General features: G+C 27.9%; 11 protein-coding genes across 11 annotated transcripts; 4 read left to right on the top strand and 7 right to left on the bottom strand.

The window, feature by feature from the left end:
* Positions 1–1,487: 1,487 nt before the first annotated feature.
* MRS44_008436 (uncharacterized protein) lies at positions 1,488–2,801 on the top strand (the record flags this gene model as incomplete). Its single annotated transcript, XM_046283470.2, has 1 exon — positions 1,488–2,801. The coding sequence occupies one exon, from the start codon at positions 1,488–1,490 to the stop codon at positions 2,799–2,801; it is 1,314 nt and encodes a 437-aa protein (XP_046123307.2).
* Positions 2,802–3,566: 765 nt separating this feature from the next.
* Positions 3,567–4,651, bottom strand: MRS44_008437 (uncharacterized protein; the record flags this gene model as incomplete). Its single annotated transcript, XM_046273296.2, has 2 exons — positions 3,567–4,261; positions 4,318–4,651. The coding sequence occupies 2 exons, from the start codon at positions 4,649–4,651 to the stop codon at positions 3,567–3,569; spliced, it is 1,029 nt and encodes a 342-aa protein (XP_046123306.1).
* Positions 4,652–25,760: 21,109 nt separating this feature from the next.
* MRS44_008438 (uncharacterized protein) lies at positions 25,761–26,964 on the bottom strand (the record flags this gene model as incomplete). Its single annotated transcript, XM_065620920.1, has 5 exons — positions 25,761–25,976; positions 26,028–26,344; positions 26,404–26,557; positions 26,610–26,698; positions 26,763–26,964. 5 exons carry the CDS (start codon positions 26,962–26,964, stop codon positions 25,761–25,763), a joined length of 978 nt encoding a protein of 325 aa, XP_065476992.1.
* Positions 26,965–27,316: 352 nt separating this feature from the next.
* On the top strand, positions 27,317–29,838 carry MRS44_008439 (uncharacterized protein; the record flags this gene model as incomplete). Its single annotated transcript, XM_065620921.1, has 4 exons — positions 27,317–27,471; positions 27,528–28,090; positions 28,138–28,825; positions 28,881–29,838. 4 exons carry the CDS (start codon positions 27,317–27,319, stop codon positions 29,836–29,838), a joined length of 2,364 nt encoding a protein of 787 aa, XP_065476993.1.
* A 178-nt stretch (positions 29,839–30,016) lies between these two features.
* Positions 30,017–31,201, bottom strand: MRS44_008440 (uncharacterized protein; the record flags this gene model as incomplete). The annotated part of the gene is made up of 1 exon (XM_046279826.2): positions 30,017–31,201. The coding sequence occupies one exon, from the start codon at positions 31,199–31,201 to the stop codon at positions 30,017–30,019; it is 1,185 nt and encodes a 394-aa protein (XP_046123303.1).
* A 493-nt stretch (positions 31,202–31,694) lies between these two features.
* On the top strand, positions 31,695–33,406 carry MRS44_008441 (uncharacterized protein; the record flags this gene model as incomplete). Its single annotated transcript, XM_046284456.2, has 3 exons — positions 31,695–31,812; positions 31,875–33,291; positions 33,346–33,406. The coding sequence occupies 3 exons, from the start codon at positions 31,695–31,697 to the stop codon at positions 33,404–33,406; spliced, it is 1,596 nt and encodes a 531-aa protein (XP_046123302.2).
* Positions 33,407–33,785: 379 nt separating this feature from the next.
* Positions 33,786–34,802, bottom strand: MRS44_008442 (uncharacterized protein; the record flags this gene model as incomplete). Its single annotated transcript, XM_065620922.1, has 3 exons — positions 33,786–34,264; positions 34,320–34,410; positions 34,542–34,802. The coding sequence occupies 3 exons, from the start codon at positions 34,800–34,802 to the stop codon at positions 33,786–33,788; spliced, it is 831 nt and encodes a 276-aa protein (XP_065476994.1).
* A 257-nt stretch (positions 34,803–35,059) lies between these two features.
* On the top strand, positions 35,060–37,064 carry MRS44_008443 (uncharacterized protein; the record flags this gene model as incomplete). Its single annotated transcript, XM_065620923.1, has 2 exons — positions 35,060–35,216; positions 35,359–37,064. The coding sequence occupies 2 exons, from the start codon at positions 35,060–35,062 to the stop codon at positions 37,062–37,064; spliced, it is 1,863 nt and encodes a 620-aa protein (XP_065476995.1).
* Positions 37,065–37,486: 422 nt separating this feature from the next.
* MRS44_008444 (uncharacterized protein) lies at positions 37,487–38,401 on the bottom strand (the record flags this gene model as incomplete). Its single annotated transcript, XM_065620924.1, has 1 exon — positions 37,487–38,401. The coding sequence occupies one exon, from the start codon at positions 38,399–38,401 to the stop codon at positions 37,487–37,489; it is 915 nt and encodes a 304-aa protein (XP_065476996.1).
* A 14,413-nt stretch (positions 38,402–52,814) lies between these two features.
* Positions 52,815–54,889, bottom strand: MRS44_008445 (uncharacterized protein; the record flags this gene model as incomplete). The annotated part of the gene is made up of 2 exons (XM_065620925.1): positions 52,815–54,424; positions 54,529–54,889. The coding sequence occupies 2 exons, from the start codon at positions 54,887–54,889 to the stop codon at positions 52,815–52,817; spliced, it is 1,971 nt and encodes a 656-aa protein (XP_065476997.1).
* A 15,943-nt stretch (positions 54,890–70,832) lies between these two features.
* MRS44_008446 (uncharacterized protein) lies at positions 70,833–71,300 on the bottom strand (the record flags this gene model as incomplete). The annotated part of the gene is made up of 1 exon (XM_065620926.1): positions 70,833–71,300. One exon carries the CDS (start codon positions 71,298–71,300, stop codon positions 70,833–70,835), a length of 468 nt encoding a protein of 155 aa, XP_065476998.1.
* Between the last annotated feature and the right edge of the window lie 789 nt (positions 71,301–72,089).

Genomic DNA, 72,089 nt, shown 5'->3' on the forward strand with positions numbered 1-72,089 from the left:
TCAAGGGGAAGGACGAGGTAGATATCCCTATGGATAGACGAGGGAAAACTACAAGCCAAGGCAGACAAGTTTTTGAGTAAAGCAATAAAGACGTAACAGTAATCATGGCAAATTGGCACGGGCCGCCAAGACGATAAACCTAGTGGTCTAGATCCAGCTGAATCTGAGGCCATTGAAGCCATCGGCTCCGTGGCTGCCCGTGATGAATCCCAGATTCGAGGTAAGCTGAGAGCCGAGCCATTGCTTATTCTCCAAGAGGTTCAAGCTGACAGGGACCCACCAATGCTACAATGTACAAAGACGAGGCTGTTTGCTAGCGCCTATTGGAGGCTGTCGAGGGATCAACATGGAGCATGTCGCCAGATTTGACCCTGATGGGGAAAGTGGGGGATGCATGGCCCAGGAACCATGTCGAAGTCGGGCTTGGGAAGCGGCCCAGGAACCAGGGGCATGCCAACATCAACATGCATAGATGCGCGCTCCGTGACTTGCATGCTACTGGCGGTTCAACGAAAGCGGCCTGAAAATGGGTTTGCTTTTGGTTCGTATCCGCTTACGGTCTCAGATGAGGATCTACGATCTATCGAGCATCGAAAAAATTCTTACCGGCAATGGAGAAGGTCAATATTGCCAAGTCGTCCAGGGGGGTGCTATTAATATTCAGAATAGCGGTTGGCAGATTGCTCCTATTGCAAGGAAACAAAAACATCGCACACCATCAAGGCAGCGGCCTCAAAGTGCAATAATGCTGGCGGCGTACAGGAAACGGCATGCAACCGAGTCAATAGCTTATGTTAGCGTCGAAGGCATAAGCAAACTTCAGGGATTACATACGGTGTCTCCACGACATGCCCTGTTTACCATCTTGCTTCGACCTGTGCCGGGAGCACATGGGCCGTCCGGTAGGCTGCCAGCCGCTACGAGATGCACAAACGGACTCTGGTTGAGCCGTGCTCCAGTGAGGCTTTTCATGTCCATACTGGAAGAGAGAAATGTGACAACAACCGACTTTGATTGCGAATGCCCAGATTGAGACATGGCGACATGGTGCCTCACCGGCTTCACCGTCAAGTGCAGAGTCTGTCAGCTAAGCCGTGCCGAATCTTGGCTCCCTGTTGCATGATGCAGTTGCCGTGTTGGATCTCGTCTTGGAGGCATGGTGCGAACTTGCCAACTTTCTTTGTCGTGATGCCGTATGTAGTTGGCGTCGCTCTCGGCCAAGATGGCTTCCAAGTTTCCCGCCATGAGGTTGGGCATGAGATTTGAATTTCTCTGCACTGCTCGTGTTGACGCGTTGCTTGCAAGGATCCCGGAGCCTCTGGAGATGGTTGAGAAGAGGATTCGGGTATATAATCCAGCGGCTCAACCGCGTTGATGTGGTGCTTGTAGACGAACATCATCATCAGTACTCCGAGGCCATTCACACTCGCTCAGGGCCCTTACATTCGTTCAGTCATCTTTTTATTACTTTTGCGAGTTGAATCATCATGGACTCATACTTCTCTCTCCCAGGGACAGAGACTCCCATCAGTGATGCTGAATTCCCCTTTCCCTCTCGCTCTCAGTCTTTCCAGTCCTTGAGCTCCCTCTCCCAGCCGGGCACTCCTGACACAGAGCGGGATGTTCTTTTCAGCGGACCGCCTTCTCGCGCCTCGTTCGCGTTGAACTCACACGAGTACGTGCTGGTGGTGGGTGGTCTGGGTTATATTGGCAGCCACACGGTATGGGAGCTGCTGAAAGACGGTCGCAACGTTGTCGTTGTCGATAACCTCAGCAACGCCTTCATGGGCGTGCTCGACACGCTGAACGACATGGCGGACAAACACGCCAGCTCTCTTGGCCTCCGTCGCCCTGACTTGCGCTTCTACGAAGCCGACTTCAGAGACGAAATCAAGATGGGACATATTCTGCCCCTTTACTCTACTCCCAGGGGCTCAAAAATCAAACGAGTCATCCACTTCGCTGGGTACAAGTCCGTCTCTGAGAGTATCGAGAAGCCGCTCAAGTACTACGACAACAACGTGGGCGGCCTGATTCGGTTCTGCAGCATGCTGTCGAGCTTCAACATCAAGTACCTCGTCTTTTCGTCATCGGCTACCGTATACGGCTCTCTCGCTGACCAAGGCGGCCGTCTCGTCGAGGAGGCGTGCACGCACACCACGACTGAGTGGAGCGACGCTAGCGGCCAGGCACGCACCACGTTGTCCGGGTGCACGGGGCTGACCAACCCCTACGGACGGAGCAAGTGGATCTGCGAGGCTATTCTGGCGGACCTGACCGTTGCAGATCCAGAGTGGACCATCGTGGCGCTTAGGTATTTCAACCCCATCGGCTGTGACGAGTCTGGCCGTCTGGGCGAGGATCCACGTGTTACGCCTACAAACCTGATGCCCGTCGTGCTCAAGGTCATGCTGGGTGAAATGGATCGGCTGCACGTCTTTGGGACCGACTGGGACACGCGGGACGGCACCGCCATCCGCGACTTCATCCACGTCTCCGACCTCGCCCGCGGGCACCTCGCCGCCCTCACCGTCAAGGAGAAGCAGGGGTTCCAGGTGTTCAACGTCGGCACCGGCACCGGCCACTCTGTGTACGAGGTCATCGACGCTGTGCAGGCGGCGTTCGGGAAGGACGTTCCCATGGTCAAGGCCGGACGCCGTGACGGTGACGTGGGCGTCTGTGTGGCCGATCCCCAACGGGCCATGGCCGAGTTGGGATGGAAGCCGCAGAAGACGCTACTTGACAGCTGCCGCGACCTGTGTCGGTTTCTGCAGGCTAACGGGGCTGGTGTCGGTGTATGATGTGCCCACGAGGAGGGTGCTGTCAGCCGAAGTGGTCATGTTATTGGACGTTTTGTCGAGGTTATGGATGGGCTTTCTGTGTTTTCTCCTTGCCAGGTAATAATAGAGCTTGTTTCTTTTCGTCTTGTTAGGTTGTCACCTTGTTGGTCCACTAAAATGGGGAAAGTGCAAAATAGTTGTATATAAAACAGTACCTGCGTTGTTCAGCGGAGAGAAGAGAAAAGGCCTCGCTCGGTAGGTGAGCTCACATATCCGCCTGTTGAGTGGCCAAGGTCTTGGCATAGCATGTTTGTCCCGCAACATCTCACCCTTATTATGCCACTGCGGGTGGCCCCAGGGAACGTGGCTAGTAAGGTCGGTCTCACTGACCTTGCAGCCTACCAGGATGTCAAAAGATCGGTTGGTACAGTAGATACTTGCAGATGTAAGGTAGAGCCTACCTGGACCCAGGGATATGATTGCTGAGAAGCACCTGATGGAGTAAAACTAGGCCCGGTACTCTATACCGATCTCACACTTGAAATCCTTGCCAGACTACTTTGCCCCTTTTGGTGACATCGAGTGGCCTACAGGGGTATCCACACTAACTAGTTAGAGCCTGATTTGTCTCTCCAAGCCCCCCACTGCCAGCAAGGCTCGGGAATATTAAAATAGCACCAAAACCTTATTCCAATGACGAATACCCGTGCATTATTAAAGAATCGACGGCTTCTACACACCTTGCTTTAGCCGCAAAGATTTTACAAGGGGATCCGAGGTCTCCACTCACAGCTGCAGCCAGACTGCAGCCACAACCAACAACACCGCGGCCCACGACCCGGGCGCTGATCCAAATCTTGCTGCCGCTGACGGCTCTGCCGTACCATCCTCGATGGAGCAAATGACTCCGCCCTGCGGCACGCTCTCAGCCTCGACATCAGAAGCGTTGAACGCCATCTGGATCCACTGGATCTCCAAGGTGGCATTGGCCCCCACCTCCATCTCCCCGGAGAAGCTCCCGCCGTTGCTCCACATGTTGATGTACACCGTCGACGGCACGACGGGGACGTTCATCTCCGATTCCTTCTTGAGTTCCCCGTTGATGTACCACGCGCTCTTCTTCTGCTCGCGCAGCCAGTCCAACCGGTACACGGTCCAGTCGTGCATTGAGCCGGAGCGCGTTAAGTTGTGCGTCGACCCGGGGATGGTCGTCCACGTGGTGGTGTTCTCCGTGGGTTGGTTTGAGAAGTGCACGCGATTTTCCTCGTCCCTGGTCATGACCTCGATGTCTGACTCCTGCGTGTCGTTGAAGTAGGTGAAGAAGCCGGCCACGGCACCTGGAGAACCCGAGATACGGGCGTACACACGTAGAGAAATGGAGTCGACTAGGGCCCGGCTGAAATAGACCTCTCCGGCTTGCTGTGTATCGTTCTGCAGCCGGTCTGTGTACAGCGACAGTTGGGCCTCGTCATCTGGCTTGTCTGGCAGTCAGGCGTCAGCGCGGAGCGACAAGTCGAGAAGCGGGTGCGAAAAATACCCATGTAGACGTGATCAGCGACGTAGTGGCGTGCCAAAACCTTCTCACTGGCTTGCCCCTGATACTTGATGGTGACTCTCCAGTCATCTGTCCAAGAGGAGTCGTTGGTCAGTTTGCTGACCACCAAAGTGTCAGGCTCCTTTCTGTCCTCTGCCGCCGGGTCCCCCGTTGGCAGACGGCCCAAGGTTGAGGCATTTCGAAAGTCGTAGAACCGGTAGAAGCTCAAAGTTGCAGGGTTAGGCCCGTCGATGGAAAAGGCTGAACAGTCGTCATGGATACTTGCCATCGCAACGCTGAGGAGCGCCACGGTAGAGAGGCTGGCGATGAGAACCATTGGAAGCGGCAAGTGGAGGCGATTTGCAAATGCAATCAGTCAACTACAACAAGTTATTTATCATATGATGTGATTCTCGATGCAACACCTCGGCGCAAAATGCCTTGGTCTCAAGCGAGGAATCTTGGGAGGCTTCCGAGGGCTGGTGTTAATGACTCGTCCGCCAACTAGGTAGATGGCGTGCTGCGACCACGATCTTGGCTGTGACACGTGTGGCCAGAAACATCCGCTAGTGGAACTGCAAGGGACCAGTCGAATAGGCGTGCCACAACAGTCACGGCATGTCACCAAGGCAGTTACAGTAGTGCTTACCCATGAAGCCGCTTAGCGGAGTTGTTGGTTGTGAGCACGATTGTTTCTCAACGCCTTGCATCAGGGGAAAGAAGACGGTTCCGTGGTGATCCCCCCACGTGCCGCACACCATGTCAGAACGCCACGACTGATCACTGCATGAGTGAGGTCCACAGCATGTAAGCGGAAAGAAATGCCGAACCGGCCCGCAGCTAACCCCCGGTATGTTGAATCAAAACCCTACTATGGTTCATCAAGATTCGCTAGCTCCATCGGTTCATCTCATAATGCGCACTACCTAGAATCCGAGAGACTGGGATGTTAGTCTCAGTAGCACAGGATGTATGGACTGACTGAGACATCCGTGTTCACCGAAATAATGTCTGCGGTTTACTCTGTAGTTTTGACGATGGATGGATCCCGATCTTTTCCCTCCAACATACCGGCAGGTTCGAACGGGGACGCTGGAGCTAAGCTCGAAATAGTCTCATGTTCCTTGCCAATATTTCAACGCGCGTTTTTCTTTTTCAGGTCGGGACAAAGACCTTTCCAAGGACTGCCGAGCCCACAATGAACAAATTGTGACGAAGCTTAGGGCAGCTACGAGATACCCCCCTCCTATGACTTCGCAAGGCTAAGCATCTTAAGCATGATGGGCTCTGGGAACTACGCAGAGTTAACCATAGAGTATTCAGCATGGCCAAAACCACCAGAAGATAATACCTAGTTGCCGTTGGGTTATTTAGGAATAGAAAAAGATAACTTTCTTGAAAAATATCGAGCTATGATGGCGTCAAGGATTACGCTTCCATAATCTTGGCACGGCAGAGAGCCTCTGCCTGAATCACAGTGGCTAGCGGCTAGAGAGGCCCTTGTCATGCAGTCAGCATCCAAGCCTCTTGGCTCATGAGCAGGCGTAAAGTGAACAGAAAACCCTTGCTAGTCCTGTCACCCTACTGAGCCTCACTCGCTGGCGTCTCGGGCCAGCTTCTGCCACCGACCTCAAGTCCAGCATATACGGGACAGTGAATTCAGGGATGTCCCATCACCTGAGAAATTCGCCTAAAGACTTGCAAGCTTACCTGGCGCAGTTAGCTCCTTAGCCTTTCTAATATGTTATGACATTAAGGTGACTGACTAAATATAAACTACTTATTGGCTCATATGGGCTAAGGCCCAGGCGAGCTAACCTAGCAAGCTAGGTTAGTTATAAAATTATAATATAGACCTTATTATATATTATAATTAGGAGTTAGCTAACCTAAGGTTTTTTTATATAGGGATTTAAGGCAGCGCTAATAGCTTATTTATAAAGCCTAGGTTTTATATCTTATTAACCCTAGGTTTTTTAAAAAATTAATTTCTTATTATTATAAAAATCTAAAAATAAATAAAAATATAAAAAAGTATTTAATTAAGTTATATTAATTAATATAATATTTAAAATATATTGTATTTTTAAGATATTAATTTTATTATTTATAAAAATATTAATAAGCTAATTAATATTTATTTTATTAAAAAAGTCTTTTTATATTAATAAATTATAATATAATTTATAATATATTATAATAAAGAGTTAATTAACTTAAAGTATTTTTTTATAAGTATTTAATATAATATTATAACTTAATTAAGTCTTAATTATATATTTTATATAATTTTATAATATTTATTAATTAGAAATAATAATAAATAGCTTATTTATATATATATAAGCTAATATATATTACTTATTTAAAAGGTAATAAGTAATTATAATTTACTTATTTAAGCCCTAATAACTTACTTAATATATAAAATATATTTATTATATTTTCTTATATATTAATTACTTTAGTTATTAATATAACTTAGTTATACTTAATACCTTTAAGTATATTACTAGATATAACTTATATCTTACTTAAGATAATATTAATATCTCTTTTATTAAATATAAATTAATATAATTAATTTATCTCTCTAAGACTTATATAATTATTATATATTAATAGCTCTTATTTAAAAGATTATTAATATTATTTTAAATAATATTATATTATTATAAATATATTAAATAATATTTCTATTAATTAACCCCTAGCTTATAATAAATTATTAAGTATTATAGAAATTATTAATTAGGTCTAATAGCTATAAGCTCTTATAAATTAGCTCTAAGCCTAAGTTAATTAATAATTATTATTATAATTAATACTATTATTAATTATATTTATATATAATATTAATAAAGTTCAAGTCTTATTTATAAGATAACTCTTAAAAGGTATTATTATAATATAAGTAAAGCTTATAATAAGAGATTTTTTATTAAATAAAAAAATAAACTAAGACTAAGATATTATTAATATCTTTTTAAATTAAGAAAATTTTAAAATTATAATTAAAGATATATTTAAAGTTATTAATAAAAAATAATAACTTATTATATAATTATAATATATTTAGGTAGCATACTAATTAAGCTAATAGACCTCTTTTATAAAAGATTAACTAGTTATAATATAATATACTTAACTATGCTATACCTCTATCTATAAGGCTCTTCTATAATTATATAACCTCGCATATAACTTATATTTTTATAATTACTCCCCTTCTTATAATAGCATAACCTAAGCTATAACCCTATAGACTAATTAGATCCCCTAGATTACTATGCTTATATAAGTATATAACCCCGCTATAGGGTTAAAAGTAATACTAATAGAGGTTAACCCCTAAGGCTAGTTATAGTAGGCAATTATATACTGCCTTATAAGCTTAATATAAGCTGATTTGCTACTAAGCTCCTATTACTATTATAGGCTATTTTATAGCTAGTTACTTATATATGCGTAATAGGAATTAAATATATAACTTTGCGCTAAGAGACTTATATTATATTATAATAATTATAATATATTTAGGTAGTATGCTAATTAAGCTATTAAATCTCTTTTATAAAAGATTAATTAATTATAATATAATATGTCTAACTATGCTATACCTTTATTTATAAGGCTCTTTTATAATTATATAACCTTATATATAACTTATATTTTTATAATAATTATTTAAATTTATTTAAAATTAGTTATATATTATTTATATAATTTAAGTTAAATAATTTACCTTTAAAATAAAATTTAAAATAAACTTTTTATAAAAATCTTTTTATAATAAATTAAAGCCTAAGGTTAAAAATAAACTTTATAAGGCTAATAAGCTTAATAACCTTAAGAATTATATTAATATAATTATTAAGATTAATAAATAATAATATAAAAGATATAAAAGAGAATTATTTAAATAAAATAAATTAAAAGAAATAAATATTTATTTTTATTTTTTAATTTAATATTAATAATAAAAGGATAAATATAAAATATAATAATTACTATAAGGAAGAACCTTATATAATATAAACCTAGGCCTTATATAATTTAAAGTTATTTAATAAAATTATTATAATATTATTATTATTATAAAAAAAATATAAATTAAATAAATATTATAAAAAAATAAAAGATATTTAAAAAAGATATTATATAATAAGAAACCTTTAATAATTTTTAAAAGGTAAAAAATATTAAAATATAATTAACTTACCTCTATAATATAATAGTTCTTATATTATAATTAAGGTTACCTTACTTATAAGGAGGCTATTAATTTAAGCCTAGCTAGAGGCCCTTTTTTCTAGCTTATATAACTTTTATAATTATAAAAAGTTATAAGGGCTAGAGATTAAACTCTTAACTTATAGGTTAATTAAGGTTACTTTATTATTATATTATTATAATTATTACTATATTAATACTTATTATTAAAATTATTATTACTATTATTAATTAATACTATAAGACTTATTTACCTTATTTACCTTATAAGTAATTAACCTAAGCCTATATTATATAGCTTAACCTAATATAAGAAATATATAATTAAGTATTATATAATTAATTATTATAAAATACTTAATTAATAATATTATAGATTTATATTATAAGGTAAGGCCTAGCGAGGTATATATATAACTAAAAGGAAAAAGGTATTATATAACTTAGGTTTATATAATAAGTTATATAATAATTAATTAATTTATTAATCTAAGTTATTAATTAAGCCTAGCTAGTAAGGGGTTTTAAAGCTAATAAGAGGTAATTTTAAGTCTAATTATAGTTTTTTTATTTTTTTAATTAATAACTTTTATCTTAGTAAAAATAATATCTTATTATTAATATTATTTAGACTTAATTAAAATAATATAATAATTTTTATAAGAGTTATAATATATTAAATTATAAATATAAAAAAAAATACTTAATTTAAATAATATATTATAAATAATAATTTATATTATTAAGATACTTAAAATAATATATATAAGATATAATAAAATTAATATTTATTTAAGAGAAATTATTATATTTTATTAAGATATATATTAAATAAAAAATATATTAAAAGTAATTAAATAATTAATAATATTATAAAAAAATAATTTAATAAATTAAATTAATTATAAATAATTTATTAATTATATTTTATAAATTAAATTAAATATAAACCCTTATTAAAGCTAAGTAATATATATAAAAAAATAATTATTAAAAGATAATAAATTATTAGTATTACTTAATAATACTTATATTATAAACCTATTAATTATAATTAATACTTAAAAGATATATAAATTTAATAAGAACTTAATATTATTAAAATCTAATATTGTTAATATAATTATTATATTATATTCTAAGAAAATAATTATAAAATATTAATTAAAGAAATAATTAATAAATAATATAAGATAAGCTTAATAACTTAATATATTTAATTAATTAAAAAATAATAAAATATAAATAATATATAAGATATTTATATTTAAGCTTATTATAAAGAAGTTATAATAAACCCTTATTAGTTAGAATTATAATTTAATCTCTTAGATAACTCTTATATTATATTAATATATTTATAATATAATAATACCTTATATATATTATATAAAAATTATTAATATAATATATATATTATAAAAGAATAATAAAATAATTAATTTTTATTATTATTATAATATATAAATATTAAACCTTATTTAGCTTATAAAACCTTTTAATATAAAATAAAGAAATAATATAAAAAAGTTAATATTCTTCTTTTATAATTTTATTTTATAAAAAACTATTAGTCTTAAATAATAATATATGATTATTACTTAGTAAATTATAATAAAATAAATTAAAAATCTTAATAAGAATTAGTTTAATATAAAAATAATATTATATTATAAAGAAATATATTAATAATATAAATATTAAGTCTTTATTATATATAATAATATAAAATATATAATATTAAAGAGATTTAAACTTTTTATATACTTAAGTAATAATATTAATAAGAAATAATATAAAAGAATTTAATTATATTTTAAAAAAGATTATAAATTAATTAATAAGGTCTTATAAAAATATATTAAATATATTAAATATATAAACTATAATAATATTTACTTAAAGTTATTATAATAATAAAAATAAAAAAACTAAATAATACTTAATATAAGGATAATAATAAAAAAAGCTAATAATAATAATAAAATAACTTAAAAGATAATTATAATTAAAAAGCTTATATAAGTAATAAATATATATATAATTATTATAATTATATTATAATAATATTAAAAAGCTAAATATTTTATTTTATATAAGAAAATAAATAAATAAATATAAAAATATATTATTTTAAAAGGCTTTTTATTATATAAATAAAATATATAAGTAAGAATACTTATAATTTAAAATATAAATTAAAAGAATTATTATTAAAATTACTATTAAAATTACTATTATATATATATTTATATAAGCTAAGATATATATATTATATATTTAATTAGATAAGTTTAATTAATTAAACCTATAGACTTTTATTTACTACTAAGTCTAGTGCTAAGTTATAATACTAATACTTTTTAAGTTTATAAAACTCTAATACAAACTCTAAGAACTAATCCCTCTAAAACTTATAATATTAATAACTTTTATTTCCTAATACTATACCTATAGCTATATAATTAGATCCTAGCTAGTTATAAGACTTTTTTAATCTTTTTATTTAATATTATAAAAGGTATAAATATTAATAATAAAAATTATAAGCTATGCCTTATATAAGTATATATTATTATTATTTCTTAAGCTATTAAAGAAATTAATTTCTTTTTAAGTAAAATACTTATATTTCTTTAGCTTTTTTTTAATAGCTTTTAATAAAAAATACTCTTTTTTAATAAAATTAAATTAATTATTTATCTTATAATTAAGTAAAAAGAAGCTAAATAAAAGAAATAAAAGGTTATAGCTAAAGATTATAAGTTTAACTTAAACCTTTTATTTAATAGGCTATATACCTATTATAATACTCTAAATAGCTCTATATAATATTATCTCATATAGCTTATTATAAATATTTTTTATACCCTTATAAAGCTTATAAACCTTTTTAATAAAGTTATCTTAATTATATAAAAAGGTATATTAATAAGTCTTAGCTATATTACTTTAAGTTATTAATTAAAGGTCTTTATAAAAAATTATTATAATTTTATTAATATATTATTAATTAATTAATTAGTTATAGTCTTATTTATTATAATTAAATCTCTTTTTATAAAGATAATAAAAATAATTTTAATTTCTTTAAGTAATTAACAATTATAAAAATAATTAAAAGGTAAATATTAGAGGAGAGCTATTATATAAAAGGCATTTTAATTATTTTAGCTAATTAAGATATAAGTTATTTATTATAAATAAAGCTAGTATTAATATATTATTAAAGCTATTAATAATTATATAAATAACTCTTATTAATTTAAGCCTATTAAGACCTTAGGCTTTAAGTATAAAGCCTTTATTATTAAAATTACTAAGATATTAATTAAAATATTTTAATTTTTATTTTAAGTAATATATATAATAAGTAAGATAATTAAATAAGTAAGATAATTAAAAATCTCTTAATATATATTATTATTATTTAATTAATTAATTTTTAATTACTTAATATATTAAAAGGAAATAAAGAGGCTAAAACTTTTCTTACTTTTTAGGCTTATTAAAATACCTTAAACTTAAGTCTCTAATAAGTTATAAAAATCTATAAAGTTAATTATAATACTCTCTTTAATTATAATTAAGGCATTTAAGCTTAAGCTAATATTATCTCTAAATTATATAAGTTATTTAATTTAAAGAAAGAGATTTTTTTTATTTTATTTTTAACTTAAATTCGCGAGGATTTCTTTCTTAGCTTTATAATATAAAAGAAATAATTAATTAATTACTTATTAATAATAATATATTATTAATTAATATATACTAAGCCTTAAACTTTATTAAGTAATATTTAACCTTAAAAATATATATTTTTTTTAAAAATATAATTATTAAAAAGCTAAATATAAAAGTTTAATTATTATTTATAATTAATTTTAATTTATAATAAATATAATTATAAAATATAATATTTAATTATATAATATTTATAACTTTAATAAGACTAGCTTTCTTATAGGTATAATTATATATAAAATAATTATTATAAGCTTAAAAAGATATTTAAAGCTAAAATTAATATAACTTAGAAATTAAAAATAAATTATAATTATTTAAGTAATTAATATAAAAAGCTAAGTAATTTAATTATTTATTATTAATATAAATTAATATTACTTTACTAATTAATACTAAGAAAATAACCTCTTAAGTAATTAAGTTATTATAATAACTTAAAATAACTAAATTAATAATAAGATTAATCTTTAATAACTTAAATATTTTAATTAATATATAATTAATTAATTAATTAATTCTTATTATTTTTTAATTCTTAATAATTATAAAAATTATTAATTAATTAATTTTAAGAGATATTATAAAAAAATAAAATTATTTAATTTTATATATTATTTTATTTTTTTTATTTTTTTTAGCCTCTTAATATTAAGTATTTTATATTTTTAAAAAAGACTTATAATTAAGAAATAAAATATTTAATTAAATATTTTATAACTTATATTTTAAAGACTAAGTTTTTTTTAGTCTTTTATATAATATATAAGGCTATTATAATAAAAAGAAATATTAGAGAGGCTTTTAAAAGAGCTAATTTTATTTTCTTTAACCTAGAAGCTATAGTCTTAAAGCTTAATATATAGCTATAAACTTTAATATTTATTAAGAAGGGGATTAAATTATTTACTTCTTAGGTCTTAAAGACTTTAAAGATTATACTTAAGGTTAGATCTTAGTTTAAATACTTTAAAAAATAAATTAAAAGGTATTATAATAACTCCTTAAAGTTAATTATAAAGGCTATAAAGTCTCTTATAAAAGTAATAAAAAGAAATATATATAAGATTATATTATTAAGGGCTAAGGTTAAAGACTTTTAAGAGGTAAATAAGATATTAAGCTAATATTAAAAAATAAAAAAAATAAAATTATAAAAAAAAAATATAATAATAATAAAAAAAAAGGCAAATAATTAATTAAATAGATATAAATATATAAGTAATAATAAAATTATTAAGAAATAATAATTAAAGAAGGTTAATATAACTAAGAATTTAATATTATAATATTTATAATAAGCCTAAATATAATAAAAAGACTTATTAAGTAATAATTAAGATATCTAGAAAAAAATATAATAAATAGTTTTAATTAATTAAATAATTAATAGTATTTTTATTATAATTTTTATCTTAAGGGCTAAGATTTTTAATTATTTTAATTATTTAATTATTTTACTTATTAAATATATTAATATAAAGTAATAAAATAATAAATTAAATAAAAATAATTAAATATTATAATAAATAATAAAGCTAATTAAAATTATTATAAATAAATAAATAAATATTTTATTTAATTATTAATTTAAAAAAAAGCTTTTTTAATTATAATATTAAAATTATTATTTTATTATTTTATACTACTTAAAATAGGGATTAAAGTATCTTAATTAATATCTTAGTAATTTTAATAATAAAGGCTTTATACCTAAAGCCTAAGGTCTCAATAGGCTTAAATTAATAAGGTTTATCTATATAATTATTAATAGCTTTAATAACGCGCTAAAACTAGCTCTATTTATAATAAACAGCTTATATCTTAACTAGCTAAAGTAGTTAAAATCTCCTTCGCGTAATAGCTCCCCTCTGATATTAACCTTCTAATTATCCTTGTAATTCTTAACTACTTAAAGAGGTTAAAATCTTAAAAGATTACACTTCTATTATCCTCATAAGAAGAGGTTTAACTATAACTAATAATAACCATAACCAACTAGTTAACTAATCTATGACCGGCTAACTAATTAATAATATACTAACGAGATCATAATAGCTTTCTGCAAAGACCTTTAACTAGCAGATCAAAGCAACGCGGCCAATACCTATTAGTATGCCTTCTTATATAACTAAGATAACCTTACCGAAGAGGTCTATAAGCTTCGTAGGGGCGCGAAAAGCACCTATAATAAGCTATAAGAGATAATATTATATAGAGCTATTTAGAGTATTACGGTGGGCACGCGGCCTACTAAATAAAAGGTTTAGGTTAAACTCGTGATCTTTAGCTATAACCTTTTTCTTCTTCTACCTAGCCTCTTTCTACTTAGTTATAATATAGATAATTAATTTAATTTCATTAGAGAAGAGCTTTTTTTATTAAAGGCCCTTAAAAAAAAGCTAAAAAAATATAGGTATCTCGCCTAGAAGGAAATTAATTTCCTTAATAGCTTAAGAGATAATAATAATATATACCTATATAAAGCATAGGTTATAACTCTTATTATTAGCATTAATACCTTTTATAATACTAAATAAAAAGATTAAAGAAGTCTTATAGCTAGCTAGGATCTAGCTATATAGCTATAAGCGTAATTATATTAGGAAATAGAGGTTATCGGCGTTATAGGTTTTAGAGGGATTAGTTCCTAGAGTTAGCGTTAGAGTTCTATAAACCTAAAAAGTATTAACGCTAGGGCTTAGCGCTGGACTCAGCAGTAAATAAAAGTTTATAGGTTTAATTAATTAAACCTATCTAGTTAAATGCATAATATATATATCTTAGCTTATATAAATGTGCAAATAATAGTAATTTTAATAATAATTTTAATAATAAAATATTAAAATTATAAATTTTAAGATTAATTACTTTAAGGTTTTTATTAAAAAAAAAATAAATAATATTATTTAATATTATATTAAATAAATAATATAATCTTATACTTATATATAATTATAATAATATAATTTATATTTTAAGTAGAAATTTAATAAAATAATTTCTTTTAATAATAAAATACCTATTATAATAAATAATAACTTAAGAGATAATATAAGATTTTAAGTTTTTATTAATAATATAAAAATTAAGTAAAAAGATATAATAAAATATTTTTTTACTTATAGAAATAAAATATAAAATTATAATAAATAAAAATAATTATAATAAAAAATAATTATTTAAGTTATATAATAATTTTATATACTTAAGAAAACCCTTAAAGAAATAAAAAAAAATATATAATAACTTAAAAGAAAAAGAAATAATTTAAAAATATATTATAAAAATATTATAATAATAAAAAGCTTTATATAAAAAAACTTAAAATAAGTTTATTTAAATATTTATATTATAAGTAAAAAATTAAAGTTATTAATAAAAAGTATTTAGTATTAATAAATTTTATTTATATAATAAAATATAATTATTAATATTAGAGAAATATATTAATAATATATTATAAAAAAGATATATTAATAGAAATTAATTAGTTATTAAATATCTTATTATATTTATTTTAAAAAAAATAAAAAGCTTTAATTTTATATTAAATATAAAATATTTAATATTACTATAATTAATAATTATATATTATTACCTCTTATTAATAAACTAAAAAATTAATTTTATAAAATAAAATATTATATTTTATTTAATATTAAAAGAGCTTATAATTTTATATAAATTAAGAAAAGATATAAATAAAATATTATTATATATATTAAAAATAAATTATTTAAATATCTTATTATATTTTTTAGATATATTAATATGTTTATTATATCTTAATAAATAAATAATAATATATTATAAAAATATTTAAATATATTTATTATATATTCCTTAGATAATATTTTTATGTTTTAAAAAATTATAAAAAATATATAAAATATATTTATTAAGTATAATAAATATTATAAGATACTAAGTTATTAATAAAACCTAAGAAAAATAAGTTTATATCTTAGTAGTAAAATTTCTTAGATATATTATTTTTTATAATAATATATAGATAAACTTTAAAAAAGTCTTAGGAATTAGAAATAAGAAGAAATTAATTAATATTAAAGAAATATAAGTTTTTCTTAAATTTATTAATTATTATTATCTATCCCTTAAAGTATTAAAAATAATATTTATATTATTAAGAAAATTTATAAAAAAAATAAAACCTTTATAAAAAAAATATAAGTTAAATAAGCCTTTAATAATATTAAGAAACTTATTTTAAATAAACTTATACTTAATATATATAATATATTTTAATTAATTAAACTTAAAATAAATACTTTAGATTTTATTTTAAGCGCTTATATTAAAGAATAAAATAATAAAAAACATTTATATTTAATTATATTATATTTCTATAAGCTATATAAAATAAAACTTTAGTATATTATTTATAATAAAGAATTCTTTATAATTATAAATATTTTTAAAGAAATTTAATATTATCTTTTAAGAAATATATATTAAATTAAGATATATATATATTATAAGAATATTTTCTATTTTATTAAAACTTAACTTAATAAATAATAATTATAATATATTAAATACCTTTTAAAATTTAATTATATTATTATTTATATAAAAAATATAAAAAATAATATAATTAATATAATTAATTAATAATTAAATTTAAATATAAAAAATATTAAAAAAAAGAAATACTTTTTATAATTTATATAAAGAAATACTTTTAATAATATACTTTTACTAAGATATAATAAGAAATCTTATTATATTATTTTTAAAAAATTAAAAAAATATATATTATTATATTATATATTATATAAAAACTTAAAAGACTTATTATTAAATAAGTAAATTATATTAAATAATAATAAGATATAATTATATATTAAAGATTTTATTAAAGATTATTATTAAATTATTAAATATAATAAAAAATAAAATATAAATACTATTTAAGAAATAATATATAAATACTTTATATAAAAAGATTTTAATATATAACTTAATTTTATATATTATAAAAATTATTATTATAATTAATAATTTAAGTTATTTATTAAATATTATAAATATAATATATATAATAAATAAGTATTATAATTATATAAGTATTATAAAAATCTTAACCTTAGAGATAAAAATTAAAAGAAAAATACTATAAATTATTTAATTAATTAAAACTACTTATTATATTTTTCTCTAAATATCTTAATTACTACCTAATAGGTCCTTATATTATACTTAGGCTTATTATAAATATTATAGCGCTAAATATTAAGTCTAATTAACTTTCCTTAATTATTACTACTTAATAATTTAGCTATTATTTATATATTTATATTTATATAATTAATTACTTATCTTTTTTTTTTTATTATTATTACCCCTCTTTTTTATAATCTAATCTTTTTTACCCTTTAGCGCTAACTTAATATCTTATTTATCTCTTAAAAGTCTTTAACCTTAGCTATTAATAAGGTAACCTAATATATAATAGCTTTTATCCCTTTTATAAAAAACTATAAAGCCTCTAAGATTAACTTTAGCGAGTTACTTTAATGCCTTTTAATTTACCTTTTAAGATATTTAAATTAAGATCTAGCCTTAATTATAATCTTTAAGGTCCTTAAAGCCTAAGGGGTTAATAATTTAATAACCTCTTTAATTAATATTAATATCTATAGCTAAATAATAAGCTTTAAGATTATAATTTCTAGGTTAAAAGAAATAAACTTAGCTCTTTTAAAAGCCCTCTTAATATTTCTTTTTATTATAATAACCTTATATATAATATAAAAGGCTAAAAAGAATTTAGTCTTTAAAATATAAATTATAAAGTAATTAATTAGATATTTTATTTTTTAATTATAAGCTTTTTTTAATATATTTAAATACTTAATATTAAGGGACTAAAATAAATAAAAGAAATAAAATAATATATAAAGCTAAATAATCTTTTTTTCTTATAATATCTCTTAAATTTAATAAAATAATAATTTTTATAGCTATTAAGAATTAAAAGATAATAATAATTATTTAATTACTTAGTTATATATTAATTAAAGTATTTTAGCTATTTAAGATTAATCTTATTATTAGTTTAGCTATTTTAAGTTATTATAATAACTTAATTACTTAAGAGGTTACTTTTTTAATACTAATTAATAAGGTAATATTAGCTTATATTAATAATAAATAGCTATATTACTTAGCCTTTTATATTAATTACTTAAATAATTATAATTTATTCTTAGTTTTTAAGCTATATTAATTTTAGCTTTAAATATCTTTTTAAACCTATAATAATTATTTTATTTATAATTATACCTATAAAAAAGCTAGTTTTATTAAAGTTATAAATATTATTTAATTAAATATTATACTTTGTGATTATATTTATTATAAGCTTAAACTAATTATAGATAATAATTAAATCTTTATATTTAGCTCTCTAGTAATTATATTTATAAAAAAATATATCTTAAGGTTTAGGTATTACTTAATAAAGTTATAAGCCTAATATATATTAATTAATAATATATCTTAGTTAATAAGTAATTAATTAGTTATTTCTTTTATATTATATAGCTATAAGGGAAATCCTTATAAATCTAAGTTAAAAATAAAATAAATAAAGATTTATTCTTTTAGATTAAATAGCTAATATAATTTCTAGATAATATTATATTAAGATTAAATATTATGCTATTAATAATATAAGGTATAATAATAAACCTTATAAATAATTATAACTTATTAAATACTTAACTTAGGGTTATTTTATATAGCTTAAAGGGTAAGAAATATCTTAGCCTTATTAAAAGCTTATAAAATATTAAGTAATTAAGAAATAATTAATTAAATAAAGAAGATATAAATTAAGGGATTTTTATAATACTTATATAACTATAATACTTACTTATTATATATATTAACTTTATTATAAAATTAATATAATATATATAATAAGTAAGTATATTAAATAGATAAGTATATTAAAAATCTCTATCTTAAAAATAAAAATTACTATAAAAATATTATAAATTATTTAATTAATTAAAATTACTTATTATATTTTTCCTTAAATATCTTAATTATTACTTAATAAATCTTTATCTTATAATTAGGCTTATTATAAATATTATAATATTAAACTCTTACTTATATTAACCTTCCTTAATTATTACTTTATAATAATTTAGCTATTACTTATATATTAATATTTATTTAATTAATTACTTACTTTTTTTTTTTTTATTATTATTTCTTTTTTATAATTTAGTTTTTTTTACCCTTTAATATTAACTTAATATCTTATTTACCTCTTAAAAATCTTTATTTTTAATAATCTATAAAATAACTTAATATATAATTATTTTTATTTATTATTAAAATTATTATTAAAATTACTATTATTTATATATTTATATAAGCTAAGATATATATATTATATATTTAACTAGATAAGTTTAATTAATTAAACCTATAGACCTTTATTTACCGCTAAGTCTAGCGCTAATACTTTTTAGGTTTATAAAACTCTAATGCTAACTCTAGGAACTAATCCCTCTAAGTAAACCTATAATACTAATAACCTTTATTTCCTAATATTATGCCTATAGCTATATAGCTAGATCCTAGCTAGTTATAAGACTTCTTTAATCTTCTTATTTAGTATTATAAAAAGTATTAATATTAATAATAAGGGTTATAAGCTATGCTTTATATTAGTTATTATCTTATAAGTCCTTAAGGAATATAATATCTCTATTAATAAAATCTTTTTCTTTTTTTAATTTCTTTTTAAGAGCCTTTAATAAAAAAAGCTCTTTTTTAATAAAGTTAAACCTTTTATTAATATTATAACTAGGTAAAAAAAGACTAAGAAAAAAAATATTATAATTAAAGATTATAAGTTTAACTTATACTAATTAGCTAAGCTTTATACTTAACTTAATACTTTAAAGGGCTCTATTTAATATTATTTTTTATAGCCTATTATAAGTGCTTTTAGCGCCCTTATAAAACTTATAAACCGCCTCCGCAAGGTTATCTTAGTTATATTAGAAGTTATACTAATAGGTATTAGCCGCGCTGCTTTAATTATTTAATTAAAGGTCTCTATAGAAAGCTATCGCGATTTTATTATTAATATATTATTAATTAATTAGCTAGTTATAGATTAGTTAATTAGTTAGTTATTATTAGTTATAGTTAGACCTCCTCTAATAAAGATAATAAAAGTAAGTTTAGTCTCTTTAAGTGGTTAAGAATTATAAGGATAATTAAAAGGTTAATATTAGAGGGGAGAGCTACTATATAAAGGGGTTAGATTTTAACCTCTTTAGCTAGTTAGGATATAACCTATTTATTATAAATAAAGCTAATTTTAGCGCATTATTAAAGCTATTAATAATTATATAAATAAACCTTATTAATTTAAGCCTATTAAGACCTTAGGCATTAGGCATAGAGCCTTTATTATTAAAATTATTAAGATATTAACTAAGATACCTTAATCCCTATTTTAAGTAAAATAAAGTCTAAGAATAATAATTATGTTTATTTTTTTTATAAAAGATTATAGAGCTTTTAAATTTAACTCTAGGGAGTTATTTTAATATCTTTAATTTATCTTTTAAGCTATTTAAACTAAGATCTAATATTAAGTATAGTCTTTAAGGTCCTTAAGGCCTAAAGGGTTAATAATTTAATTACTTTTTTAATTAGTGTTAGTATATATAGTTATATATTAAGCTTTAAGATTATATTTTTTATATTAAGAGAAATAAGCTTAGTTCTTTTAAAAGCCCTCTTAAGATTTTATTTTATTATTATAATTTAAAATATAATATAAAAAGTTAAAAAAAACTTAATCTTTAAAATATAAGTTATAAAATATCTAATTAAATACTTTATTTCTTAATTATAAGTACTCTTAAATATATTAAAATACCTAATATTAAGGGGCTAAAATAAATAAAAAAAATAAAATAATATATAAAGCTTAATAATCTTATTTTTTTTATAATATCTCTTAAATTTAATAAAATAATAACTTTTATAATTATTAAGAATTAAAAAATAATAAATATTAATTAATTAATTAATTATATATTAATTAAAATATTTAAGTTACTTAAAATTAATATTATAATTAATTTAATTATTTTAAGCTATTATAATAACTTAATTACCTAAGAGGTTATTTTTTTAATATTAATTAATAAAATAATATAAGCTTATATTAATAATAAATAATAAGATTAATTAATCTTTTATATTAATTACTTAAATAATTATAATTTACTTTTAGTTTTTAAGTTATATTATTTTTAGTATTTTATACTTTTTTATACTTATAATAATTATTTTATTTATAATTATACTTATAAAAAAGTTAATTTTATTAATATTATAAATATTATTTACTTAAATATTATATTTTATAATTATATTTATTATAAGTTAAAATTAATTATAAATAATAATTAAATCTTTATACTTAGCTCTCTAGTAATTATATTTATAAAAAAAATATATCTTAAGGTCTAAGTATTACTTAATAAAGTTTAAAGCTTAATATATATTAATTAATAATATATTATAATTAATAAGTAATTAATTAGTTATTTCTTATATATTATATAGCTAAGGGGGAAATTCTTATAAATATAAGTTAAGAATAAATTAAATAATAATTTATTTTTTTAAATCTAATAGTTTATATAATTTTAGGATAATATTATATTAAGATTATATATTATTATACTAATAATATAAGATATAGTAATTAACTTAATAAAGCCTTATAGTTTATTATAATTTTAAATCTAAGTTATTTTAAAGGGCCTAAAGTATAAGAAGTAATTTAGCTTCTTTATTTTATTAAAATATATTTAGTTATAAGGAATTAATTAATTAAATAGTAATAATATTAAATAAGGGATTTTTAATATACTTATTTATTTAATATACTTACTTATAATATATATTATATTATTCTAAAAGTAATTTATATTATAAAATATAATAATTTACTTTTAAAATAAATTAAGAAATATATTAAATAATAAATTTAAAATATATTATAATATAACTTTATATATAAAATTTATACTTATTTATTTTATAAATATTAAGAAATTAATAAAATTCTAAAATAAATTAAAATAATATAAATATTTTATAATATAACTTATTATAAAATATAGCTCTTTATATAAGCTAGCCTTATAAGTAATATAAGGTAAAGTAATTATAATAAGTAATTATAATTATTTATAAATCTTTTTAGCTTAATAATTAATTAAGTTTATTATATTATAATAAGCTTTTATTTTATTATAATTAATAATTATAACTATAAGTCTCTTATAGCGTAAAGATTAAAGGTTTAATTCTTATACCTTATATATAAGAGACTTATAAGACTTATATAAAGTCTTAAAAGTCTATATTATTAAGTATCTTAAGTTATAATAACTAGGCCTTATATTAATTAAATTATATAATTAAGAGTATATATAATAGCTTTAATTAATTAGTTAGTTATATAACCTAATAGTTAGTAGTTAATATTAAAGTTAGGCAATTAATAGCTAACTCATAGAGTAATAGCCCCTAAGCTATAAAATAAGAGCCTTTATAACCTAGGCCTAAGGTTATGCCTTTATAGAGGGGGGATAATTATAATATAGCTTATTATAAGGCATAGCCCTTTATATAAGCTAGTCTTATAAGTAATATAAGGTAAAGTAATCGCAATAAGTAATTATAGTTATTTATAGATCTTTTTAGCTTAATAATTAATTAAGTTTATTATATTAAAGTAAGCCTTTACTTTAGTATATATTTCTTAATATAAAGAAAATAATTTTAATAATTATTAATTAATATAACTTTTATATAAAAATTAAGATATAATATTATAAGCCTTATAAGAAATTATAAGTATTTTTAATTTTATAACAATTATAAGACTTAATTATTATAAATTTTATTATAAAATTAGTCTTATTTAAAAAATTAATTATTAAAACATTATATAATAATATTTTTATTTTTATAAATAAACTTATAAAATTTTTTTATTTTATATCTTATAAAGAATTAATAATAATTAAAGAATTTTTTATTTTTTTTTATTTTTATATAATTATAATATATAACCTTTTACTTAAAATTATTATAAATTAAAAATTATTATTTATTATATAAGTTTAATAAAGCCTTATTAAATACTTAGAAATTAATTATAATTTTTTATTATATATTATTAAAAAATAAATAAAATATATAAATTATATATTAAAATAATACTCTTAATATTATATTAAGCATAAAAAAATATAGTAAGTTAAGAACTTATTCATACCTTACTTAGTATATAATATAATAATTAATAAATATATAAACTTTATATTATTTTATATTAACTTTAAATTTATTTTAAATATTTTTTAATAATCTTAAGATATTATTATTAACTTAAAGGTAATCTCTATTAATAATTAATTAAGAAATTTATATAAAAAGAATTTAAATAAAATTTAAATTTATTAAAAATAAAATAATAAATTCTATTAGTAATAAAAGATATAAGAGATTAATTTTCTTAAAAAGAGATATAATTTATCTTATAATAAAAAATATTAAAATAAAATTATAAAATACAAAGCTTAATTATAAATATATTAAATCTTATAAAATTAAATAAAAAATCTTAAAATATAATTATAACTTAGATTTATTATTTAACGTTTAATTTTTTTTATACTTTTTATATTTTAGTATTTAAATTAATATAAGATATTATTTAAGTAAAATTAAGTAATAAATTTAATATAAAAATTAATAAATTAAAAGAATATATTATAGAAGGTATTTTTAATATATTATTAATATTACTTAAGATATTTATAAATAAAGATTTTAATAAAATATAAAAAATTAAATAATTAACTTTAAAGGCCTTAGGGATAAAACTAATAAAAAAAGATATTATATTATAACTTAATAAAGTATATATTATATATAAAAAAAAGACTTATAAGTTTTTATTAATTAAGGTATAATTATTTATATATTAAAAATAATTAAAATAATTATTTCTTTAATTATCTTAATTATTTATATAATTACCTTAATTTATATAATATATATAATAATTTAATATTATAACTTTAAGTATATAATATATATAAATATATATTTCCTTAAGTATAAGTTACCTTAGCTATTTATATAGTATAGTTATACTTAATACCTTTCAGTATATTATTTAATATAACTTATATCTTACTTAAGATAATATTAGTATTCCCTCTATAAATATAAATTAATATAACTAGTTTATCCTCTTAGGACTTATATAATTATCATAAGAGCTAAAAGGACCTTATAACGCTACCTAAGCTTATTCCTCTAGGCCCTCTTATCTTATAACTTAGAGAGCCTATATAATAAGGCTTTTATTATACCTTTAAGCTTAATTACTTTTATATTAGCTGTTAGCTATATCAAATTATGAAATATTTATAAGTCTTTGTCGCGAGAAGAAGAGCATAGCCGTAAGTACCTGTCTAGGTGTTGAAAAGTTATCCCTGCATTAATGGTAACGAGTGGCGAAACCAAAGATGCTCCCGAGGACTACTTTCAGGTAGATCTGTTTGACGGGGAGCTTATGCGCGACCGTGAGGCCGTCCTGAATGAGAAATCTTCCTCCGTCTCGCGGCCCACTATCATAACTGAGGAGACGGGAACCGTTGAAGTCGAAGATATCTGCTTCGAAGACTTGTTTCGGGCTGCCTCTCAAGGCGCCGCTCTTGACTCGCCTCAAAACATACTAGAGGGGTCATTTGACACGCGTGGCTTAGATGGTAAGGTGTTTCATGCCGACTAAGGTTTTAAACCGTTCGCGTTTGCTAATTTGAGCGCCGTCAGTCTCACCAGGAATACTTCTAACCGATTACTCTTCGGAACCACTGCGCAAATCGAGTCGTCCCTCGACTGGCTTGGAGACTATTACCGGGGAAATCCTCATCTCCTCGGACTGTTGTTAGCATACAGCTAGCCTGGGAAGGTAGAACTCTCACATCACAGGTGGAGAAAGCGCGCAGGCGCTGCAGTAAGGCAGTGGATGTCATATTCGTTCAGGTCGCTGGCCGCATGTGAAACTATTTTCAGCAGTAGAGGGGGAGAATATATAGTTACATGACGGAGCCATCCGGCATGTACGGGGACATACTAGGTGCCCCCACCCTGCACAAGAGTAGTATTGTAACCATCTCATGCATTACGTTTTGCGCTGATACGCCTAGTCGCATTGAAATGGCAGGCGGGTTGTACCATAAGCTGCACATGCATAAGGTATGTGTGTTGGCAATCACCGTGAATCTGGAGCTTCTCATTGCACATGATGTCCAGTTGCCATATATTTATTTCTACCAACGACTGTTTTGGCCAACCATGATGCTACGCAACCCTCAAGCAGTGAGACCTCGGACATACTCCTTGGCCATGTCACCAAACCCAACCATACAAATAGTAGCCCATGCTGCCACCCCAATGCGAGGAACAATGCCTCGGAAGAAACCCAAGGGGCCTGAGTTGGCTAGGATGCGCTTCGCTGCAGACGCCATGGTTGGCTTCGACGACACATCTTTGCCCGACACCAGTGACTGCATTTCCACACGAAGGACCTAAACTACGATCAGCATGGGTATCAACTGACAAGAATTGCCGCAACTTACTTCAAAAGGCTGGTTCCAGCAGCTCAGCGCTCCTCCGACCGTTGACGCGCCAATCTTCTCCCACACGTTGAGCTTTGCTTCTGCTGGCTTTGATTGTATAGCGCGGATCTGACCCTCGGCAAACCTTGCAATCCCAATGCGAGATGCCCATCCACTGATTTGTCGCAGAGCAACCGCGTTGACGCCACGATTGACGCCGCGAATGCCTTCTTTGCGCAAGATGCCAATAAAGATCTCCATAGTTCCCGGGACCCGGACTCCTGGCTGAAGGTTTTTTGGCCTTGTCACTTCGACAGTCTTCATACAAGTTGTCATGCCTAATACAATCGACGTCAACATGCATGCATTCTCCAGAGTCAACTCTCCTTGTACTCACCCATAGTCAAGTAAGCCTGAGCAGCACCACCAGCAATGCCGCCCAATGTCCCCGCAAGGGCCGGACTCGCACCGAGTAGTGTTTTGGAATAGTACTCTACTTCATTCAAGGTCAAGAATAGGATTGACCCTTTCGTTGAGCACTCAATCCATGCCTTGAGAGGGCGTGTTAGTCGAGCTTGCCAACCCGAGTAGTGATCCACTTACCCAGGGAATGAGCCCTTGATAGAGGGCTGGGATGCCCCCACGAGCCCATGTTTTGCTGATTGCGGTGCCCAGACTATCGCCTCTATTGGCTGCAACCTGGTCATTGTCTTTGTTAGTTTCACGTTCCTCTTTCCTCTTGCATGACCAACATACATGTGTTTTCAGGACCTCCATTGGTTGACCCAGGGAAGTTACTGCCACCTGTTAGTCTTGCCCTCAAGCAGTGCATGATCAGAAGGTCGTGACCTTGGAAGAGGTTCATGGCCGCTCCGACCAGCAGATTGCTCCATGAGCTCTGTTTGCGTGTCGCTTGGGCATTTCCAAAGGTCGGTGATACTGTTACTGCAGTAGCCATCTTGAATTGATTGCCCGATGAGTATGAAGGAACTTGGACTTGCATCACCGAGCCAAGGATACTTGAAGGGGTCTAAGATTGTGGCCCGACATGTTTCACATTGCCGTTGCTTTGCACAGAAGCTACGGCTATCGGAGACGTCCGAAACACCATATGATTCAGTCCCTCCGGTCCTTCGGTTACATCCGAGGGAATGTCCGATGGAAGGCCCACAGTGCCCGCTGATTGTAAATCCGACCCACGTGAATGGTCAAAATGCTGTAGACAGTCTTCACCATATCATGGCCGTTGCGCAACCTGCACTTGACTGACCTCAGCACCCTGTTACTTGCCGGCCCAAATTACAAGCACAATGTTGAGGGCTAGTCGAACACGTGCAGGCTCCGCCGTCCAATCCTTCGCCACGGCGAACCGGGTCAGAGGACAAGCACCGCTGAGTCGATTCGAGCCTGACCACAGTGTTGACTACATCGGGTTTTTGGACAAACTTCCTCGCCTACGCAAGCTGTGAGAATACTCCACATCCCTGCAATTATGCATACCCCTTACTAATTTTCGGCAAGTCTTGACCGGCCTCTCACGTACGCTGAGAAGGTTCTCCTTGCACACCTTGATGATGGACATGAGGGCAAAGTAATCCGGGGCTCAACCCAGCTGAAACTGAGGCCTCGGCGAATTGCTTGCCAAGATGCCACAGCGCAAATGGCAATCATTCAGTTCATGACTGCCGGCCTAGACAAGACTGCAGTACCCACCACAGTGCACTGCGACCATCTGATCGTAGGCCGAGATGGCAGCGAGAAGGACCTTGCTGGTGCGCTTACCAGTCATGGCGAAGTCTATGAGTTCATGTCAAGTGCCTGCCAGCGCTACAACATGGGATTCTGGAAGCCAAACGCGGGCATTATCCATCAGATTGTGTTGGAGAACTATGCATACCCTGGTGGCATGTTGATTGGCACTGACTCTCACACGCCAAATGCCGGAGGCATGGGCATGATTGCTATCGGCGTCGGCGGTGCGGACGCAGTCGATGTCATGTCTGGGCTTCCCCTGGAGATCACAGCCCCCAACGTGGTCGGTGTGAAACTGACGGGACAGTTGAGTGGTTGGGCTAGCCCAAAAGGTACGTCAAGCGCAGGCTATGGTTATTAAATGGCACTGACAGTTTAGATGTTATCAACAAAGTAGCAGGGGTCCTGGGGGTTAAAGGTGGTACTGGCAACATCATCGAGTACTTTGGCTCTGGTGCAGCCACGATATCAGCCTCAGGGATGGCTTCCATCACTAACATGGGCGCCGAAACTGGAGCGACAACTTCACTATTCCCCTACTCCGACGCCATGTCTGCCTATTTGCGAGCGACTCGCCGGCCAGAACTGGCCGAAGCTGTGCAGGTAGCCAAGCACGAGCTTCGGGCAGACGAAGGTGCAGAGTACGACCGCGTCATCGAGATTGACCTGTCCACACTGGAGCCTCGTATCAACGGACCCTTTACGCCAGATCTGTCGACGCCAATCTCGAAGTTTAGCCAAGCCGCGCGGGAAAATCAGTGGCCAGAGAAGCTCACAGCGGGACTTATTGGGTCTTGTACAAATTCCTCGTTCGAGGACCTATCCCGCGCCGCTAGCTTGGCCCAGCAAGCTCTCGACGCGGGATTAAAGCCCAAAATGCCGTTGCTCCTCTCCCCCGGAAGTGAGCAAACTAATCAGACGCTGAAGCGCGAAGGTGTCATCGACGTCTTTGAGCGCCTGGGAAGCAGGATTTTATCTAATGCTTGTGGCCCATGCTGCGGGTCTTGGGATAGAACCGAGATGAAAAAGGCAAGTCGAATGTCTAGACTGTCAGGCGCATCAAGGCAGTTCGTTAACACATGAACAGGGCACTCCAAACTCCATCCTAGCATCATACAACAGAAACTTTACGGGACGTCTCGACGGAAACCCTGCTACCCATGCATTCCTTTCCTCGCCCGAGATGGTCATGGCCAAGGTCTTCTCTGACGACCTCGGCTTCGATCCAGTCAAGGATAGCCTTGTAACGGAATCAGGTGACGAATTCCGTTTTCAACCTCCCAGGGGCGACGCACTACCGGCAGGTGTGTATGAGAATGCGGATCATGTCTATCAGGCGCCTTCGACCGATGCCCAGTTCCGACAGACCGTGACTGTCCAGATCTCACCAGATTCTCAGCGCCTGCAGAGGCTAGCACCGTTCCGCCCCTGGTCTGGAAAAGACTTCTATGAGTGTCCCATCCTGATCAAGACGGCGGGTAAATGCACGACGGATCACATCACCACGGCTGGCCCGTGGATGCGTTTCCGTGGCCACCTCGAGAACATCTCCAACAACACTCTTATTGGCGCCGTCAACGCAGATAACAACCAGGTCAACAAGGTTGTCAACCAAATTACGGGAGAGCAGGGAGGTGTTCCTGACACAGCGCGAGACTATCAACAGCGAGGACTTCCCTGGGTTGTAGTGGCTGATCACAATTACGGCGAGGGCTCCTCACGCGAGCACGCGGCTCTACAACCGCGATACCTCGGTGGTGTCGCCATCATCGCCAGGTCATTTGCCCGCATCCACGAAGCCAACCTCAAGAAGCAGGGCATGCTGGCGCTGACTTTTGCCGACGACACTGCATACGACAGAATCAAGGCTTCTGATCGTATCAGCATTGTTGGATTGGCAGAATTGGCACCTGGGCAGACCGTGAGGTTGAACATAACGTCAAAGGATGGTACGAGCTGGGATACTGAGGCGAACCACACGTTTACTCGCGAACAGGTCGAGTATTTTAGGGCTGGAAGTGCGTTAAACGTCATGGCTAGTCGGCTGTCGGATACATCGTCCCCGTCAGCGTCTTCTTAGGCCTGTGTAGTCTTATAATAAACTTCAGTTGTATTATTCATTTTTTCTTTTGCTGACCCATCTCGAGCCAACAATGTTGCTTCATCGCCATTCTTTTTTTTTTTTTCCCTCACAGTTGGGAACCAGGGAAAAAAAGAATATTTCACTACATGAAAATCGAATATTTATACTAGTCTCACTATTTCCAGTAAGTGGTCCCATCCATCAAGCGCCTGGCTGTACGGAACACTGTAGCCTTGACCAGCTCTCCTGCATCGTCAAAAGAAGCGTCAACTCGCAGCCGGCCGCTTGCATGACAAATGTCCAGGCCTTGTCCACTTTGGCTACCCTTGAGGCAGTTGGCGATTGTGCTGCCCGGTATCTTGGCCGCTGCTGCTGTGGCTAGAGCTACAGTCACTGGAACAGCCTTGTGTGCCTGGCCAACTGACATGGCGCGGATATTGATCTCGTCGCCTGTCGGGTCCTTCCTCGGCGAGGCGATGGATATCTTCGGGACACTCCCGGGGACGTTGTCGACATTCTCGGCAAGACCCATACTGATGGCGGCCCGGCGACGGATTGACTCGAGTTTTTCTTTCAGTGCCGTGTTTGCTTCGATATCATCTGAAGATAGTTCGCCATCGACGTCCAGCTCAGACGCATTCACAAAGACACAAGGGTTGCCAACATCGATGCATGTTGCATGATAGCCATCCAAGACATCCAAGACATTGCCAGTAGGAAGCAGCTTTCCTGTCCGTGACCCAGCTGGCCTGACAAAATCGAGCTGAACAGGAGCTGCAGCGCCCGTGACTCCATCGATGGTAAAATCGCCCGAAGCCACAGCCTCGCCGTTCGCGATTGGGAATGAGGCATTGATGAGCTTGCCGGTGTTTGTATTGTGGATGCGGACAGTGAACCGATCTTGGGAACCGCTGGGCACAGGGACAAGACCAGAGTCTACTGCATAAGGTCCCACGGCGGCCGACATGTTGCCGCAGTTGCTCGAGTAATCGACCTTGTCATTCTTGATTCCTATGGACACAAATGTGTAGTCCACATCGGCGTCGGCATGTGTCGAGGGTCCGACAATGCAAACCTTGGAAAGACTGGAGATGCCTCCGCCCATACCGTCAAGCTGTCGTCCATATGGGTCGGGGCTGCCGATGACGCCACGGAACATGTCATCACGGTAACTTTCCGAGGGAAGGTCCTGACTGTTGAAGAAAACAGCCCTTGAGGAGCCTCCCCTATAGTAGGCTGCAGCCAGGCGATTTTGTCGGGCGACGGTGCTAATGGCGCGTGATGGGACCAGTAGGATGCTTGAGTGCAGCCATGTTGCTGAGGATCCGGGCAAGACACGAAATGAGGCAAGACGAGTCATAATGCCTGAGATGATGAAGACGTGGCTAAAATTATTCAGTAAAATGCAATTGTTGCGAATGGTCAACACGTCGAGTAGGTCAGTCCCGTTTGCGACTTGACCCCTGATATTCTCCCAACGTCGGATCGCTCCGGTAGAAGTCGGCCTCCCGCGTCGGGGTTGAGCAACCAACCGTGCCGGGCCGGGGACTACCTACGTTAGATCATTCCCGGCTGTCGTACGATAGTCGGATGTGTCCGATCCGCAGGATTTCTGACCCTTGACCTAGAATTGGGTTGACTCTAAGTCATGACTCGTCAGGTCCCCACGGGGTCGCTAAATAAGGTTGATCTGAGCTTATGCGGGGTATGGGGTTGAAGCAAGTGCGGAGCCGAGTTGCGATTAGCGGTGTTGTGATATATAAAGCTGCTATAGCTTCTGGGAAAGACATGGTTTGAAGTGCTTGTCATACATACCCTGTGAACGATCTCTTCCCCGCTCAAACACAGTCACCATGAAGGAAACGAGCTTTAACAAGTACAAAAACGCCATCAAGGCACTTCCTGGAGAAGTTTTCAACCGGCATCTATTCTTGACCGCCTTCACGTTTGCCTTGTGCGGGTGTCCAAAGGGTAAGTTTATATTGTCCGCCGGCTCTCCAATACAATTTTACTGATGACACTCTTCTGCTCAGGTTGGGATGAAGGCTCCGCGGCGTCCATTACTCAGCTCCAGTCTTTCAAGAGGCAGTATGATCTCGACAGCGAACTCGACAGCGAGACGATTGAAAACCTCGTATCCTTTGTCAACATCGGCGCTGGCGTCGGAGCGTTCCTATCCTTCTTCCTCAACGACAAGCTCGGTCGGAAGCAGTCAATGAGGCTCTACCAGACCATATACATCATCGGGGCCCTAGTCTCCTGCTTCTCCTCCGGCAGCGTTGGTGCTCTCTATTTCGGTAGAATCTTTGCGGGACTTGGAATCGGCGCCTGCACTGTTGTCGGCCCCATGACGCTGGCAGAGATTGCACCAAAGACCATCCGGGGCTTCGTGACTCTTTGGTTCAACATGGGTATGCTGCTTGCCCAAGGACTGGGTATCTTTGTGGTATACGGTTGCAGCGTGCACATCTCGGGGGCATTGGACCTTCAGTACCAAGTCCCCTGGTTCGTCCAGACCTTTGCCCCGTTCATCGGCATCGTGTGCTCCTTCTTCACCGTCGAGTCGCCGCGGTGGCTTGCAATTCGATGTCGCGAAGGCGAGGCTCTCACCGCATTGCGCACTCTGCGAGGCCTGCCTGCCGATCATCCTGCGATCCTGGAAGAGCACAGACACATTATCCATACCGTGGAGGATGAAGGCAGACATATCGGATCCAACGGTTTCCTTGCCGTCATGAAGGAAACGTTCCTTGTGCGCTCCAATTTCCGCCGTGTTCAGCTCACCGTTATCGCTTATATCCTGGCCCAATTCTCTGGCGCAAACTCTGTTACCAACTACCTTCCCACCATCTTTGGGTTGATTGGAGTAACAGGCCGGAACACCAAGATCTATTCCTCAGGGCTCTACGCCATCGCGAAGCTTGTTTGCACCATAGCTGCCTCGCTCTTCTTTGTCGACATGCTGGGACGCAGAAAGTCACTTCTGATTGGCGTCACAGTCCAGATGTTCTGCCACTCCTACCTTGCAGGCTACCTCAACGTCTTCCGTTCCGAGGGAAGCTCCATACCCAAAGGCGCATCAGATGCTGCTATCGCTGCTATCTACGTCCACGCTTTTGGTTGGACTGTCGGATTGTATACCTTGCCTTACCTCTTCGGAGCCGAGCTGTGGCCGAACCGTATTCGATCCTTCGGTGGCGCACTTTCTCAATGTTTCCACTGGCTCTTCTACTTTGCCATCACAAAAGCGACACCCAGCCTCTTGAGAAGCATGGACGTCTGGGGAGCCTTCATGTTCTTTGTTGGCTGGTGCGTGATTGCTCTAGTCTATACCTTCTTCTTCGTGCCTGAGACAAGTGGACTCAGCCTTGATGACATGGATATTATCTTCTCGCGTCCTATCTACAAGATGCGTCATCCCTTTTCCCTTTCTGGCAGTAACATCGAAGAGTAAGTTGGCAGCCTCTTACAGTGTGTCTGAGTGGAAAGCTAACTCCAAAGTAGTCTTAGTGAAAAGGATAATATTTCAGCCGACGCTGCTCATGTAGAAAAGACTAGGAGGTGAAACCCATGAGGCTTGGATTTGACATCAACGTGATTTTTGGTTAATGTAGCTAGCTAGTTGATGATGCAGCCAACCCTTGATCCATAAATGCGATTATGCTCTTTTCCAGGCAAATTCTTCCTGTAGTGATGTCTTCGGTGCGATCAAATGCTCATGTGCTGGCAGCGGGGGTGTAACAACCGCTTTTTAGACTGCTTTTGCTCTCTCAAAAGGTAAAGGTGCTCCCACGTTTGCAAAGAAGATTCTTCACTTTCTCACACATCAGTAGCATCAATACTTGAAATTTCAACACATTGGAGTGTAACAGCAAAGTGTCTTCAACTCTCCAACGTTTCATTTTAATTCGGCCAATGATTGGGAGTCTTACTGCGTATCTACATCATCTGGGGGAAGCAAATAGCTCTCTAGGGTTATCGACCATGATTTTCTTCCAAGTATCCTCACTTTCTGACCAATTCCGTAGTGATTGCAGGATTTTAGCATTATCTATAGTGCGGAACTCTTCGATCTCAGCGAGCCGCGCAGCCTTGTCTTTGCCTGCCCGAGCTTTGCCTTCTCCGGTGTGCGGCCAGTCACTGGCCCAGATCAAACGTTCGGGGACTTCGTGGAACAATCGGCGGACTATGCCCTCCAGATCATCGTAGCAAGAGTCGGTCCGCAGTGAAGCACGGTATAAACCCGACACTTTAATCCAGACTCGGCGACCGCGCGCCAGCTTGACAAGACTGTCGAATCCTGCCTGTGATAGTGCCACGTTTGGGTCCGCATTACCACTAGCAATCTTGGAAGCGCCTAAAAGACCGCCAATGTGATCGACGATAATCTCAACAGGTGACTGTAAGATGAAATCGTACAGTTCTAGCAGAAAAGTTTTAGTGGGGGCTAGCCATGGACATTGACACGGGGGCCTTACCTGACCATACAGCAGCAGGGGCAAATACTTGAAGCCGCCATCCCGGAAGATGCTGTATCTTCTGGGATGCAGTAAGGAGGGTGAGCTTCAGCTGTTCCAAGTTTACACCTTTGCCCGCTGACTGGAGATTTAGCCGCAGCCCACGCACGCCAACCTGGTGCATTTGCACCAAGTCGACATCGGTGACTTGCAGCACGTCAACTACTGCAATCCCCGGACTACAATCTTGGGATTCTTTTGGAGTTGACGCAATGACTGCAACAGAACGTGGTTATCAGTGCCGTAAGGCGATGGCTGAACGAGAATCAAGTTCAGCGGGCTGTCAGAGCTATTTAGCTTCGAGGAAAAATCGACCAGGTCCTTTAGAGGCGCATCGGGGGGAGTGTAGGCTCTAGATCCGTCATACGGCCCAACATTCGGATCGAAAACGTGAACATGGGTGTCGAAGCTCCCTTCAGGTAATAGACATGTTGAATGGGGCATGGCGAGTGGTATTGCAAACATGCAAATAATGACATAAGCTCCGTTGAATGTTTGGAATAATTACGATTGCAAAACCCAATCTTCATAATCAGTGGCTGATGTAGGTGGAGGGATGTGCTGCGGATCATGAAGGTACCACGTGATCGGAGGAATCCGATGGACGTCCCCGCCACTTCGTAACCGGCGCTGATGCGTGTTTCTAGTGCCCCCCTCCCGATTCTCCATCTTGAACCTCACTGTCCTTGCATCAGCCAGACATGGACCCAAGCGAAGCTGAAGTTCCCCGATCTCCTTCGGCCAACGTTGCCTCAGTCCCGTCGGCAACTCCGCGACGGTCTCTTAAAAGGAATTCGGCAGCATGCGAACGCTGCCGAAGGCGGAAGCAAAAGGTCCACCCACACCCTGCCTTGCTTTGTGTGAGCATCGGAGCCGTGCTGACAAACGTAAAAGTGTGATGGGAGATTGCCGTCTTGCGGACCCTGTCTCTTGGTCCAAGCTAGATGCATCCCCTCCGATAGACTAGTCATCCGCCCGGATCCTAATTGTCAATGTGAAGCGCTGAAGCAAAGGGTCCATGACCTTGAGGGTCAGTTGGAGACTTTACGCGCCGAGAGAAGCAATGAATCCCGCGGCTGCCCGGAACCATCTCAAGACTTTTTCCAAGAGCACGGCACCTCTGTCGTCGACCATGACGATCATGTGTACCGCGGTCGCATACTTCGGCCTACCTTCTCAGGCTCTGCTCTTGGCTCCATCTTGGAACCCGCCTTGCGAGGCAGCCCCTGGCAGCTCTGGGCCGACGACCAAGACAGTCAATCGTCCCCCAGACCAGTGGACCCCATCGGCAGTCTTCCTGCCGCCCAGTCTGAAGGTCTAGTGGATATTTTCTTTACAAACCGATGGCCGCAACTGCCAGTTCTTCACAAGCCAAGCTTTATCGAAAATGATTTCCTTCCCCTGACAAGAGGCGAGTTGGGTCGTCCATTGTCGCCTTTCCGAGTCTACATGGTGCTTGCGATAGCAAGTGCTGAGGCAAAAAACTCCAGGGAAGTACAGCAGCAGCACAATTCGCACGAGAGTTTCTTCCAGACAGCCATCGGAGACCTTGATCTCGTGTTGGGAGCTGATGACCTGGATTGCGTCCAATGCTTGCTCCTCCTCTGTCTTTATGGAACAAATGAACCCCAGTCAGTCAACATGTGGTATACCCTTGGGCTGGCCCTCCGCATCGGGCTGGGAATCGACCTTCATCGGGAGGAAAGCTCAAACGCCAGCCAAGGTCTGCTATCCCAACAAATGACTCGGCGTCTCTTCTGGTGCATCTACACTATGGATCGAAGTATGTCTATAGCAATGGGCAGACCTCTAGGAATCAACGACTCGGATATCACTGTGCCTTTCCCACTACAGCTTACCGATGAGCAACTCTGTCACCCGGAGGCGGCCCCCAACATAGCGCAAGATCCTAGAGACATGTCGACCTTCTTGCATGTCATCAAGCTCCGACAGATCAATGCTGCCATCTATGTTTCGCTGCATGCAGCGTCGGGCAACACCATCAAAGATTACGACAGTCTGGATGCCGTACGTCAGGCTCACTACACCAATCTCAACACATGGCTGGTAACAGCACCGCGCTACGGACCAAGTAGCCGTCTAGCCATGTTGCAAGCGGCAGAGTGGTTTCAAATCGCATACCATTATGCGGTGCTTTCTCTCTACCGCCCATCAAGAGTATTCCCCGTTGGTACAATCTCCGCGCTCAGGCTTTGTGCCGATTCTGCCATAAGCCTCATCTCCTGCTATAATACTCTCTATGCCAAAAATCGAATTAGCTACACATTTGTAGCTCTGAATTCGTTGTTCATGGCAGCGGTTACCATGCTCCATTCCCTCCGATCTAGCCCAGTGATACGCAGCGAGCTGAGCAAAAGTATTGCCGAGGCAAACATTGAAATGTGCCAGAGACTTTTGCGAGGCGTGTCGAACGGGCGTTCTGTTGGTGAACGCTGTGCAGTTATTGTCGGGAGGCTCGGAAAGGCCACGTTGGATGTTTTTGACCGACCTTCATCGTCTGATGATGAGGTTGATGGAGAGTTTATGTCATGGTTCGGGCTGAAACTACAGCCGTCGGGCCCCGGACAGGTTCCTGGTCACGAAATAGGGCAGCAGCTCACACCGAGCATAGATATGCCTTGGAATGACTTGTTGGTTGAGGGATTTAACATTGGAAGTTTTAATCAGTTGGACTTTATAGTATGAAGTACCTGTATAGTATTACTAAATATCAAAAAGTATTAATTAATATTAATATATTCTATAACCCGTGATGTGCCTTGTGTACGAAGTCATCGGGTCAGTCGAGATTGTCCTATCACCTATGAAAAACGTTGGCTGAGCTATCGAGGTGAGATTGTGGGGTTGAGCATCTAGCTTTGCCGTTGTATCTGTCATGGGAAAGGTCTGGACTGTACGCCCTGCCGAGAGACTTGCAGGCCCCACCATATCAGCCAGTGATGATCTGGGCAAATGTCGAGGCCAAAGGTGGGCGGGTGGTCATGTTATCGTGCAAGAGAGACTTGATTGAGAATACTAGGCGCTGCCCTAGGCGCCCCTTGTAAGGAGGGTCTACCAGCTAAAGGCCGACACAAACAAACTGAGACATAATTCCGCGAGCTAACCTGCTACACCTGCCCGGCCCCAGCTTCCAATAGTAACTGAACAATTTCCTCGTGCTTTTCCTTCGTGGCGGCTTCCAGAGCTGTACCAAACAGACCGCCCTGGGCATGAACATCAGCGCCTTTCTTGAGTAGTTCACGGACAAAGTATGGGTTGCCCTTGTAGGCAGCGAACTGAATTGGTCTCCCGTATTTGCCGTCATCGTTGTTAATGTCGGTGCGGGGGCACTCGAGAAGTAAGTCGAAGAGAGTAGTCCGGTTGAAGTCCATTGCCGCCACAAGAGGGCTACCAGGGCTCTCGCCTCGAAGGTTGGGATTAGCCCCTCGATTCAACAACTCTCGCATTATTTGTTCATGCCCATTGATGGCTGTTGCTCGGAGGGGGGTGCCGTAGTGTCCCCCTTCAACGTCTATATCCATGTGAAGGTCGTCGAGTAGCCACTTGACCAGAGCCAAATGGCCGACCGACGCTGCTCGTCCGACTAACGAGCCGGCCAAGGTAATTTCGGTGATATATGTGCCCTCGGTTTCCACGAGCAGTAGATTCATGACGTCCTTGTTGCCGTAATAGCATGCCATATCCGCTTCATGAAAGTGAGAGGTCGGCCAGGCGACGCCTGGCTCTCCGGCCTCTGCCGCTTTTTTCTCTTGATTTAAAAGTAACTTGACGAGGGCGACGTCACCCGATATTGCAGCTTCTGCCATGACCGTATCGTGTTCGGCCAGACCCCTGAAATCAGCACCCATCTCAAGGAGCAGTCGAGCCGAGGACAAAAACCCCTGCCGACAAGCGGCCGCGAGAGGGGTTTTGAAGCGGCCACCACGGACGTCAATTTCATCGCCTTGCTTGATGAACAATTCGACGTGGCGTGAGAGGCCACAAAGAGAGGCATAATAGAGCCGTGACAAAACATTGTCCATCTTCGAATCATCTCGAGGCTCTTATATACCTTCCTACTTATCAAAAGCGCAAAATACTAGCCTATTCCCTAGGACCTAGGAAAAGTCATAAATATAAGTATATTACCCCTTGTGAATAAGATTTATAATATCTTAGACCTTAATAATATATATAATTTACTTTATATAATAAAAATTAAAGTATTATTATATTACCTTATGTTACTTAAAATAAGGATTAAAGTATCTTAATGAATATCTTAGTAATTTTAATAATAAAGGCTCTATACTTAATGGCTAAGGTCTTAATAGGCTTAAATTAATAAAGTTTATTTATATAATTATTAATAGCTTTAATAATATACTAATAGCGTATATCTTAACTAATTAAAATAATTAAAATCTAACCCTTTTATATATATAATAGCTCCCCTCTAATATTAATCTTTTAATTATCTTTATAATTCTTAATTATTTAAAGAAATTAAAATATCTTTTATTATCCTTATAAAAAGAAATTTAATAATAATTAATAATATATAAATAAGATTATAATAGCTATTTTTTATAAATACTTTTAATTAATAAAGTAAAATAATATAGCTAATTCTTATTAATATACTATCTTATATAATTAAAATAATTTTATTAAAGATATCTATAAGCTTTATAAACATATAAAAAATATTTATAATAAGCTATAAGAGATAATATTATATAAATCTATTTAAAGTATTATGATAAGTATATAGCTTATTAAATAAAAGGTTTAAATTAAACTTATAATTTTTAATTATAATTTTAATTTTTTTTTATTTAATATATATAATAAGCGAGCAACGCGGATAAGTAAGCGACGCATTTTACCCTATAGTGGGATTTATACTAAATGTAAAATAACTTAAAAAAATCCTAGAAATTCTAGCTTAACTTTTAATTAATTAATAACTTAGCATTAGGCTAATTTAGCTATAAGGAATTTATTATAATTTTATAGAAATTTTAAAAAAAAAATCTCTTATAAGGTAGTTTAAAAAGAAGTTTATTCGCACTATATAAATAGCTTTTTCTATATGAAGGAACTTTTTAGGAAATCCTAGAAAATCATATATAGTTTATTTAAGAGTTAGGTTTATAAAAATGCTTCTTTTAGGCTTATACCTATTTTATTACGGTTTTTATTAAGCTTTAAGATTTATAGTTATAGTGCATAGTATAGGTGCATCGCTTGCTTATCCGCGTCGCTTACTTATTATATATATTAGCCTTTTTTTACTTAATTATAATATAAATAATTAAGTTTATTTTATTAAAACAACGCTTTTTTTATTAAAGGCTCTTAAAGCAAAGCTAAAAAAATATAAATAGCTTACTTAGAAAGAAATTAATTTCCTTAATAGCTTAAGAGATAATAATAACATATACTTATATAAGGCATAGCTTATAACTCTTATTATTAATATTAATACCTTTTATAATATTAAATAAGAATATTAAAAAAGTCTTATAACTAATTAAGATCTAGCTATATAGCTATAGGTATAACTATATTAGGAAATAAAGGTTATTAACTTTATAGCTTTTAGAGGGATTAATTCTTAGAGTTAGCATTAGAGTTTTATAAACTTAAAAAGTATTAGCGCTAAGGCTTAATATTAGACTTAGTAGTAGATAAAAGTCTATAGGTTTAAGTAATTAAATTTATTTAATTAAATATATAATATATATATCTTAGCTTATATAAATATATAAATAATAATAATTTTAATAATAATTTTAATAATAAAAGAATTAAATTATAAATTATAATATAAAGTATAATATAAGCTCTTAATAATATTAAGATAGAAATTAAATATATAGAGAATATAAGCTAATAAGAGTTAAATAGAATTTAAGAGAGACCTAAAGTATAAAACGAGATAAAGGTATAAAGAAACTATTAGTAGCTTAACTAATGGTTTTTATAGATAATAGGGCTTAGAGGAATAAGCTTAGGTAGCCTTATAAGGTCTTTCTAGTCCTAAAAAAGATTAAGTTTAATAGCTTACTCTAGGGCGGGCTTAATCTCTTAGAGGAAAAGCTAATAAGGCTATTAGTAAAGGTATTATTAAATTTAGTTAAAAAGAAGTATAATTTTATAAGTATTATAAATTAAAAGAGAAAGAATAAAGATATAAGTAAAATAATTTATAATTATAAGGCTTATAAATAACTAAGATATAAATAAATATAGCTTTTAGATAATTAAGATATAAATAGAAATAAAAATTAAAAGTAAATAACTAAGAAGAGTTAAAGTATTTATAAAAAAGTAAAAAAAAGAAAATATTAAAGTTAAAGCTTATTAGCTAAGGAATTACCTTAATTATAGCTAGTAAGGTAATTAATATAGCTAAATAGCTAAGTTATTATAACGTAGCGGCCTAGCCTTATATAACTAGTCTTATAACTATTATATATTATAAGGGAATTACCTCCCTTGCGCTAGAGGCTAGCTATATTAAAGCCTTAAGCTTTAATCTTATTATATAATAAATTATTATTTTACCTTTATTAAGCTATTATATTATATACCTATTTTATTATAATTTTAAAGCTTTTATATATATAGCTTCTTAGAGATAAAATAATAAAGATAGCCCTTTAAAATTAAAGAGCTTTAATTATGCCTCCTTAGCTTAAAAATCCTATATTAAAGGGCTCCTTAGAGCCCTTATATAAGTTAATACTTATAATTAAGCTAAGTAATAATAACCTTATTATTATTATAAAAAATACCTTTAGGGATATTAAAGTATTTATATAATAAGTTAAATTATATATATAATAACTTAAGAAGCTTAAAGCTTTATAAAAATATAAGACTAAAATATAAACTAAGATTAAGGGGCTTTATAAAAATAAAATTAAAGTAAAGATATATTAATATATAAGTAATTTATTCTTAAGTAATAAGAAAGAGATTTAAATTTAAAATCTTATAAAGTTTATTTTATTTAGTATATCTTAGAGAAAAACTATTTAATTAAGTAATATATATTAGGCTTTTATAAGGGCTTAATATAAATATAAAAAAGACTATAAGAAAATCTTTTTAGCTATTAAGAATATAAACTAAGAGGGCTAAATAAATTAATATTAATACTTTAATAAGTTATTTTTAAATATAAAAAAAGTTATTAAAGAAAATTAAAAGAGGTTTAAAATATAAACTTTTAATTTAATTAAGGATTTAATTAATTAAGGGCTTATATTAATAAGGTAACTTAAGAATAGTAAATAAAAAAATATAATACCTTTAAGTTTTTTATTAATATCTTAATTCTTTAAAGAAAAATTTTAATAAAAGAAAAAAATATTAAAAAGCTTTTATTTTTTATATTAAATTCTTATTCTCTTTTTAAGATTACTTAGTTATATATTTATTAAAGATCCTTAATACTTATAAGGCTATTAATACTTTAGCTATATACTTTTAAGACTTTATAAAAAATAAAAATTAAAAATTAAAAAAATACTAATTAGAGTTATATACCCTTAGAAAAATAATAACTATAATTAAGAGGAATTTATATTTATATTTTTATAATCTTAAAAAAAAATCTTAATTAATATTTATTAAGTTAAGATTATAATAAGGTCTTAAGAACCTTATAATTCCTAAGATAAAATAAATCTTAATTTATTATAATTATAATAATAATAGATACTTAAGGTAAGAATATAATAAGCCCTTAAGGTCTTAGGTTAATATTTATTAAAAAATAAAATAAAATAAATTAATTATTAGCTTAGATTCTTTAACTTAAGGTTAAGGGTACTTTTAAGATTATTATAGCTATTTATAGGTAGTACCTTATTAAGGCTAAGGCTATCTTTTACTTAGGCGCTAAGGCTAATTTTATTAATAAGATTTTTATTATTTAATATATATTAAAGTAAGCTTATACCTAAAGGCCTAATTTTATTATAATAAGAAGAGCCTTCTTAAGGGTTAAATATATATATAAGGTCTTAGTTATAATAATTAATTATAATATTATTACTTATAGGTTTATATAAATATACCTTAGTATTAATAAAAACCTAAAAGATAAAAAAAACTTTTTTTTATTATTAAAAAATACCTTAATTAATATATAACTTATTATAAATTATACTATAAAAGAATAATAATATTATTATAAATAAAAAGAGGCTTAGATTTTTATATTAAGGTAATTTTAAAAGTCTTATAAAAACCTAGCTAAGATTTTTATTATTATCTAAGTAAATAAAACCTTTTTATTCCCTAGTGATTAAATATATAACTTTAGAGAACTTAATAATATCTTATTAAATTTTTAAAATCTAATTATTACTTTTTTATTAAAAAGAAAATAAATATTATCTTAAAATATAAGCTAATAGACTTATATATTAACCTATTATTAGGGAAATAGCTCTTATTTAAGCTAATTTATTTTCTCTCTTAAGCTAGGCTTATTAAATTATAATAATACCTAGAAGAAAACCTTACTTTTAGCTATATCTAGCCCTTTATTAGCCTAATTAAATCTTTAATCTTTTTTATCCCTAAGAAAAATAAAACCTTTTAGCTCTATATAAATTATTAGGGACTTAATTAAGTATATATTAGGAATTATTATTTTTTCTTTTTAATTTTAGAGATTATAAATTAAATTTAAAGAGCTTAATTCTTTATTAAGATTAATATAAAAAATATATATTATTATATTAAAATTACTAAGAGAGATAAATAAAAAATAATATTTTATATTTATTATAGCTATTTTAAGCATATAATTATATTATTTAGGCTTATTAATATATTAATTAGATTTTAAAATTACTTATACTACGTACTTTAAGGGCTTATTAATATTATATATACTATATATATTAATAATATTTTTATTTTCTTAAAGATATAAGAGAAATATACTTAATATATTTAAATAGTCTTAGAAAAAATAAAAGAAATAAAGCTATATATTAAATTATTTAAATATATTTTTTATTAAGATATTATAAAGTTTTTAAGGTTTATCTTATTAATTAATAATATTTTAATAAACTTTAAATAAGTATAAATAATTATAAAATAAAAAGAGTTAAAGACTTATTATAAGGTTTAAGTCTTCTTAAGATTTTATAACTTTTATTATTATTTTATTAAAAAACACTTTAATATTATAAGGCCTTTTATAAACCTTATAAAAAGTAATAAAAATAATAAAAAGCTAAGAAAAGTAATATTAAGGTAAGGTAAAAAAAAGGTATTTTATTATTTTATTTAAGCTTTTTAAAAAGCCTTATTATTATAATATTTTAACCTAGAGAGACTAATTAAGGTTAAAATTAATACCTTAGTATTTATTATAATAATTATATTATTTTAATTAAATAATAAAATATATATTACTTTATAGCTTTTTAATTTTAAAAGTTTAAGGGATTAAGACTTAATTATAATATATTAAATTAAAAGCTAATAGCTATTATTAAGTCTTTTAAATATTAATAATATTATATTAAAAAATAATAAATTAAATAAAAATACTTAGTAATTATTATAACTTTTAAACCTTTATAAAAATACCTTAAGTAAATAAATAATAAACTAAGTAATATATATTCTTAGTATTATATAACGTACATGATAAGCGAGCGACGCGGACAAGCGAACGACGCATTAAAAATTTCTTAGTATTTACACCTTAAGCTTAAAAAATTCTTAAAAATTACAACTAGGCTTAAAATAGCTATAAATTTATAAGTAAGACTTTTAATATATTAATAGCCTGGAAGTAACTTTTTTAAAGGTTTAAAAAAATCCTTTATTAAGTTATTAAATAAAACTCTATTCGCACTGTTTTTTTTAAGTTTTTTATTTTTTAAAAAATTATATAATTTTTTAAAAATGTAAAAAAAATATAAAATAGTTTTCTTTTTAGTTAAATAGCTAAAAATACTATTATTAGGTTCTTATCTATTTTATAGCTATTTTTAAATACTTAAGGTTTTTCATTTTTAAGTGCACAGTATAGGTGCGTCGCTCGCTTATCCGCGTCGCTCGCTTATCATATACGTTAACTTTATTATTAAGTATTAAGTAAAAAAAACTAACCTTATAAATAACTTATTAAAAAGGCTAGAATATAAGGAAAAAAAGGTTTTAAATTATAAGTTATTATTAAAATTATAAAAAAAGCTTATAAGCCTATAAGTAGTTATATAATTATAAAAGCATTAAAAATAAATATCCTTAAAAGAGGGAATTATTAAAGATAAAGCCCTAAGTAATAAAAGCTTAATAAAAATAAAACTAATATACTTAATAAGTAAGCGCCGTAGTTAAGTAAGCACTATACTTTTCTACCTTATACCTAACTATTTATTTAATTAATTAATTCTTAATAACCTAATATATTAATTATTACTATGAAAACTAAAACCCTTCTTACCCTTTAGGCCCTTTAAAATAACCTAAAACTAAGTATTTAATATGCTATAAGTACTTATATAATTAATAAGTAATAATTATATTACTACTAATAAGGTATTTAATCTTAATATAATATTATTTAGAAATTATATAAGTTATTTAATTTAAAAAAAGAGATTTTTATTTATTTTATTTTTAATTTAAATTTATAAGGATTCCCTCTTAGGCTTTATAATATAAAGAAAATAATTAATTAATTACTTATTAACCGTAATATATTATTAGTTAATATATATTAGGCTTATAACTTTATTAAGTAATACTTAAACCTTAAGATATATTTCTTTTATAAATATAATTATTAAAAAGCTAAATATAAAGACTTAATAATTATTTATAATTAATTTAGGCTTATAAGGAATATAATTATAAAGTATAATATTTAATTAAATAATCTCTATAATTTTAATAAGATTAGCTTTCTTATAGGTATAATTATAAATAAAATAATTATTATAAGTTTAAAAAGATATTTAAAGCTAAAATTAATATAACTTAGAAACTAAGAATAAATTATAATTATTTAAGTAATTAATATAAAAAACTAAGTAATTTAATTATTTATTATTAGCATAAGTTAATATTACCTTATTAATTAATACTAAGAAAATAACTTCTTAAGTAATTAAATTATTATAATAACTTAAAATAATTAAATTAATAATAAAATTAATTTAAAGTAATTAAAATACTTTAATTAATATATAATTAAGTAATTAAATAATTATTATTATCTCTTAATCCTTAATAATTATAAAAGTTATTATTTTATTAAATTTAAGAGATATTATAAGAAAAAAAGATTATTTAATTTTATATATTATCTTATTTTTTTTATTTATTTTAATCCCTTAATATTAAATACTTTAATATATTAAAAAAGGCTTATAATTAAAAAATAAAATATTTAATTAAATATTTTATAATTTATATTTTAAAGACTAAATTCTTTTTAATTTTTTATATTATATATAAGGCTATTATAATAAAAAGAAATATTAAGAAGGCTTTTAAAGAAATTAGTCTTATTTCTCTTAACCTAGAAATTATAGTCTTAAAGATTAATATTTAGCTATAAATATTAATATTAATTAAAGAGGTAATTAAATTATTAACCCCTTAGGCTTTAAGGACCTTAAAGACTATAATTAAGGCTAGATCTTAGTTTAAATACCTTAAAAGATAAATTAAAAAGTATTAAAGTAGCTTATTAGAGTTAATCTTAGAGGCTTTATAGTCTCTTATAAAGGGGATAAAGGCTATTATATATTAAGTTATTTTATTAATAAATAAGGTTAAAGACCTTTAAGAGATAAATAAGATATTAAGCTAATATTAAAAGGTAAAAAGGACTAAATTATAAAAAAAAAGAGGTAATAATAATAAAAAAAAAAATAAGTAATTAATTAAATAAATATAAATATATAAGTAATAAGTAAATTATTAAGAAGTAATAATTAATAAGGGTTAATATAATTAAGTATTTAATATTATAATATTTATAATAAGCTTAGCTATAATATAAGGATATATTAAATAGTAATTAAGATATCTAGGGAAAAATATAATAAGTAATTTTAATTAATTAAATAATTTATAGTATTTTTAGTATAATAACTCTAGAGGGGGTTAAAAAAAGTATAGCACTTACTTAATTATAGTGCTTACTTATTAAGTATATTAATAAATTTATTTCTTATATATAAATAATAATCTTTAAATTAATAAAGTTTTTTTATTAAGAGATTAAATTAAATTATAAAGCCTTAAATATAGTTTTTTTAAATAAAGGGCTAATATTTATAAATAAATTTTAATCTTAAATTTATTATATATTAAAAATTAAATAATACCTTTTAATAATATTTTATTTATAGATTAATAAATAATTAAAATAAATAAATTAAGTATTAAAGTATTACTTTTATTATTTTATTAATAAATAATAAAATAATTAAGCTATATTATTATATATAACTAAGTTTACTTTTAATAATATTAAAAATATAATAATAAAAATATTATTAATAATAGTATTAATAAGATATAAGCCTAAATATTATATATATCTTAAGTATAAATTTATAAAAAAAGGGGTATTAAAGGTATATCTCTAAATCTAAAAGCTAAGAGAGTTATATAAGAGATATTTAAGAGTTATTAAAGAAAAGCTATAAATATATAAGTAAAATACTATAACTTTAAGTAAAAAGAGATAAAGTGCCTTAAAGGAAGGCTAATAATACTTTTTATAAAGAACTTAAAGTTTAAAAAAAAAAAAAAAACTAATATCTTAATATATTAGCTTATTTTATATCTTTAAGAAAATAAATAAATAAACTTATTACTTTACCTTATTATAATAATATAAATAAATTTATAATATCTTTTATATTAGCCTCTTAAAACCTTAATATATATATAAAAAACATATAAATAAATTAATATTAATACCTAAGCTAAAAGAAAATAATATTAAATAAGAAATAAAAAAGGTAATAAATAAGAGAATTATTTATAATAATATTTATTTCTTAGTTAAATATAAAGAATAGCCCCTAGAATATAACTAATATATTTATAAAAGAGATATAAATAATACCCTAGGGTTTATCTAAGAATACTAAAAGAAATAAGTAAAATAAAATATTAAGATTAAAATATAATAAAATAAAAAGCACGAGAGACCTTAAAAATCTTAAGAATTATATTAAGGTAAAAAAAATAAAATTTAAAAAGAAAATTATAATATATATATTATTAAAAACCCTTAATACTAAGATAACCTCTAGCTTAATAAAAATAAGTTATAAAATTATTACTTAAACTTATAGATTAAAGTATATATTATTATGAATTATAATAAATTATAAAAGAATTATTAATAAAAACTAAGTAAAGACTTAAGGTAACTTAAAAGCTTATATAAATAAGTTTTTTATTTTTTTAATAATTTATTTATTATCTAGGTTATTAATATAATTTAATACATTAGATATTAAATTATAACAGGCCTTAAGGGCTATTAATTATATATAGTATTATTTATTACTAGGCTTAAGAAAAAGAAACATTTTAAGTATTAGGCCTTATATTTAGGAGTATTTTAGCGGGAGTATTAGCGAAAGGAAGGGGATATTAGGGCGAAAAGGCAGCTATATATAGGGTTAAGAGGCCTAGGCCCAAGGGGTTAGAGAACCTAGACATACCTATTATAGGACTTACCGCGTTAGCTATAAAGGGTATAATGCGAGGAGGCAGCGCTAGAGAATATATAAGAAATTAACTAAAATTTAATAGGCTTTTAGGCAATTAGCTTCTTAAGATTATTCTTAAGTATAATTTTAGCTAAATAAAAGTAATAAATATATTATAAGCTATTAATAAAATAAGGTATTATATAGGAAAGATTATAAGTAGCTACTTAATATATAATATATTAATATATTTATATAAGAGGTATTATAAAAAAGATATTAAAATATTAATAAAAATAAAAGAAATTAAAAAAAAATCTTAAGGGTAACGTACATGATAAGCGAGTGCACCGGACAAGTGAGTGCACCACTTTGAAAGTTCTTAGGATTTACACCTTAATTTTTAATCTCTTTAAAAAATTCTCTAAAATTAAGGAAAAACCTTAAAAAGCTATAATTTTAGATTTTGATTATATAAAATGAGAAAAGTATTTATTATTTTTTATAAGTTTTTTAAAAATCCCTTAGTAAGCTAGTTTAGAAAAACTCATATTCGCACTGTATATATAGCTATTTCTTTATAAACGAATTTTTTTAAAAATATTAAAAAATCATTTTTAGATATTATATAGAGTTATATTTATAGAAATGCTTTTTTTAACTTCATAGCTATTTTATAGCTATTTTTAGAGACTTAGGATTTTGTGATTTTAGGTTATACAGTATGCTGGTGCACTCACTTGTCCGGTGCACTTGCTTATCATGTACGTTATTATTATAATTATATATATATATTAAAAGAGAGAAAAACTATTTATATAAAAAAAGAAAATTTATAAAAGCTAATAAGTAAGGTCTTTTAATTAAAATATATAAAAAAATTATTTAGGTATAAAAATTACTAGTAATATTAAGGCTATTTATATAAGGGCTAATATTACTTATTATTATTAAATAAAGACTAATAAATTAAGGGTAAGATATTATAAAACTAGGGCACCTAATTAGCTTAAGATAATTAAGTTTATATTCTCTTACTTATTAGGGATAATAGGCACCGGGGGAAATAATTATAATATAGCAGCCTAGCCCTATATAACTAGTCTTATAACTACTATATATTATAAGGGAATTACCTCCTTTATACTAAAGATTACTTATATTAAAGCCTTAAGCTTTAATCTTATTATATAATAGATTATTATTTCGCCTTTATTAAGCTATTATATTATATACTTACTTTATTATAGTTATAGTAATAATTAGGGAATTTTAGTATAGCGCTAGTTATATTAATTATTTTATAAAAAAAGAATTTCTTTAAATAATTCTAAAAAAAATTAAGAAATAAGATATAAGAAAAAGGATTTTATTTTTAAAATTCTTAGAGCTTAAAGTTATATATATCCTTTTTATAGAGCCTTAACCTAATAAGAACCCTCTTTTTTAAAAGATATTAGCTAGTTAAGAAAAGAAATATTAATTACCTTATAGTTTATTAATATAAAAGATTTCCCTTATATAAAAAAAATATTAATAGCTTAGCTAATGTTTTTTATAGATAATAAGGTATTACCTTTATTATTATTAAACCTAGGGTTTTATTACTATTAAACTTAGGATTTTTTAATTTCTTCTAAAAGAAAGATTAATTATTAATTTTTATAGCCTTATTAATATAAGTAATAAGGTTATTTAATTAGTTTTTTTTATATAATTTTACTTAAATTTCTTTATTAAGTCTATTAAAAAAAATAATATTAAGAGCTATTAATCTTAATTAAGCTTTAAGGTAAGCTAGAGGTACTTAGTCTTATACTTAGATATAAATTAAGTTTATTAAAGTGCCTTAATTTCTCTTTTAGCTTATACCTTTTTATTTATTATTTTAAAGGCTTATTAAAATATAGCCTTAAAGGCTTTAAAGTCTAAGTAGAGATTAATAGTTTATAATAAGAGTTGAATAAAAAGGGTAATAAAATATTCTTTTATAATAGGTTTAAATTAGGCTATAATATATTTAATAAGTTGCCTTATAGTATATTAAATCTTATTAAATCTTATTAAATATTAAAGTAAATTATATTAAGTAATATATTATAAAAGTATATAGCTATATAAGAAAAATAAGTAATTTATAAATAATTTTATTAAATTTCTCTACGGGGTTTAACTTTAAGATTTCTTTTATATCCTTACCTCTTATAATAATAATTATTATATTATTAATATTTTAAATATTATTTATATATTATATTTTTTTAAACTTACTTTACTTTACTTATCTTTTTAATAAGTTTATAAAGCTTATTTATTTTAATACTTATAGTAATAATCTAAGGTTAGAGTTATTTATTTTCTTTATTATTTAAATTATTTATATTATATCTTTCCTTATCTTAATAATTAATTTAAATAAGTATTATAAGTAAGTAATTAATAAGTAATTATTATTAAAATTATTATTAAAATTATTATTATTTATATATTTATATAAGCTAAGATATATATATTATATATTTAATTAAATAAATTTAATTAATTAAACTTATAAATCTTTATTTATTACTAAGTCTCGCCCTAATATTTTTTAAGTATATAAAACTCTAATATTAACTCTAGGAATTCATCCCTCTAAGTAAACCTATAATATTAATAACCTTTATTTCTTAATATAACTATACTTATAGCTATATAGCTAGATCTTAGCTAGCTATAAGACTTCTTTAATCTTTTTATTTAGTATTATAAAAGATATTAATATTAATAATAAGGGTTATAAGCTATACTTTATATTAGTTATTATCTTATAAGTCCTCGAGGAATATAGTATTTTTATTAATAAAATCTTTTTTTCTTTTTAGTTTTTTTAAGAGCCTTTAATAAAAAAAGCTTTTTTTTTAATAAAATTAAACCTTTTATTAATATTATAATTAAATAAAAAGATATTAAAAAATTAAAAAAGATTATTATAATTAAAGATTATAAGTTATTATAATTTATACTAATTAGCTAAGCTTTATAGTTAACTTAATACTTTAAAGGACTTTATTTAATATTATTTTTTATAGCTTATTATAAGTATTTTTAGCGCTTTTATAAAGCTTATAGATTTCCTTAATAAGGTTATCTTAATTATATTAGAACTTATATTAATAAGTATTAATTATATTACTTTAATTATTTAATTAAAAATCTCTATAAAAAATAGCTATTATAATCTTATTATTAATATATTATTAATTAATTAGCTAATTATAGATTAATTAACTAATTAATTATTATTAATTATAATTAAATCTCTTTTAATAAGAATAATAAAAGTAATTTTAGCCTCTTTAAGTAATAAAAAATTATAAAAATAATTAGAAGGTTAATATTAGAGGGGAAAGTTATTATATAAAGGAGATTTTAACCTCTTTAGCTAATTAAGAAATAATTTATTTATTATAAATAAAGCTAGTTTTAGCGCGTTATTAAAGCTATTAATAATTATATAGATAAACCTTATTAATTTAAGCTTATTAAGACCTTAGGCTTTAGGTATAGAGCTTTTATTATTAAAATTATTAAGATATTAACTAAGATACTTTAATCCCTATTTTAAGTAAAATAAAGTCTAAAAATAATATATTTAAATCTAATTAACTTAGGTAATTATTTTATAATAATTTAATACTTAAATCCTTAATACTAGATATTATTCTCTTTATAATTTTATTATATTACTTAAATAAAGGGTTTATATCTTTAAGTTCCTTAAGAGGTAAGAAATAATAAAAATAAAAGTTTTAATATTATAATATATTAAGTAAGACTAATATTTATTAAAATATTATAAAAGATATTTATATTTTATTACTTAAATATAATATAATATATTTAGAAAGTAATACTAAGTAAATAAAGAGATTATTATAATATAAAAGTCCTTATATATTTATTAAATATAAAAACGATCTTATAATAAAAGCTTTATAAATATTATAATAATTATTTTAGTAAGAAATTAATAAAAATAAGAAATTATTACTTATTATTTTATACCTAGGCAAATATTTAAAAGATACTTTTATTTTTAACCCTAAGTACTATAATTATATCTTTATAGTTAATTATATAAAATAGAGTTATTATTTATAGTTATTTTTAATTATATTAACTTAATTAAGTCCTTTATAAATATTATTTATATTTAAATATAATAATATTCATTACTAATAAAAGCTATTAATAAAGGTATAATAATATTCTATAAGTAATATTTAATTAAGTTTAGCCTTTAAGTAAAATTAATTATTAAAGTAATAATAAAAATAAAAAAAAAGATTAAATAAAGATAATTATATTTATTTTACTTATAATCTAATTAATATTACTTTTCTTTATTTATTAATCTAATTTTTATTTACTTATTAGTTATAGTAGAATTTTTAAGGATTTTAATCTTACTCCTTAGCCGACCTAATAATTTTCACTAAGACTTTCACAATGCCCTTAACCCTCGCCCTATAACAACATTAATACCGCAAGAGAGTCTCAGCAGGCAACATTGTATTCACCGTTGTCATACTTGTCGTATTTGTAAGGGCTTATGACGAGACCATCACCAGTAAGCCTTGGTGGATAGAAATACTCGGCTAGTTTTGCATATAATCGATAGGAAGACAGTCAATTTCGATCCAAACGCCAGGCATGGTCACAGCAGAGGTTTGTTGACCCGAGACTACTGTATGTATACCTCTTTAGCTCCTTGCCACTGCGTCTCCTTTGTGAGTCGATCAACATAGCAGTGTCCAACAAGCTTGTAGCAGGCCTGCTCCCCTTTCCCATCGACTATTTGCGTCCCCACCGACCTCAGAATGAATGCGGTCTCGACGCCCTCGAAGGAGAAGACCTCATCCCCTACCTGTGCGTCCTTGGGCGCTATGCCAAGCATCTGGTCTCCCGCCCTGAATAGCCTCTTGTCGGTAAAGTTGACTAGCTCTAGCGTCTCGCTCATCTTGTCTAGCATCACGCTGTGGACCCGCGTCAAAAAGCGATCCGGGTCCCCAACCAAGGTGTAGAAGGTGACCAGCATCCTGAGGATGCAGAGGGCCTCTTGGTGGTATTGGGGCTGCCGCAGGTGCAGCGGGAAGGTGTCACGGACCAGTGTGCGGTAGAAGACCTCCTCGTCCGGCTCCATGCGCCGCAGGGCGCGACGGTGGTGCGCGACGAAAGCGAAGAGCTCTTGCACGTCGGGCATAAAGTCGTAGTCATCTGCGCACCGCTCCATGTCCTGCATGAGGCGCGCGTAGCTTCCGCTGTCCCCTGCTGCCTCGGTCTCGTCTGGCTGCTCGTCCTCGCGGGCGTGCCGGCGCAGAATACCCAGGAGAGACATCTCATTTTTCATGCCGGCGAACTCGCTCCAGCTGCTGAGCATACCGGTGAATCTCTTGAAGTTCTCAATCGATATTGCTTGGCCGTAGCTCTTGTGAAGCGGAACTCCTGTGGTTGTCACCTCGGTGATCGTTCCTCTGGACAGGCCGCGCCCCAAGACCAGCGTGGAGCCAAGAATGGATGCGAGCTGACCACCTGGAGTCGGAGGCTGTTGCGTCTCGAGATACCAGAGGTAAGCATCGTATCCGCTGCCCTTCTGTGACCAGTCAGGCACCCAGCTAGGCAAGCCTGCCATGACGTCAAGCTCGGATCGAATCCCTTGAGAAAGCAGCAGTGTCTTGGGGCCAGATTCACCCAGAACCATTCTCTTGGCGAAGTTACCGAACAGATTCTCCATGTCATTCGAATAGTCAGCCTGGATAGGGGACCAGCTCCCCCAGTCCTGGACCAGAGATAGGATGCCGAAGATCTTGTCTCGCGGGTCGGTACAGTCCCGATCTCTGACAGCAAGCATGACATCGATGACGCCATTGGGCTTTGCATCTGCCAGCGCATCCGAGACAACCGGACTACTGCTGATGACAGCCTCGGGGGGGCGACGGTCCACCTGTAGCAGCCGGAAAACGCGGTCCCTCATCTCCAGCAGGTGTGCCCAAATGAAGGTGTTCTTCATGCTATCCATGCAGTGACAGAGGTCGTCGGTGGCGTGGGTGCCGAGGGTCCAGGCGGAGCCGAGGTCGTGCTCGTCAACGAACTCGGCGGCCTTGGTCAGGGCGGAGAAGTCCATTTCGAGGGTGCCACAGATGACGGTGGACCGGGGCGCGAGCACCACCTCCTGGACGACCCAGATCCTCCTCCACCATCCCGCGTCGTTGAACTGCATGAGAGGAATCCGCGTGAAGCCGAGCATGAGGCCGATGGGCGGCGCGTCGGGCTGGTCACGGTGGTGCTTGGTCGCTAGGGCCGCGAGCAGCTGCGGCAGGTCCCCCCGAACCGGTCGTCCGGGTTGTCAAACTCTCGGCTCGTCGAGCCGAGCCAGATCAGACACATGGTGCACTTACGGTAGATATCGGCCATGAGGGCGACCTGCGCGTTGCGCTCCGCGACATCGGATTGGTTGATGCATATCGCGTCCGCCCAGAGAATTCGTTCGCGATCGGCGAGTCGCAGCCTCTTTAGCGCGTGCTCAAGGCTCAGTGGGATAGTGACCTTGTGCCCATCTACAGACACATCAGTCGGAGCTCTGCCCCACTGGTAAGAGAGCGCTTCATATGCAGGGTCGGACTCCAGGGAGGCGACACTAAGATCGCACTCGATTGCATCGTCGCCAGTGCCAGGCTGCAGGTGCAACAGGCGAATCTCTTGGCCTTGAGACGACAGTGACGGATAGAATGGTCGAGGAGTAAACACGAAGTTCGCCATTGTTGTTGCATAAACCTTGTGGTGTTGCTGGCACGAAAATATGCAATGGGAGCGAACGGTAGAGCGCTGCCAAGCTTTGGCTTGGAAGAAGAGCGAAGAACAGCGAAGAACTTTTGGAGAGTGCCTGATTAAGGCGTCACCAGGACTTTTGAGCTGCTCATTGTGCTGCGATCTGGGCTTCCTCCAGCTCGGCTTGCTCAGCCTCTGCAAGTGCCGTAGCCTGCTTCAGCCGCACAAGGCGAGGCAGAAAGTTATGTACTAAGCCCCACCACCTAGAAACCGCCTATACCTAGAAGCCGCCTATTATTACGAATATCACTTATTTAAAGTATTATAAATAATTTTAATTTTAATTATATAAGAATATTATAAGAATATTAAATTTAGTATCCTTATAATTTCTAATTATTACTTATAAATAGATTTTTTTATTATTTATTTATTAACTTTTCTAATATCTCTCTTAGCTTTAAAAGCTTTAATATCTCTTAATAGGCCTTATTGATATTAAGAACTATTATAAAGTATATATTAGGATTAAAGAGAAATTTTCGTTCTCTCTTAGGCATTATTTCTTTTTTTACTTAAAGAGTATTAATTTTTATTTTTAATATATTAATATAATTTTTAATAATTTATATCTTTAATAATTCTTCCTATAAAGAGTTATATTATATTATTAAACTTTTATATTAATAAAATATATTTAAATAAAGCTAAAAGCTCTTATAATAATATAAGAGTCTTAAAAAATAAAAAAAAATACTAAATAAGTCTTTTATTATAATATTTTTAAGGTCTCTAATAATATAATTATTATAAGGTTTATTAAGGGCTTTATTATTAATACTAATTAAGGGTAAAAAGCTTTTTAACTTATAAAAATATTTTTAAATATTATTTTTTTTATTTTATTTTAGATTAATATTATAAGAATATATATTTACTAATAAAAATATATATAAAGATTAAAGAAAGTAAAGATATAAGATAATAATAATAATACTTAATAAGCCTAAAGACTATATAGTTAAGAGGCTAAAAAATATAAAAAGAATATAATATAAGGCAAAAGAATATATATATTATTTTAGATATATTTAAATATAAACTTATTAGTAATAATATACTTAATAAGTAAGTAAGATAAATAAGTAAGTAAAATAAGTAAGTAAAATAGTTATAACTTTATTAATATATATACGTATTTTTAAATATCTTTTAAAAATTTTTAAAAAGTTTAATTTAAATTTTATATAACTAAAAATTTTAGATAAAGCTAATTATATAATTTAAAACCTTATATAATTTTTTAAATTTCTTTAAAAAATCTTATATATAGTAGTTTAAGAAAAAGTAAATTTATATTATATAGTTAGTTATTTTACTATAAAGGAGTTTAGTTAAAAGCTTTAAAAAATTATATATAATTAATTTAAGAGTTAAATAGTTAAAATTACTTCTTTTAAGTATTTAGCTATTTTATTATAATTTTTATTAAGCTTAGAAATTTAAGGTTTTAATATATAATATAACTATTTTACTTACTTATTTATTTTACTTATTTGTTAAGTATGTTATAATTATTATAATTATTAATAATAAATAATCTTTTAATTCCCTTTTTTATTAATTTTATTTATATATTAAAGATCTTCTTTAGTTATAATATTATTATTTAGTTATTAATTTAGCTCTTTTAATTATATATAAAGTCTTAATTCTTTAAAAAGTTAAAAAAGTAAAGGTATTTTAAAAACTAAGACTATTTAATTATTTAACTTTTATATATAACTAGTAGTATTTATACTTTTTTATAGCTAAGATATACTTAATAATTATAACTTAATTTATTAAGCTAGGATTTTAAATAATTATATAAGACTTTTTAGCCCTTTTTAAGATAAAATTATTATAATTAAATCCCTTTATAATACTTATTTTATTTATATTATAATAATTTTCTTATTTAATTTTATTAATAATTAATATAATAAAATAAAAAAAACTATTAATATTTTAAATAATTATTTTATTAAATTAAGCTAAATTAAGTCTTTAACCTTATAATATCTTTATACCTTTATTATAATATAATAAATTATTTATTTAATAAACTCTAATAAGTTCTTTCTTATTATTAAGTTAAGTAATATACCTAGCAAAGTTAATAACCTAGGTATAACTTAATAAAAAGCTTAGGTTATCTAAGGCTATAATCTAAGTAATAAAATACTATTTTTATTTTATTAAGAGCTTCTAGAAATATTTATAACTTAAATTATAACTTTAAGCGCTAGAAATATAGCTATAAAGGGTTAAAATTAGTATATTATATCGCCTAGTAATAGTCTATATAGGTATACTTTTATAGATTTCTTAAAGTATATTTTAAATATAAATATTAATATATTTTAATATAAAAATTCTAAAAATATAAGAATTACTATAATAGCTATAATATTATATAAGAAATCGCGGTTTAAAGATAATTAAAGATTAATATATTAGTAAGGAAAAAGTAAGTGGTTTCTAGGTAGTGGGGCTTAAATGTCTCGTTAGGATGCACCTCTTAAACAACACAAAGAGGGTCGTTTAATCACTGGCCACCGCTTGGGCCACCCTCAAACGTAGCACGACCGGTCACGCGCCCGTCGTAACCCCTAGTATGTAAGCCACCTTAGCTCGACTAAGGCAAGGTGCTGTTCGGACGGCAAAGTGTATGATTGTTTTGGTGTTGCTGTAGGTTTGAGCATCAGGCAGCAATGGGTCAATGCTTTTCCTGCAACGCTGGCTGAGAAAACACCGCATCCTGCCTGTAGACAACCAACTCATGGGTCTTTGTATCGTGTGAGGTAAGTCGGGAAGCTGGGTTATAGCCAGCACCTGCAACGCAGCAGCAACCCTTTAAGGGGAATAGAAAGCACAGATCATCTAGTCAGCTCTCAGCGATCTGCGCAGAGCGGACCCGTCTGGCCGATTACGATTTAATGCTGACGGAGTGTGCGGGGCAAGCGAGACACAGTTTCAGCTACTTCACTGCTGAGTCGACAATTTCTTCCCCCAACTGCCCCACCACGATTTCTCATGCATCTTCTTTTAAGGCAGCTGCGTCTTGCACCGTCTCACATCGGGAAGTAACCCGCCTAGCTAAATAAACGCTTTCTTAGCTATAGGGTTGCCAACCTCTGTATTTGCTATTAACTAAGGGCACCCGAGGATCTAATTATTAATAAGTATGGCTTATTATTAAACCTATATATATTACTTATATTATTATTCTTAAGGGAATTACCTCTTTTCCTTTTAAGCTATGATATAGCCTTCCTAATTAGGCCTAGTATATTAATAATCTAGAAATTACCCGGCCTGATATTAAAGGCATGTGACCACTCTCAGAGCTATTATATAGGGCCCAATCCAATACTAATACCTATGTGTCCCCGCTATGACTTATTTAGCTGCCTGCGGTTAGGCCCTTAACTGGTGTGTGCTTTTATTTGCCTTGCTTGTAAGGGCCTGATCGGCAAGAGGGCTATGCCGTGCTAGGTATAGAGACTAAGATACCTTAGCTTATATAAGGAAGCTAATATACCTTCGCGGCCTCTTATATAAATAAGGCTCTTACTGCCTTCTCTTTATAGTAAGGGCAAAGGTAATATATAGTTATATAATTTAATTATTATTTATTATTATAAGGGTCTTATAAATATATATATATAAATATACCTAATATATATATTAAGTGAGTGGATTAGTATTATAAGTAAGAAGACTAATTAAGATATAAATAAAAAACATTAGAGCTTAGAATAAAATATATAGACTCTAATAGAAGTAGTATATAGTTAAACTAGTTAAAAGAGGATAAGTTTAACTCTATTTAATTAAAAGTTAACCTTAACCTTAAATAGCTAAATAGGTTAAATAAAAGCCTATTTAACTATAATTAACTAAGTAAATTAAAATAATATATATAGCTTTACTTACTCTTACTTTCCTATCTAAATAGCTCTCTAGCTTTTAATAATAATTATATATATTCTTAAGGGATAAACTAGTTATACTAGGTTTATATTAATAAAAGAGAATATTATATTATCTTAAATAAGATATAGTTATATCTAATAATATATTTAAGGATATTAAGTATAACTAAGTTATATTAATAGCTAAGGTAGCTAATATATAAGAAAGTATAATAAGTATATCTTATATACTTATATAATTTTAAGTACCTTATAATTTAAACTATAAGGCTTATAATCTAAAGAGTAAGGCTTATATTTAAAATAGTAAGTAATCTTATAATAAGTTAGTATAAAAGGAAATTAATAAGGCTTTATTCTTATATAATATAAGGCCTATTAGGCTATAATACTTTTAATATAATTTAATTACTTAAAAGTATTTCTTAATATTATTAGATATAATATTTTATACTTAGTACTTTACGCCCTGTTATAACTATTAATATAAATTAAATTAAGTTATAGTTTATTATATTAAAAATCTTAATTATTATAATTAAATAAGTAAGTAAATTAATAAGTTTTATATCTTAAATTATAATTTTAAAAAAGTTCTTAAAAATTCAAACTAAGCTTAAAATAGCTATAAGCTTAATTATAAATTTATTATATTATTCTTAATTAATATAAATTTTTCTAAAATTTAAAGAAAATTATTTATAAAGTTATTTAAAAAATACTTATTTATTATTATATACCCTAGTTATATAAGTCCCCCATATAATAAATCTAACTCTATAATAATTAGATTTAATAGCTTTTAGATAAAATTAACTTAGTTTTAAATTATTTTTAATATACCTTCTTTATACTTATAACTTATATTTATTATAACCTTCTAGCTATTAAAACTAGCCCTTATTTAACTACTTTTAATAATACTTAGGTCTTTTATTCCCCTAAGAGACCTATAATAATTAATAATAATTAATACTTTTTTTAATTTAATCTATGCTTTATTTAATAAAGCTAATATTAAAAATAAGTAAAATACTAAGAGAAAGCCTTAATATTTTTCTTCTTAAAACTAATATATATTATATTCTTATCTCTTATATTAGGCTAAATAAATCTAGTAACCTTTATAATAACTCTAAGCTTATTAAGGTAAAACCTTTTTAAATAAGTATTATATTAAATTATTATTAAAGCCTTAATAAAAGTAAAGCTTATAAAGGCTAATTTTAATTACTTATATTAAATATAAGTATTTCTTTTATAAAACCTAATTTTTAAATATTAAAACTAAACCCTTCCTAAGCTAATAATACTTAAGGACCTTATAAAGCTTTCTTATTAAAAAATATATAAATTTAATACTTTTTATAAAGATATAATACTAATTATTAAATTATTTTTATATTATTAAAATATTATAAATTTATATCTTATTAATATAACTTAAAAAAAAATTAAAAAAATTATTAAAAAAGTTAAAAATAAAAAAGCTTTATTATTAAATAATAAACTCTTAATTTATATTTTATTAATAAATATAACCCTTAAGCTATTAAAAATAATAATAAGATTATTAAATCTAATATTCTCTTAAGAAAAAAAAAATCTAAGAAATTAATAATACTTTTAGCCCTAAGGAAATAAAAAACCTTAAATTAATTAATATTATTAAACCTAGTATAAAGTTATAGCCCTAATACTCCTAATATTAAATTCTTTATTATAAAAAATATATTAGCTTTATATTTCTTATTATACCTAATACTAAGGAGATAAAATTAAATTAATATTTATTAATTATATAATTAATAAGGGCTATAATTAAATTTTAATTTAATATTTTTAGATATAATATTTATTATAAATTAGCTATATCTAGACTAAGAAAGCTATATAGCTTAATCTTAATTAAAGGTAATAAATTAAATAAAAATAAAATTATAAAGATTTTATAATATAATTAAATAAATTCTAATTTTAAATAAAATAAAATAAAAATAAATACTTATTAGCGCTTTTTAATAGCTTATTATATACTTAAATTAATTAAGTAAAGCTATAAACTTAAGCTTAAAAGTATAAAATTAACTAATCTATAAATAAACCTAGCTATAATATAATACTACCTAGCTTTTTTATAGCTAATATAAGATCTACCGCCGCGACTATAAATACTAAGACCTCCCTAGAAAATATAATATTTAGCTTTATTATTATTAATATTACTATAATTTAATAATTAAAAATAATAATAAAGCTAAAATAAGCCTTACTTATAGGTATTATACTTAATATTTTAAACTATATAATTACCTAAACTATAATATGCCTTATATATAATAATAGCCCTAATATTATTTTACTAAGAACTATTACGAGAAAGGCATTAATTATAATAATTAGCTTAAAATATATAGCTCTAAGTAATAAAAGTATTATAAAAATAATTAGCTTTATTTATATTAAGATTAATCCTTATAAGAATAATATATATAGGCTAAGAATAATAAAAAAATAAGAAAAATAATAATATTCGCTTTAAGCTTATAGATAGTAGTTTTTTTTAGCTAAATATATTATTAAAAGGTAAATCTAAATACCTCTTAGTTAAAATATTTATAATATAATTATTATTATTTTTATTAATGCCTATATATAAGTAAACTTAATCTAAATTTATATAAAAAAAAGTAACTTATAATAAGTTATATATATTAAGGAAAATATATAAAGGCTTATAAGAGATAATTTATTAATATAATAATAAAGACTATTTAATAATAAGGAAAAATAAAGTTATATTATTTTTATTAATACTTTTATTAATATAATAAAGACTAAATTTAATATAAAACTCTAAGAAGTATTAAAATAATTAAATTAAGCTTATTTTAACCTTAAGGATATTAAAAATAATTAGCTATTAAGAGATTTCTTTATAAGGGTATTTAATATATTTAAAGTTATTAAAAAAGCTATTAATTTTAAATTACTTACTTATTTCTATATTAAACTTTACCTTAAATTATATTAACTCTATAGGCTATTAAATAAAATTAATAAAAAATTAAAATATATTAATATAATAAATAATAAGAGAAAAACCTTATATAAAAAACTAAAAATATTATACTCTAAGAAAGGTAAAATTAAAAGAAAAAGCTTTAATTTAATAAAAAATATACTTATATTATTAAAAAAAGAAATAAAAAAGAGTTTAATTAAAAAGACTTAATACTATAAGGTAATAATTAATTAGAAATTAAGGCTATAAAGACTAAAATTACTTATTATATAGCTAAAAACCGCAAGAGATTAATAATAATATATATAATAATTAGCTCTAATTATAATATTTAAATAACTTAAACTAATAATAAAGAATATAAAACTAATAAAATAATTAAGCTTAGAGAAATAATTAAAAACCCTTAAAGGAATATTAAAATAAATCTCTAGAGGTAAAATTAAAATAATAAAAAGAGACTTTACCTTAAGAAAAAAAGGGTTAAGAATAAAAAGGACTTAGCTAAAAAAAACCCTAATTTAAGTTATTAATAATCCTAAAGTATTAGCCGAGATAAATAATATTAGAGTTATAAAAACTAAAATTAAGATAGACCTAAAAGAATATATTATATAAAAGATAACTCTTAAAGCGAGGAAAGGCTAAATAAAAGTAATAAAAGCATAGCCTATTATACTAAGATTATAAGTAATAATAAAAATACCTACTTAGTTATAAAATAAAATAAAAAAACTAAGTTAATTTTATTTTTAATAATAATTAAATTATTAAGGCTATAAGTAAACCTAATTTTAATAATTAATTTAAAGAAAAAGCGCTAACTTACCTTTAGATTTTTTTTACTTTTAAATAAATAAAAGATATTAAAATTTAATAGGTTTATTATAATTTTAGAGTCTTAGTTATTATAATTAATAAGAGATAGCTTATAAAATATAATAAAAAAATAATTTAAAAAAACTAAGAATTAAAAATACTTAATAAAATTAATAAAGTTATAAGTATTATAAAATCTATTACTTTTAATTTTTATTTTCTTAGAAGTATATAAAAGATAAAAGTTAAGGCTTATTTTATAGTTATAATAAATATTATTAATTTATTTATTTCTTATTTATTACTAGAAACTAAGTTCTTATATAAGCATAAGGTAAAAGTTAATTTTATTAACTTAAGTATTTTATTTAAATTAATATATAATATAATTATTTAAAAACAAATCTTTAAAAAAAAGGTTTTATTTTTTATTAAAGTTATTAAAAGTATATATATAATAACTATTAAAAAAGGTAAAATCGCCTTTATCTTAGTTACTTATAAGAACTTATTAGAAATATATAAATTATAAGAAAAAAATAAAACCTTTTATTTCTAAGAGAAAGATATATACTTTTTTAATAATCTAATTAATAAAATTACCTTAAAAATAATTATTTTTTATAACCTTAATATAAAAGATAGTTAAATTTATTAAAAATAATATATTAATTATATTAGAAACTATAAGGGTAATAAAACTATAAACTTTATTATTAGTCCCTTTAAATTAATAGACTTTTATAATATAATTAATAAAAACCTCTAGCTAAGAGTAAAAGTTAAGAACTTATTAGTAATTAAGATATTATTAAAGTAATTACCTAAGACCTTAAAAAAAGTAATTAAAAATAACTTAAAGTATATTAATATTAGATTTCTTAATTATAATATTAATTAGCCTAAAGGTATTTCCTTAGTAAAAAATAAATTTAATATTAAAGTAATTAACCTTAATAAGAAATAAATAATAAAGCTTCTTAGGTTAATTAATAAATATAATATTTATAGAGATAAAAGTATTATCTCTATACCTAAAAAAAAAAAAAAAAAAAAATTAATTTAATAAATAATAAATAAAACTAAAAAAAAATTATTAAAGCTTATCTTATAAAGATTAAAGATAAATAATTCTTAAATAAAATTTATAAGAAGCTATATGCTATTAAAAAGATATATTATTTAAATAAATTAACCCTTATTATATACCTAGCTTTTATTATCTAGAGGGTTATAAATAATAAAAAGAAAAGTAAAGTTATTATTAACCTATGCCTTTTAAATAATGTTATAGTCTTAGATATATATCTTTTATTAAATTAAGAAGATATTATAATAAATATAAAAAATAAAAAGTATTTCTTAATATTTAATAAAATTAGTTTTTTTTATTAATTATTAATTTATAATATATATTATAATTAAATAATAATTATATCTAATTATAGCCTAGAAGTTTTTAATATAGCCTTAATAAGATTTAAAAACTCTTTTACTTTTAGATAGTATTTTATAAATAATATATTCCTAGAGTATTATACCTTTATAAGGGTTTATATTAATAATGTAATAATTTTTTCTAATATATTTAAGAAATATCTTAAGTACCTAGAAGTAATATTAAAACTACTTAATAAGAATTAGCTAAAAAGTACTATTAATAAGTCTTTTATAAGTTATAATATTATAAAGCTATTAAGATATATAATTAATAGTAATAATCTCTATAGAATATAAGATTAATTTAATGCTTTTACTAAGATAATATACTTAATTAACCTTATTACCTTTAAAACTTATATTAAAATAACTAAATACTTATAAAAAGAGATATTATAAAATAATATATAAATATAATCCCTTCTTAAATAAAAGATATAATTATTATATAAAGCTAAGACTATATTAAAATTATTAACTAAGGTATTAAAACTAGTTAAGAGACTAAAGGCTTTTATAATTATTTTTATTTTTATAAAAAAGAAAAAAACTATATTTAATAAAATATAATAATTCCTTATAAAGTAATTTATACTTTAATATTATAACCTTATAAAATTACTCTTTTTTAAGATTAATACTTATAAGAATAAATTTAGTTTATTTATTTTTTAAATTAAAAAAAAATAAAATAAAAAATTAATTTTTAAGAAAAATATTTTAAATAAAAAGCTAAAGCTTATTAGTTTTTTTTCCCGCTTAACCTTTACTATAAAAACTAAATATAAATTAATAAAAACTAAAGTTATTACCTTAGTATAAATACTTTAAAAAATAAGAAAGTTAATATAATTTAATTACTACTTAATAAATATTATTATAAATTATATAATAACTAAGGGTATTATTATATATATTTTATTAAAAATTATAGATTTTAATAAAGCTAACTTAAAGGTTATTAAGACTACTAATTATTTATCTTAATTTAAACTATAAATCTTTTATATATTAGGTATATTTAATATAATTTTAGATATACTCTTAAGACTATTAATTAAAGATTACTTAATAAGAAAAGCTACTAAAAGTAGCTTTAATAAACTTAATTTTATAATAACCTTAATAAAAGTAAAATTAATATAAATTAAAATTATTTTTAAATTTTATAAATAAATTATAAAAGGCTATAATAAAGACTTTAAGCTAAGTTATATATAAGATTATATTATAAATATCTAAGGCTAAGAATATTAAAACTAATAATTAAAAATAATTTCTTTTTAACCTTAAGAATTAATTAAAGACCTCTTATATTATATTAAATATATAAGAAAAAAAAGACTTTATATCTTATAATTACTTATTAAATTAATCCTTAAGATTATTTATAATAATAAGTATTACTTTAAAATTAATTATATATAAAAAAAACTAAATATTATTTACTTTTATTAAATATTAAAAATAATTTATAATTATATTACTTTTTACTTAATATATTATAAGAATTTAATAAGCTAAAAGCTAACTTAAGGAGAATTATAATTATTTATAATAATACTATAATTATTTTATATAATAGCTCTTAACTTTATTATAAACTTACTAGAGGTATTTACTATAAGAATAATATAATTTATTACTAAATAAAATAAACTTAGTTACTTAATAATTATTAATTATATTTTCTTAAAAAAATAATATTATTAATAAGGTATATATTATATATAATAAAAGATTAAGTAATAATATTTATCTAAATATTATATATATTTAATTAAGGTATCTTAATATAAATTATTAATAATAGAGACCTAAAATTTATATCTTAGATTTAAAGAGCTATATTTAGCTTCCTAAGGATTAACTTTCTTATATTAATTACTTATTATTTATAAATTAATAAAATCTTTAAAAGAAAAAATTAAATAATCAAAATTATAATTAGATATTATATAGTAATAAATCTAAATACCTTATAGCTAACCTTATTATTATTATTATAATATAACTTTAATAATATTATATTAAGTATAATTAAAAAGGCACCTAATAATTTAATTTATAGTTTTTATCCCTAAGGACTTATTAATCTCGCGGCTAATTCTAAGATTAAAAATAAGGAAGTTAATATTTAAGTACTAAAAGTATTATATAAGATTTACTATAAAGAAATAAAATTCCTTATTAATACCTTAGTATCCCTAACTAAGATCTAATATAATATAAAATATAAAGAAATTAATATTTAGAAAAGCGATATAATTTACTTATAATTATATAAGAGATATTATCTCCTTAGCTAATTAAAAAAGAAATAATTACTTATAAGAGCTAAACCTTATAAGGTTATTTATAAAATTAAATTTTAGGCTTTTAAGCTTAATTTCTTAGAGTATTAAAGAATTTACTTAGTAATATTAATTATATACCTATAAAAATTAATATAAAAAAAAGATTTATATTAATATAACGTATATGATAAGCATGCGCCGCATCCAAGTATGCGCCGCACTATACTATATAGGCAAAAATAGCAAAACCTTGAATTTCTAAAACTAGCTATAAAATAAGTAAAATTACAAATAAAATATTTCTAGCTATTTAACCAAAAATAAAACTATATAGTATTTTTTTAAGATTTTTAAAAATTGCCCTTTATATATAAATAGCAATTTATACAGTGTGAATAGGTTATTTTATATACTAGCTTAGTGATAATTTTTTAAAATTCTAGAAAAATCATTATAGCTTTTATATTATATAATAAGCCTAACTCTTTAGTTTTAGTCTGTTAGGGCTTAAATCAAATTTTAAAGAAATTTTTTAATACTTTATTTTAAGGTGAAAATACAAGTGCGGCGCATACTTGGATGCGGCGCATGCTTATCATATACGTTATAATTTTATTATTAGCTCTTATAATAATTAATAATAAGAAGGTTATAAATTACTAAGAGGTAAAAAAGATTATATAATAATAAATCTAATAAAAAAATAAAAAGCCTTATTAAAACTTATTAATTAGATAAATAGGCTTTATAATAAAAAATAATAATTAGATAATTAAACTTAAACTTTAAAATACTATAAGAAATATAATTAAGGTATAAAAGAAAATAAACCTAATAGATTAAGAGCTTAAATTTAAAAAAAAAAAAAATATACTTAAATCCTTTAAATTAAATAAAAAATAAAAAATAAATACCTTTAAATCTAATAATAAATAAAAGGCATAAAATTATAACCTATTAATAAAACAATTTCTTTTATTATTACTTATTTATTTTTTTCCCCTTTATTATTAATTACCCTTTTTTTAAATATATTAATATTTAAGCTAAAAGTAATAATTAATATTATTACCCTAGAAAGTAAAAATAAATTAAACCTTATCTTTAAGAGTAAATAAGTAAAAGCTAATACTTATATAAATAAAATAAACCTAAAATACCTAATGCGAGAGATAAATAATATTAATTATAAAAATAAATAAAAAATAAATATAAATTTATTAATAAATATAATTAAATTTATTAAAAAAAAATAATTATATAAATCCCCTTAGCTTTATAAAAGTTTTATTAACTTTTTATCTTATATTACCTTAATAATTATTAAGTTACCTAAGTAAAATTAAAATTAATAAGCTATTAATAAATTTAAATACTTATTATTAAACCTAATTATATTAATAATTATATATTATAAAATTAATTAATTATTACTAAACTTAATATAAAGTATAATAATAACTTTAATTCTTAACCCTAAGGTTACTTATAAGATAAGTAAAACTAAAACCCTTATAATTATTATAATTAAAGCTAGTATTATATAAGATAATACTATATAAGATAATATTAACCTAGGTAATATTATTATTATAATTAAAAATAAGCTTAATTTTAATAACCTGTTAAATAAAAATAACACTAATATTAACTAAAAAGAGCCTAATATTACTATAAGTAAATCTAATTATAGTTATAAATTAAACCTTAAAGAGATTAAGCCTCCCTGCCTTATTAAAAAGAGTAATAAATATATATTTTTTATCGCACTTTTATATAATATTAGAGGTATATCTTATTATTAATATTAAAATAAAATTAATAAGTTAATAAATAGTTATACCTTTATTAATAATAATAAAAAAGATAAATTTATTTAAGATAAATCTTATATTAATTATAGATATAATAAGCTAATTAAAAGATTTATTATAAAAAAAATATAAGTTTAATAAAATATAATTTAATTTCTTAATATTAAATTCTAGCTAATTTACTTAAAATATAAGACTAGAAAGAAATTTAATTTTAATTATTTCTTAGCTAAAATTAATTATATAAACTATAAGATATATCTTTATCTTAAATATATAATTTATAAGTATTATATTAATAATAAAAATAATAATCTTAATAAAAAAGTAATTAATATTAATATTTTTATAACTTATTTTATTAAAAAAAAAAAACTTATTAAAAATAAGTATAATAAGACTAAAGACAAATTTAATATAATCTACAAGACTAAAAACTATATCTAAGATGCTATAAAAGCCTACCTTTATAGTAGATATAAATATAGCTAAGGTAATAAGAAGTAATATATTAAATTCCTCCTTAATTATATTAAATTTATACTCTTATATTATATTAATCCCTATAATATTATTAATATAATTATTATAAGGTATCTATAAATTATATAATATTCTTAGATAATAAAGATTAAGAAATACCTTAATATTAAAATTAGTAATAAATAAGTTAAAATTAATAATAATATATTTATAATTATTATTAATATTATTATTACCTTAATTATTATTATAAATAAAATTAATAATAATAAAATAAATATAATTAAACTTTATAATTAAATAATTATAAAGGTATATTAAATAAATAATATATAAAAAAAGTTAATAAATAAGGTTAATATATTTTAAAAAGAAACTAGGTATTATAATAAAAAACTTAATAATTAAGTTATTTAAATTAGCCTTTATAAAAAAATAAAAAAACTAATTAATAAATTTAATAAAATATTAAAAAGATATAATATTATAATTATAAAAATAATATCTATTAAGGTTAAGAAGTAATTTATTACTAAGTAATTAATTACCCTTATTTATAAGTAAAAGCTAACTCTAGTTATAAAGGATTTAATTAATAAGTAAGCTACCTAAGCTATATTAAACCTAGCTACTTATAATATTATAAGGACTCGCAAAGATATTATAAAAGCCTTTTCTTTTAGCTAATTACTTATTAAACCTACTAAGAAATATATTAATAAAATTATTAAATTAAGTAATACTTATAATAAATATAAAAATAATAAATTTAGCTAAGATTAAAACTTATTTAATATAAAATAAAATAAAAAAAGTAATATTTAAAAAGAATTAAAAAAAAAATAAAAGGATTAAATAATAACAAGTTTTTAAATAATAAATAAATAGAATTATAAAGTTTAAGAAAATACCTAAAATATTATTTTAAGATTAGCTATTATTAAATCTAAGAAAGAAAGAATAAAAAAAATATAGATTTAGACTCTATTAAGATAATAGAGCTTTTAAGGACCCTAATAATTATTATATACCCTAATTATATAAGTCCCCTATATAATAAATCTAGCTTTATAATAATTAAATTTAATAGCTTTTAAATAAAATTAACTTAGTTTTAAATTATTTTTAATATACTTTCTTTATACTTATAACTTATATTTATTATAACCTTTTAGCTATTAGAACTAGCCCTTATCTAACTACTTTTAATAATACTTAGGTCTCTTACTCCTTTAAAAGACCTATAATAAAATCGCTATAATTATTATTATTATATATCTTATTTTTAAAGCTTTAATTATTTTAAAATACTCTATTCTAACAATTATTAGCTAATTAAGAAAAAAACTATTAGCTACCCTATGGTTTACTAATATAAAAAAAAAACTTATATATAAAAAAACTATTAATAGCTTAATTAATAGTTTTTATAAATAATAGATATAAAAATACGCCTTGCTAACTAATAATACTATTAAAATTAATAGCTAATTAATTTACTATGTTTACTATGCTATATTAACTAAATAATATATTACTATAAGCTATAAAAAAAAAGAGATTTAATAAATAGTATATAGTTAGATTAGGCCTATTAGAAAGCATAAAAGTAAACCCTAACTATTAGTTTACTTCTTTGCAATAGGTTTAAAGCGGTTTAATAACTGGTTACCCGCCGTAAAAGAAAGGAGCATTCTAGGAGGTCCTTTTAAGAGAGTTAAATTACAGATATATAATACTTACCCTTCGGGCTAGATATTTAGCTATTAAGCCTCTTGCCTTAGCAACTTAATAGGTGTTTGAAGTATGTTATTTAGTATAGAAGATAAAGATAGGAAGACCTAATATGATTATCGCTATTAGCTTAGCTTAGATCTCCAGTTTATAACAACGAACGCACTTCGAAGGCTAAGCTAGTATGTCACGTGTATTTAGGCAGCCATGATGGACACGTGTCCTTCTGCTAATGCGGGCCATGCCACTTCTCTTCCTGTCCCGCTCTCCGCCTGGCTTACTCAACTCTGACATATTAATAATATTTCTATGCGATTTATACTCGTGCAATCATTGTAACTCCTAAACTGGCATTTTAAAGTAACTCCGAACTAATTCGTCCATAACCCCTTGACAAAGCTGGGTTATAACCTTGGGAGCATACCATGAAACAAATGGCATTAAAAGCCTATTAGCCTCAATGGTGAGGTCTGCGTGGAGCTCCCACTGCTCTGCGACGTAGGTTGTTGAGCTAGAGGTGGTATCAGAGCCTGTAGGGGACATGCCATCTTGGCGCCGACGAACGGTCCACTTCGTCCAGGAAATTACGCCAGCGGCAGTGCTACCACGAACTCGAATACCATCAGGAGTGCTCTGATAGACTGCAGGCCATCGGGAAACCTTGGTGAGGCCGGGGGCGAGATGGATGACCTCGTCGACCGTATACGCACGTACAGTCTCATCCCAAGGCCCGAAGAATGGGTCGTCGGAAATAAGGGCAGGGTCGGCAGGGATTTCGGAAAAACTGACAAAGTCGGGAACCTGGGTCATGGTTGGTATATAGGTCTGGAGGAAGGCAAGTGCGACATGGGAAGGAAGATTGATGGGAATAGGGGCCACAGCTAATATGTGGCATTGTGTCCGCATTTCAAGATCAAAGTGTCTATAGTAGTTAGCTATGTATATCAATTGCAACGACTAGACAATCTCTACCTCCAAGTGGGCGATTTCTGCGCCCGTGATCGATGTGGATTTTTTCCCTTTGCAGCGTCTGGCTGGGCCCTCGAGATTCCCAGGACCGATATGAGACTTTATCGGTTGTGTGAACGCCAATGAAAACGAACTAGATGTACTGTTGTCATGAATTGTGCGCGAGGCGCGAGCCCATTAATAATGCGATACGAAAGATGCAGGTGTGTCTTGGCAGCAGCCTGCATGTGGTACATCTGAAGATAATTTTTAGGTGGGACGCAGATGGGAGCACGTGACTTTAAGCTCATCATAGATCCAGAAACAGTGAGCGCTAAAACAAAGCGATAAAAAACTTTTCACAATAGCGGGAACGAATTTTTAAAAAAAAAACAGCCCTAAAATAAAACTCATACGCCTCTCTAATAGGTTAATTAAATAGCCTAAAGTCTAGCGCATCGCCTAGTGCATTTTTAGACCATTTGACCTCATAGCCCTAAGAGGTAGCCTAGCCCGCTGAAGTCCCCGAGCATGCTATGTAACTAAGTAAATACCTTAAGGAAGCCCTCCTATGTATTAAACATGTGAGAAACTAGCCTATTCCTTAAGGCCTAGTTAAAGTTATAGCTATAGGTATATAATCCCTTATTA

This window comes from Fusarium solani, assembly GCF_023522795.1.
Source record: "Fusarium solani strain SB1 chromosome Unknown bctg00000005, whole genome shotgun sequence".
In the NCBI taxonomy this organism is placed as follows: domain Eukaryota; kingdom Fungi; phylum Ascomycota; class Sordariomycetes; order Hypocreales; family Nectriaceae; genus Fusarium; species Fusarium solani.